Raw genomic sequence first — 59,509 nt, 5'->3', positions numbered from 1 at the left:
CCACGGAACAGTACTGGAACCATGGGAGTTCTGGCCCTTTTTTTTGAGACCAGTTCCCTTCTCTGGTTTACATGGATGGAGCAGAAGCAGGGGGCTCCCAGGCCCCCTGTTTACAAGGTGTGATGCGGGCTCTGTCCCGGGCTGTGACTGACAGGTGCAGCGTCACCTCCACTGCTCCAAACATAGTAACGCTGACCGTGGAGCTGAGATTACATGACCCATCTGCAATAGTGGTGGGGACCCATGTGTCCACCATGTTGACCAGCAGGCAGAGAAGCCCAGTGCACAGAGAGACACGCAGAAGAGAGAAGACGGAAGACGTGAGAGTCTCAGTGCACTCCTAGCCCCTGATCCTGGGCCCCCAGTTGGCTTTGCAACATCCCCTTGTTGGGATCCATGACTACTAGTAATGGACTGCTTTGAGCAGGGGAGGGGCCTGATCCATGGAGAATAAAAACAATGACGACAGGGCCCCCATTTACCAGGTGATGCCACACTCTCTGGCTCACAGCCAATGTCCACCCTTCTCCCAGATGCTTCCTACAGACACTTCCCTGGGGGTAAACCTCTGTGAATAACAAATCATCCTGGGACCCAGACTTGGGGGATCAGGATACAAGACGGTATCTAACGATGATGGGAAGAAGAACCAGATGACCTGTTAGGCCCCTCTCGTCCAGAACCTTCCATTTTAAGGGAACAGCTCTGCCGGTGGTGTCAGGTCACAGCAAATGAGGGTTAGGTCTCCCCAACCTTGTCTTGAAGCTTCTGCTCATGAGGCTGCTGGACCAGGTCTCTCTCAGGGAAGACGGGCTTCTAACGGAGACAGCAGGCTGCCGAGAAGACGATCCTACACCCGCAGAAAGAGGGAAATGGTGCGGGTTTCCTAAGGCTTCTGGACAAGCAAGCCCCCTGTTTTGGGGAAGACTGTGGTCATTCCACAGACTCCTCCAGCCCAGCTTCTTGTCATTAATCAAGTCTCTTTATTCTGATCCTATTCAGCCAATGGTTCTTAAGCTAGAGAGTGTAAGAATCATCTGGAAGGGCTTCTTTTAAAAGGCACATTTTAGGAACCCACCCACGTCTGGAGTGAAGCCTAGGAATCTGAATTTTAAAGAGTACTCCAGGTCCAGTTCCTATTTTGCGTGCATTTAAAAAACTGCAATAAAATAGACATAACATGGGGCACCCAGGTGGCTCGGTCGGTTACGTGACCGACTTCGGCTCAGGTCACGATCTCACCGTTCGTGAGTTTGAGCCCCGCATCAGGCTCTGTGCTGAGAGCTGGGAGCCTGGAGCCTGCTTCAGATTCTGTGTTTCCCTCTCTCTCTGCCCCCCGCCCCCCATTCTCACTCTGTCTCTCTCAAAAATGAATAAACATTAAAAAAATCTTAAATAGACATAAAATTTACCACTTGAACCATTTTTAAATGCACAGATTAATGGCAATAAGTGCATCACATTGTTGGACAACCGTCATCATCCATCTCCGAATAGTTTCGGCATCCTAAGCAGAAACTCTGTCCCTATTAAACAATAACTCCTTCTTCCCCGCTCCCCTCATTCCTGGCAAGCATCTTTCTACCTTCTGCCTCTACTAATTTGACTATTCTAGGTCCTGTAAGTGGAATCATACGACATTTGTCCTTTTGTGACTGGCTTGTTTCACTGAGTGTAATGTCTTCCAGTTTCATCCATGTTGTAGCAGGTGTTGGAATTTCCTTCCTTACTAAGGCTGAACACTATTGTGTTGTATGTGTGTACTACCTTTTGTTTATCCATGCATCTGTGGATGGACGCATGAGTTGCTTCCCCCTTTCAGATTGTGGATTGTGGATAAAGCTGCTTTGAGCATGGGTGGCAAACATCCATTCAAGTCCCTGCTTTCAGTTCCCTTGGGTCTCTACCCAGACCCTTCTCCCACTCTGACTCTGTCACATCCTTTTTGTCCCCATTCCCTAGACCACCTGTTTGATTTCCGTCTTCCAAGTCCCACCATATTTCTCTCATCTCTTCTAAACCTACTCATACTTTATTTTTATTTGAGTGAGAGAGAGAGCAAGTGGGGGAGAGGGGCAGAGGGGAAACAAGAGAGATCCCAAGCAGTTTCCATGACCAGTGTGAAGCCTGATGCAGGGCTCAATCCCATAACCCTGGGATCATGACCTGAGATGAAATTAAGAGTTGGACACTCAACCAACTGAGCCACCCAAACTCCCCGCTACTCACACTTCTTGAAAGCCAACGTGGGAGGCAGGGGAAGAGCATAAACTTTGGGGCTGGATGGGGTGGTTTTGTGTTCATATCTCAGAAGTTCACCAGGCTGTGTCCTTGGACTAGTAACCTAACTTCTCTGAACTTCTATTTTCTCACCTATAAAAGGAAACTAATGCACACTAACTTGCAGGATGGTTTTGAGAGGATTAAGTGTAAAGATAAGTGTAAAGTGCCTGGCGCAGAGTAGGTATTTAATAAGTGGTGGCTTTTGTTGGAATTATTCAAGAAAGCTTTTCCCGGCAGGGTGGATCTGGGTGGAGGAACTTCGCAAAGAAAACTCTGTGCCTAAAAAAGATGGGGTAGGTAAAACCTTTCCCCACACTGAACCCAAGATTTCTGCTGCTATAAAACTAGTTCATGGTGGGCAAACTCTTGGAATTTAGACAGTTATATTTTCTAAGTAACTTCAATTTTTCTTATAATTGAAACACATTTTCTCTAGTTTTGTCCCCAGTAAACTTTCAGAACTGCGGTGGAGAATCATCTGTCATTATCAAAAACTCATCTAGGACTCGAGAACTTACTACGGCCCCAACCTCTTATCATTCTAGTCAGAGCTCAGACATCAGTTGTGTGTGCCTGTGTCCAGCAGTGTAGCCGGGAACAGAGAAGAATGACTGAAACACGGTCCTTGTCTCTGGGACGCCGCAGGCATGAGGGCAAGATTTACATGCATGAGGCAACCCAGGGAGCAATACAAGACTAATGTGATTCATCTGTTTTATATCAAAGCTAATAGAGGGTGTGGACAGAACTGCTCATGTTAGCATAAGCAATATGTAAAAGAAATAGCACAGCAACTATGAAAATCTACTTTGGGGGCAGGGAGACGGGAAGGAAGGAACGCAGCATGAGAAAGATAGGTGAAGAATCCAGTCTGGAAGAAAATCGAAACTAAAAACAGAAACAAAGTCCTGTCTGGTGTTTCATGTTCCGGGAGCACGTTAACACAACATTCAAAGACGAGATAATAAGAAGACTGAAGGAGAAGAAGAGGTTGTAGGGTTAGGAAAACAACTTGAGACCTGAATACAATTACTAATCAAACGAATGATTTAGAAACAACAACACAGAAGGCTAAAAATAGAATGGCACCAAGGAAAGGCTTGAGCCTGTGGTAATCGATGCAAAGGAAAAGGCAGAGATCAAAATGATTCGAGAGAAGCTAATAGGTTTGGGAGACAAAATAATAACTAAATGAAGATCAGCTAAAGTAAGAATAATTAATATCCCAGAAGGAGAGAACTATACAAAAGAAAGAGAAAAATATTTAGGTCTATTTACAGAAAAGTTTTCCTTTAAATAAAGAAAGGACTGAGTTTTCCGAGAGAGAGGGCACATAGCATACCAGAAAACAATGGTCAACACCGGACACATCCTATTTAAGTTCCTGAACTTCAAAGCATAAAGAATTATTCAGGTATTCAGGCAGAAAAAAACCCAAGTGATTACAAGAGGGAAAAGCCAGAAGATCAGAAAGTAATGGTCACAAAATCTGGAGGGACAGAAAGCCTGACCCACAGACACTATACCAAGTGAGTCTAAAGGCAACAGAGATCTTCAGATGGGAGAGCCTGTCTTGAAAATCTGACAATAAAGCAGCAGAAAATCATGAAAGATTTCAGCTAAAGAACTCAAAAGGAGGGAAGCCAAAGAAAAGATGAGTGGTGAGGATTATATCCAGTTAAATATAGAGTTGCAGAATATAATCCTGACAAAACGAAAATTGTGTAAGCAACAAAAATCAGGATGTGGGAGACGTGGAGGGATGAAGTGCAGGGAGTTTATCATCTCGTCTTTCATAGCAGAATCAGTCATACTGTCTCTAATGAAGCATAACTTAAAAAAAATCAATGACTGCAACCTTTTCAAATGGTTTTGAAAAAGAATTCATTTTCTTATATACAGAGGGAGTTTATAGGTACAAATGTCCCTTGTGGTTAAGAAACATTCATCCAAAGTACAAATGCCTTCAGTTTTATTTTTCGTTTTATTTCCGGTTATATGTAAGTACAAATAAACTTAACATTTCTATATTTTAAAAGCATGTAATATACGACTCCATTCGTAGACAATTATTTCTGCCCATCTATCATCTACCTACCATTCTGTTTGTATCTATGCTTACAGATCTGTCAGGACTGATGTTCAGCAACTGTTTATGTGGGTTAAATCTGGGTGGTGGGATCCGGGGTGAGTTATCACTTTCTTCTTTGCAGATGTCTGTGCTGTTTGAATTTTCATAACGAGTGTGTGCCATTTTGGCAGAAATCATCAAAAGCATTACTTAGGAACTTTGAGGGAAAGCAGAAAGTGACTGTAGCCAAAAATCAGTCCTCGAGCAGTTGGGGTAGGTCCTGCAGGCTGCAGTGGGATGCCCGCGTTGGCTCCTTCCAAGAGCTGGGTCTACCTCCCTGCTCACAGGATGGACAGGAGACAGGAGTTCTTGGAGGAGGTGGGCTTTGAGCTGGACCTTGAAGAAAGGCACGTTTGGAGAACATCTGTTTTTCCAGGCACATCATGGATTATCTTACTTAACCCTTCTGTGTCTATGGAGTAGATAGGATCATCTCCAGTGTTTGAAGAGGAAACCGAGGCCAGACAGAGCAAGCGAGGGGAGAGCATGGCAGATAGAGCACAAAGCACAGGGTAGACTGGGAATTCAAGCGCAGCCACGAAGCCAGCCGGCAGTGCTTGGACCTGGCCTCCCTGGGGGAGGAGTGGAGCAAAACTCTGGGGGACAGTGTGTCCCAGGCAGAGCGAGGAAGATCCCATACAAAGGCTCCGAGGAAGGACCTTGTGACTGTATGTGTGAACACAAGAAGTGCCCGCAAAGCATAATGGCCATCAGTCTGGTCAGGGAAGGGAATGACGACGGGTGTTGTCCCGCGTCACCACAAACAGGGCCCTGAGCACTGAGACCAACTCCCAGAAGCAGTGGATGTGTTAGGCCGAGGTCTTCCTCAGGCCCAGGAAAGGAGGGGGCCAGGAAGACTGAAGTCACAATGCAGGCAAAGGTCAGGATGGTGACTACACCCACCCGAACCTGCAGGGCATGGAGACTCAGCTTTCAACTGGGGTCATGCTCTTAGAGGCCATAAATGGTGGCTTTTGCCTCCCAAAAGGTCATTAAGTCATTAATTACATAGCAAGTGGCAATAAAATGGTCTTGGGCTTCCTCATCTTCCCCAGAGCCCAGGGCCTTGGGACCCGAAACCCAAGGGCTCTGTTTTGAGCCAGCTGTCTTGCGGTATCCGGGCTTTAGCAGGACAGTTGAAACTGGTCATCGCCTGGATCTCAAAGGAGTCATGGCCTAGGAGTCCTGGCCTCTAAGTCCAGCTCCACCACTCACCGTTGGGCAACCTTGGGCCAGCCCCTTCAGCCTTTTCCCAATAAATGGCAGGGGCTGGTTCTAAGCTCCTCTGAGAACATTTGTCCCACCCCCATCATTACTTTGACCTTTGAAGCCCATCCCTTCCCTCCCCGTGGATGAAATTCCCAAACCCCACTCCCACCTCCAGGACTCTAAAACCACCTCACGGGACAAGCTAGAGGTTGAGAGCACAGGCTTTGAAGTCCAATAAATTTTATTGGAATCAAGGCTCTGCCACATACTAGCCGTGTGACCTAGGCTGTGTTCATTAACTTCTCAGAGCCTCAATTTCCTCAGACATAACATGGAGATTGTATTATTTCCCCCATAAAACTGTCATGAGGATTAAATGGAATGGCACAACTAATGTGCCCGATGCACGGTAGATGCATTATCCTTCGGCTGGCCCCTTTTCTTCATGTCGTGCTTGCTGATTTCCTTGCCACTCCTGATTCTTACTCAGATCTGCATTCTAGCTGGTGGCCTCGGGCCATCAGACATCTTCCCTGGGCTGTTTCTTCACCAGCCCTGGTTGGCTGCCAGTCTAGTACAGCTAACGACTAGGCCTCTGACCGTTGGACCTCCCTCACAGGCCCGGAGGTGAGCAGTCACCAGGGGAGAGCTGGGCTGGATGCTACACAGAGCCCTAGGATTCCAGACGGGGCAGGGAACCACCAGGAGACACATCGAGATCATGGCTGTCCCACAAATGCAATGCAAGCCATGGATGTGATTTAAGTTCTCCTAGGGATTGCATTTAAAAAAGTAAAAGGAGACAGGTGAAAACAATTTCAATAATATTTTCTTACGTGACACGATATACCCAAAATAGTATTTCAACGTATGACCAATATTGAAAATTATTAAGATATTTTACCTTCCTTTTTCTCATATGAAGTGTTGGATCTGCACTGTACAGCCAGGTATAGTATTGGACAGAACAGATTTTCAAGCTAGAGACACATTACGGCCAGGAGACTTGGGGGGGGGGGGACAAAAGAAACAACAAATGATGCATTCATTCATCCATTCATTTGCTCAACAACCATGAGTTCCTTCTACTGACCTCTGCCGGGTTCTATGTAGGAAGCCCCTGGCTGGTATGATTCCCTTTCCTGACCCATCAGCCATTCTGTCACATTCCTCCCCACCCCCGGCCCCCCTGGCCATCCTTCCCCACTCCCAGGGGCAACTCTAGGCTAAATAAATGGTGAAGCTTCCAGCCCAACCGTGGGTCCCAATTCTGCCAACTCAGCTCTCAGCAGGTCCCCTACCTGGGAGAGGGAAGGGAAGGGAGAAGAAGGGACAGAGAAAAGGTCCTTTTGGATCTCTGTCCCTGAGGGGACTTGGAACAACAGGATCCAGCCCCAAACTTTCTCCCCATGATTTCACTTAACACAGGCGATGGGGCAGCCCAATGATAGGCCTCAGGGAAGGTGGGGGGTGGGCTGGAGCAGCCCCTGCCCCAACAGAGCTTCCTCTTCAGAGAAGAGCAGACTTGCTTGGTGCTCATGAGGCTTCACGCTTGTCTGGAAAGAGCTGAAGAGCCCTCTCCTCCTGGCCTTTCTTGCCCAGTGAGCAGCTGGGCTCAGGAATCCAGCCCCGTGCTTCCTGCCTGCCACTCACTGTCCTCAGTCCAGCACTCGAGGCCCTACTGGCCTCCATGGCCACCATCAGTCCACCCTCAGCAACTGGTCTGCCTGGTCACAGAAGACCTGAAAGAAGCTACATTCTCACCTTCTGCTGCCCTCAGGACGGGAAAACACAAGAGTCAAACTTCCTGGTGACAGTAGTCCCTGAGCAAAGAAGTCTCCCATCCCTGTGATGACAGAGTCTCTGCTACATGCCTGGCATGTTTGCTGAGTGACTGTCAGGTGATGTCAATCTCCCAGCACAACGGAGATGACCATCGGGACCAGGATCCTTCCACCCTGCTGGACTCCTCATCATGACTTGCCATTCCTGAAGGGAACCGGTTGTGTAATCCCAGGCAGATTCCTCTGTACTTTCTGAGCACACTTCTCGTCTATAAAACAGAGTAATAACACCCCCTTTGTGGGAAGGTCATGAGAAAGAAATGAGGTCATGGATATGAAGACTTAGGGCACACAGTAAGTGCTTCATCAATAGTTGGTCACGGCCTCCCCTTCTTTTCTGCCAGTGGCTTACTCTGCAAGCGAGAGCCCGGCTGCCATCACCTCCCCCTTCACAATAAGGGGGTCTCTCAGGGTGACCCGGGGTCCATGTGTCTCTGTCTGGAGCAGGCCCTATCACCAGGGACTTCGAAGTGTGGTGGGAACCCAAGGATCTCTCTGGGGCCACCTGGAGCTCCTGTGGGAAGGAAAGAAGGCTTTTCTTGGTGACTGGGGTTCTGAACCCCTTAAGCCCGATTCTGAGTAGCCCCACTTCTATCTGCTTCATGTATTAATGTTTCAAATAGCATTATATTTGAAAATACATTTTTGTCGCCATGAAAGGTTGAGGTCACTTCTTTACAGCCTCTTCCTTGTATAGATTAAAGAATTAGGCCTTGCCCCGATCACAGCAAGAACAAGGTACCGGGCCGATCACTGAAGCCAAAGCTCTTAGGGGTACAAGGGGGCTGATTCCAGCTCCGGAGCAGGTGGCTGCTAACCCTGGAGCCCCACTGCCTCCCAAAGCCAGAGTGGAGAGGGGGCTGGCCACCCCGAGCAGTATTGGCACTCGAGCCTAAGCTGTCCAGACTCCCAGAATGGGCAGGCCCTTCAGCTCTCCCGGTCCCCACCTCCCCAGATGCTGTGAGCCCACGCAGGCACCACACCAGGAGTGAGGGGCCCCTCGAGCTATGGACAGAGCTCAGAGGCAGGGAGCAAAGACACCACGGTATGTGGATTGAGCCTAGACCCTGTGAGCTCAGTGGGGCTGTCTCAGGCTGGTCTGGACACAACCAGGAGACCCAGAGACCTCCGTTTCTAAGGAGAGAGTGTGAGTGGTCCCGGTGTCCAGGGGAGAGGAGTCAGTGTAGAAAAAGCTTTCCACGTACTAACCAGTAGCTGGTGCCAGGTACAGGAAAGATGGTCACGACACAGGCTCTGCCCACAGGCTACTGTTCAGTGAGAAACTCTCAGGGGGGCTGGAGATATGCTATATCCGGAATGTATACATTTGTCAAAACTCATCAAAATGTACACTCGAGGCCCGTGTATTTGACTGTGTATCAAACATTATCTCCATGGCTAAAAAAAGGCTTGGAAAGAGACAGACTCAGAGGGAGGGAAGTAACGAATCGGGGCTAGCAGACGGGTACATGCCTCCTTTATTTAGGGATTCTGAGACAGGACAGCATGGGAAGATGGGTGTGGTTCCCTGTTGGAGCAAAGGCCCTGGGAGTGATGAGAAGGAGTCTCTGTCCAGAAGGCAAGGCCAGACACACCCATCTCTGTGTGCACATTTTTCCCAGAATCTGCTCTGCTCAGGCCCCACTCTAGTTCGGAGGCCACACCAAGGCCTACACCCCAGCCTGGTCCAGCCTAACTCACTCGTGGTCCCTTTCCGGTCCTCGGCCCAACCCTCAAGGCTTGGTTGGGGGAATTAGTGGGAGCTATAAAAGGGGGATACAGCTCCATTTCCCTATAGTCCATGGCTGGTCTCCCTCCCCCAGAGGGCCAGGGTCCCAGGTCTACCGCCCAGGGAGAGGGGCTGTGGGAGCGCTCCGGGGATCCGCGGCCTCCCCAGACCACAGGGTGCGAGCTGCCAGCAGCTTGGGGAGGCAGGCTGGGAGCCATGTCTCATCGCTTGGGAAGCCGGGTGCAAGCGCAGACACCTCCCCTGACGCAGGCGGCGGGTAGGGGTGGGGGTGGGGGGGGGCGGGCAGGTGCTGCTGCCAGGGGAGCAGCCGGCTTTCCCCAGGGCTGCTAGGCCAGCCCCCACCCTGGCGAGCTTCCCCAGACCTGGGGGCGGGGGAAGGCCCCCAGTGAGCGTTTCATGTACCCAGTGCACGTTAGCAGGGGTTCCAGAGCCTACACTCGGGCCTGGCCTCCTAGCGGGGCAGGGGTAGCCCTTCCTGGCTCTGGAGTAGGAGGGCGGGCTCCTGAGTGACAGCTCCCTGGGCGAGGCCAGGTCTGGGGGGAGGGGGTGTCTACTAGCTGCAGCCCCCAGGAAACAACAAAGTCACGCCTCTATCACCTGCAGCAGGTGGGAGTCCCCCCACCTCTTCCCCGGGGCCAAGCCCCTCCCTTGCCCTCTTCTCTGACCTCTTGTAACTGCCATTATGTGGCCTGACCAGCACCTGCCATCTGGTAATGTAGCAAGGCCGGCGGCCCCAGTTCAAGGAGGGAGACCAGCTTGGTCCCATCGGAGAAGGAACGGAGGGGCCCCAGGCAGCCCCCAGCTCCAGGGGCTCCTTAGAGAGCTTGGCAGTGCCTGTGGTGCTGCCAGGATGAGCCAGTGCGGGCCAACTCCCTGATCATTAAAAAACAAAACACCTCTCAGGAAGGAGTTTGAAAACGGTGAGGTCAGCAGAACCGGGGGCCTTTCCTCTCCCCAGCAAGCTAAGAGGCGGAGGGAGGGGCTCGCCGGGGCCTCCAGGGGCCATGTTAGTGCGGCCCCCGCCACCCTACCTGCGGCGGCCCGGTCTTCATCCAGTTCTGCCAAAGCCTCCTCTGCTCGGGGCGTGCTGCTTCTAGGCCGAGCACACTCATTTAGTCCAGCTTTTGGACCCAGAATGGGCTGTCCTGTCGCCAGTGGGGATGGGATAGGACAGCAGAGTGGTGGTGGGCATGGAGGGCCAGCTGGAGGCTCCCCGAGCCCACTGTCCTGTGGATGTGAGAACAGCTTCTCGGCCAGGATCCCAGTCGGCTCTCAGAGTGAGGCACAGCTAGAGGTGGGGTGGCCCCTGCCTTAACAGACTCTGATGCAACTCTTCCATGGTCCAGCCATGAGCTGAGAGCGGGCCCATGAGCCCCCAAGCCTGGAGAACGGGCCCTGGGTGTGGGCACTGTTCATGGGGTTGGGGAGAGGAGGTGAGGGAGACAGAGGGACAGGGCCGGGTTTCCTGGGGTAGGGGGTTGGGGGTAAGGGGTGGTCCATGCAGGGAGGAGAGCTCCAGAGAGAACTGTGAAGGGTGATGGACAGGCTGGCGGGGCTTCCAACTGGTTGTGGGGTCTGGGGGAGGTTGGAGCCTGCAGCGTTGCCCAAGGTGGGCGGGAAGCTCACTTTGCACTGGGAAGAACCCCCGCCCTGCGCCCCAGCTAAATGCCAGGCCAGCCAGGCTGTTCCTACAGCATCGACTGCAGCAAAGGGCTGAGGACAAGCACCTGTCACTTTACCCTTGGGGACCCCACCCTCCCTGGGCCTGTGCCCAGACTATGCCCCACATCCTAGGCACCTCACCCAGGACACCAAGTCCTCGGAGTGCAACAGAGCTGTCAGCAGCAAAGGCCGCACCCTTGAGGTGCCTCCCTCCGGGGCCGCCAGGCACCTCCCAGCCGAAGTGGGCAAGGGTGGAGGGAAAGGGCCCCCCTCCATCATCCAGGGAGCACATGTTGCCAGGCAGCAAGTGTCAGCTCTGGGTGTGAGCCCCTGGTTAGGCCCGGCGTCACTTTCCTCTGCCACCAGCCCCATCCACCCTTTCTTGGCCGTGGCCATGCCCTGTCTTTGGCAGGACACTCTGCGGTCCCATCTGGGCCATCTGAGCCTGGGCCCCAGAGCTCTACTCTGGCCTTGCCCCCGGCACCGCTCTTTGACCCTCAGGGAGACCCCAGCTTTGGACGCAGGAAGAAGAGACGAGGGTCTGCTATGTGGGCCTAGCCTGTCTTCTCTTGGGCCCTGCAGGGGGAGGGGGGAGGCAGTCTAGAATCCTACCCAGGATCCAGGAGGGAAAGTGCTAAAGAGAAGTGCACCTGGGGAGAGGTAAGAAGGCCAAGCAGGCCCAGGTAGCAGCGGGAGAGGGAGAATGGTGGCAGGCTGGGTCCCCACCCAGGATCCGGGCAGCCTCTTCTCACCTATAGGCCCTCCAGGACATCCTGACCTCCAAGGGTCCTGCTTCCTGCCCTGAACTCGGAAGCTCTTCTCAGTGACACCCAGGGCCCTATCCCTGACCCCTAGAAGACCCCAGGCCGAGGGTCTGCTCAAGCTGAAGGTCTGGCCAGTTTGAGGACCATGGAGGGTGGCTAGGGGAGGGGGCTGGGGAAGGAGACATCTCTCACCCAGGCTCTGTACAGGGGTCTCGGGTCCAGCATGTTCTAGAGGGACCTGGGAGAGAACAGAGGGGGAGGGAGAACCTGCTGGTGCCCACTACCCCACCCCTGCTCCAGCTTCCCTTCCATCCTCCTCCCCTGCTCCCTTGCCTCAAGGCTGTCTCGGGATTTCTCAAAGGGCCCTTTCTCTTGGCCCCACCTGCTACCTCTCCAGTACTGCTGCAAAGCCTGTGGTGCCACCTGGTGGTCAAATCTGGGATGGCAGGCCGTGTGAAACTTAGGACTCTTGAGGAACTGGCTGAGACCTCTCTGGTCCCCTCCCCACAACCTGTGATCTCCCAGAGCTCCAGACCCTTCCGCTGCTGGACCCCACTGCTCTGGCTGCCTTCCGTCTGCTCCAGCTACTCGGTGTTGGAGAGCTGGGCCTGCACCCGAGGTGTGAGAGATTTAGAAATAACAGCACCCAGGGTGCGGGAGGGTCATCTGGGTGGCTCCGTCCTTAAGTGTCCGACTCTGATTTTGGCTCAGGTCATGATCTCGTGTGAGTTAGAGCCCTGCATGGAGCTCTGCTCTGGCAACGTGCAGCCTGCTTGGGATTCTCTCTCTCTCCCGCTCTCTCTCTGAACTTCCCCTTCCCCAAATAAATAAATAAACATTTTTTAAAAAGGAAAAACAGCACGGAATATGGAGTAACACTGGATTCTCACAACGGCGTGCTGGAGGAGGTTCTGGGATGATCTCCATTGTACATACGAGGACCTGGGCTCAAGGGTATGAAATATGAAATGACCGGCCCGAGACCACACAACAAGTAAGTGATGGGGCTGGAACTGAAACCCCTGCCAGGACAGCCAGAGCCTCTCTGCTTTTCAGACAGCCTGTGAAATCCGCAGTCTCAGTCCCAGGACAAGCTCAAGCCCTGGGGGAGAGTGTAGAAAGAACACTCAACCAGGAGTTTGATCTTAATCCCAGCCCTGCCACTAACTTGCTGTGTTACTCTGGGCGAGGCACTTTCCCTCTCTGGGTCTTATACATCCCCTGAGGGAGTCAGATCAGACAATCCTCCAGGGGCTGGGGGAATCCGGGCTGCCCATCCGGGGCTGGGCTGGGGTGGGGGGGCTGCAGTGCCCCTGGCTTTCACAGGTCACCGGATACCCAAAGGTGTTGAATAAGGTTCTGGTGTTCTGACGTGTGGTGTTTGAAGCAGGCCTCAAAGACCGTAAGTCGAGTGTTCAGTATCACTGAACCTTCTTCCTGGCCCCCACTCTCCCCCTTCTGAGAAGCACTTGTGGCAAGTCTCTTAAAATCCTCAACTTCCCCTCATAATGTGCTCCTCAGAGCCCCTCTTTCACTCCCACAGACCATGGGCTCCGGCCACTGTGGGCTTTTATCTGGTGATCGGAAGGCACTTTCCCTGGCCTTCAAGAATGCGCAGGCTCCTCTCCCCGCCAGAATGCTCTCCCTCACATCTTTGCCTAGAACATTCTGCCCTCCCGTCCTCACTCAGGCCAGCACGGGTCCCTGAGCCGTGTGGCCCCATAGCGCCCAGCACCTCACATGGAATATGGAACTGTTTGGCTGTGGGACCTCCAGTAAGCCTCAGGGAGCGGGAGCCTGATCGTAACTGTATTCGCAGGCATGCGGCAGACTCTTAAAAACCTTCAGAATGTCTGTACATGGCCTGACATGACTACTGCCCCCTACTCATGTTTACTCGGTAACGCAGCACCTGGCTGGCTATTTGCTTCTACCCATTTCCTGTCCCCAGCCCCTCCTGTCCACCTAAGGACAGGGACTATGCCTCCCCTCCTCACACAGGGCTTGAAGAGAGGCTGATGTTGGGTGTCCTCGAGTCCTGACTCCAGCCTGACCTGCTGGCTCCCAGGAGTCCCTGTCACAGGTATCCTGGGGAAGGTGCCTGGAACGCTGTCACACCCCTGGTCACCTAAGTCACGTTCTCCTCCCCGGGCAGGAGAGCGCACACCTGGGGAGATGTACTCGGAAATGTGGGAGGGAGGGAGGCGCAGCCCCAGCACGCCCCGGGCCGCCCCGAGACTATCAGAAATGCAGACAGAACAGGAAGGAACCCTGGGGGCACAGATAGGGGACGGGACTTGCTCAAAGTCTTTCAGAGCTTGGTCAGTGGCCAGGTGTCCTGGCCCAGGGCTCTTCCACTGTCTGTGGTCTTGGGTGCTGCAAGAGGGATCTCCCGGGAAGTGGGAGGGTCCCTGACCCCCTTCCCAGCATGGTTGGGGCAGGGAGGCCAGAGGAGCAATCGGAGGGCTCCTGGAGGAGGAGACAGGAGCAGAGCCCCCTTCCCTGCTCTCGGGGCGATTGAGATTCCCAGCAACCCGGCAATGAAGCCTCTTATTATTGCCATGATGAATATTCATTGTGATGTATTCTAACATCAACTGAGCCCTTCCGCACACATTTCCTCATTTCATTCTAACGACCCTAAAACACAGGTATTATTACCCGCATTTGGCAGCTGGGGAACATGAGGTTTGCGGAGATGAAGCGGCGGGAGGTCAGATGCTGGCTGCTGTACCCTTCTCTGTGCTTCTCAGGCCTTCTTTCCCGGCCTGGCTTCCGCCGCCCTCCCCTGGGCATCCAAGCAGTGCCCCCTCCCCAGGCCAGGAAGCCACAGTGAGCAGAGAGGTCTGCACGCCCTGTTGCCCTGGCCCTGTCGGGGCTGGTGATCCTCAGGCTGCTGCCACAGGGGCCTGGAGGCCGGGGGGTGGGCGGTGAGTGGGCCTCTCCCCTCTGGCCGGATGTCAGTCTGAAAACTGGGGACCTCGGGTTGGTCATCTGGGCTCCACTGTGCCTGTTCCAGAACCTCTTGCCTCATCCTGCCTGGGGCTGCCAGACTCACCCCCAAAGGGTCCCACCCCCTTCCCACCGGGCAGGTGTGGTCCCCTGGTGTGATCTGAGAGGGCCCGGGAGGGGCTTCTCTCTGCTTCCTCTCCAAGTATCTCTTCTAAGAGGCTGACATTCCCCCTTAGGGTGCAGCTTGGGGAGAGTGGCGGGGGAGGACCGTCCCCTAGACAGTGCCAAATGCCTGTGGCCACCATGACTTGGTCTGAACCTCCTGCCCCTTTTGCTTATGTCATCTCATTCGTCCTCCCAAGGGTGCACCAGGAGGGGGCATCCTGAGCTGTTCTACTGATTCCGACAGAGCAAGTGGCCAAGCCAGAACAGGAACCAGGTCGCTTCGGGTAAAAACATTTGGCTGGCTACCCAAAAGACAAACTGACCAAAGGACGTATGGCTGATCCCTTAGGGTGGCCCTCAAGGCCTCCTCCTCCTGCTGCCACCCAAGATTCACCCCCAGTGCTCCAAGGAAGCTGGGTCATCCTCTTCCATGCCCTGGTCCACGTCCTTCCTCCTCTGACCTCCACACATCCATTGAGCTCCAGCTGAGATGTCACCTCCTCCATGAAGCCACCCCAGATATATCCCCAGTGCCCCAAGGATGCTGAGTCATGTTCTTCCTCCTCTGACCTCTCACTCATCCATTGAGCTCCAGCTAAAATATCACCTCCTCCATGAAGCCACCCCAGCACAAGTTGCTGTCCAGGCCATGCCCCTACTCAAGGTCATCCTTGCCAACATCTTTAACACTGTGACCAACAAGCTCTTGGCCAAACCTCGCCGTGGGTTTGGGGCGGCTGTCCTCATGCCTTCCTGCTCACCTCCTGCTCACCAGACAGTGCTTGCTGGGCCCCTCACCCCACAGGGGCTCCGTGAGGAAAGTCCAGAACCCCCTGCCCGCCCCCCCCCCAGCCCATCTATAGCCCCCAGGCCCCACAAGGAGATGCCGGCCCTGGAAGGGCCTGTTCTCTGGAGCCCAGCCACGCCCCCAGGAGCCTTCTCAGGCTTGACCCTACTTGACCTCCCAGAGCATCTAGTCTCACAGATCCTCTCTCCTTAAGATCTACTGGCTTCCCTCCTACCTCCTTGGCTACTTCTGAGCCCTCGGTCTACCTCAGGGTCCACCCTGGCACCCTACCCCGGAGCTGCCGCATCCCCTCCCACGTCCTCCTAACCAAAGGGACAGACACCTCTCAAATGCACATCTCCAACTCCAATCCCTTACCCGACTCCCTGCCAGCCTCACCACTGGGATGCACCACTCAACGTGTTGTGTGGCTTCTCAGGAAGTGGCACCACTGTCCCTCTCAGCTGACAGCTGAGATCTAGTCTTGAAGATTCCACTGTAAAGACCCAAACTTAACTTCTTTTGCTCCCAAATGTGCCCACTGTTCACTGGCACCCCTGTCTCTGGAAACTCCTCCTTATGACTCGGTCATTGCTAATTTGTCCTTTGGGACTCTGATCGGGCACCACTCTCTCCAGGACATCTTCCTCGATTTCCCTAAGCCAGGTTAGGTGCCCAGCTAGGCACTCCCATGGCACCCGTGCTCACCTGTAAGCTCACCCTAACCCCACAGTAATGCAACTGCCTGGTCACTGGCGAGTGCATTCCTAGGCTAGGGGCCCCTGTAGGGAACAGACCATGTTTTGTTCTCTTAGCATCCAGCTGGGGCCTGGTACATAATAAGCGGTCGGTAACAATTGGATGAGGGAATTGATAACTTAAAGAGACTAATGCTTGGGAAACCCTGAGGCTTTGGATCTAGAGGAAAAATCCACAAGGGAAGAGGTGAGCCAGCCCACGCGGTCTTCTCTGCCCCAATAGTACTGCCACCAGGGGCCTGCCGCCATCAGCTGTCATCGGCAGGGCGATGAAGGACACCCACTGGGGAACTAGTCAGAACATCACTGGGCATTATCAGTGCTGCTCAAAGTGCGTCCTTCCTCATGGCCGTGGGAAGCAGGCAGGACCGCAGTATCAGTCCCTTTGAGGAAAGTCTAAGACCCAAGGTGGTTCAGTGAGGTCCCCAAGTCCCCAAGGAGGCAGTGGTAGCCTTCCGACTCTCAGCGCAGTTTGTCTGGCCCACCCTGCTCTTACCAGCTGCTGGACCCTGGGGTGCCACTTAGCTCTGTCACACTCTCCTTCACCTTCTCCAGTTCCCACCGGCTCCTGTCCAGCTGCGGCTACAGAGCCTGAGAGAGCCAGGCCACCTGACCCACGGCCCTCTCCTCCCCCCCAGCCTCCTCCCCAGTCTCTCTGGAGGGACATTGGCCGGTACCTGCTCAGCCAGCCCTGTGGCTTCTGGGAACTTCAGCCCCAGCTTGGCCTGTGCTCTCCAAAGCTTGGTAAGCTCTTAGCTCCAGGAACCTCGGGCTGTGGCTCTATAACCCAACACAGCAGTTATTCATTTCTTTTCTAAGCTTTATTACATTTCATTTTCTTTTTCTGCCGATTCCAGATGGATATTGGGTTGTTTCCAGTGTGTGGCTATCGTAGGAGCCACAGTCCTGCCATGAATGTTCTTCTACATGGGGCATGTATATAAAAGTTTCTCGTCTATACTATATATGTAGGAGTGGGATTGCTGGGTCAAAAGATGTAACTCCTATAATGGTTAATTTTATGTGCCAGCTTGGCTGGGATAAGGGATGCTCAGCTAGCTGGTAAAACACGGTTTCTGGGTGTGTCTGTGGGGAGGTTTCCAGAAGAGATCAGCATTTGACTCTGTAGACCGAGTACAGAAGGCGGTCCTCACCAATGCAGGTGGGTACCACATAATCCATTGAAAGCCTGAATAGAACAGAGAGGCAGAGACGGCAGATTTGCGCTCAGCGTAAAGCTTGACATCCGTCCGTCGTCTGCTTGTGGTTACTGATGCTCCTGCAGACTCAGCCCAGGACTTATACCACTGTCTCCTCCAGTCCTCAGTTCTTGGGCCCTCAGTTTTGGACTAGAACTTCAGTACCAGCTTTCCGGGGCCTCCAGCTTGCAGACAGAAGACTGTGGGATGTATCAGCCTCCATGAGCCCTCATGATAAATCTCTGGTTCTGTTTCTCTGGAGGGCCCTCACCAACACAAGTTGCCAAGGTCAACTTGATCGGGTAATGGCAGATTTTCCCTAATTTACAGCCTTCCCAGAAGGGGGTGAGAGTCCCCATGTTTCACAGTCTTACCAACACCTGAACAGACCGCTGACTTTTGCCAGTCTGATAGAGGTGAAGGGTTATACAGTTGTGTGTTTGATGTTACTATGTGTTTAATTGTGTGTTTATTTTTTTTTTTAGTTTTTAACTTAAAAAAAATTTTTTTAATGTTTATTTACTCTTGAGAGAGAGAGAAAGAGAGAAAGGGAGCGAGACAGAGACAGAGCATGAGCAGTGAAGGGGCAGAGAGCGAGGGAGACACAGAATCCGAAGCAGGCTCCAGGCTCTGAGCTGTCAGCACAGAGCCCGACTTGGGGCTCAAACTCACAAACAGTGAGATCATGACCTGAGCCGAAGTCGGACGCTTAACTGACTGAGCCACCCAGGTGCCCCTTTAATTGTGTGTTTAAATGTCATAAATTAGGGCCAAGAGTTTAGGGTTACAAACGAAATTGAACATTTTCCCTGTGTATTTATGAGCCAGTATTCATGCCACCTCTTTTTTGAAGGGTCTAGTAGTTTCTTTTGCTCATTTTTCCCTTGAGATGTTTGTCTTTTTCTCATCGATTTCAAGACACTGACACTAATTACGGGCAATAATTCTCTGACAGATATTTGTGCAGCAAATCTTTCTCCAGCTCTGTGGCTTATTCTTTCGCACACTTTGTTGTCTTTGGGTGAAAACACGGCTGTAATTTTAATGTAGTCAAAATTTTTACTCTTTTCCTTTACGGCTTTGTTTTTGGCATCTTGTTTAAGAAACCCTTCCCTACCTCAAAGTAATATAGACGTTTTCCTACCGTATCTTCTAAGATTTATAGTTTGACCACCCAGAATTCGTTTTTATGTGTAGGAGAAAGTAGCAATTTAATTTCACTTGGATAACCAATTGTCCTGGAATAATGTATTAAAGAGTTGACTCTTTCCTGTTGATTTATAATGTCCGCTGTGTCATAAATCAAGTTTCCAAATAGGCATGTGTCTGCTTGTTCTGTTATTTCTAGAAGTCTATTGATAACACAAAAAACATGCTGTTTTAATGTCTGTAGAGGTAATAAATCTTGATAACTGACAGGGCAAGTGTCTTTCTTTCTTTTTTTATTCTTCTTCAGGAATGTTTTGACTTTTTTTTTTATTCTGTTCATCCACATAAATTTTAGAGTTGCTTTATTAATTTGTACAAAAAACCCTGCTGGGATTTTTTTATCGAAAATGCGTTGAATCTATCGATGAATCTGGGAAAAACTGACATCTGGGTAATATTATCTTCTTATCCAGAAATGTAGTATGTCCATCTACCTATGCCTTTAACATTTTTTCGATTAAGTTTTATAATTTCTCCATCTGTGTTTTGCACATCTTCTCTTGGATCTATTCCCGGGTATTTCATATTTCCTATTCTAAAATGATATCTTTTTAAAGGTACATTTTCTAATTGTGTGTAGCTGTTTTATGAAAATACAAATTATTTTTGTATATTATTTCTTTTATCCAGAGTTCTTGTTAAATTCTCTTCTTGGTCTGTATAATTTGTAGATCATTTTGCATTTTGTATGTAGGCATTCCTATTGTCTATAAGTAAATGCCAGCTTTGGTTCTTCCTCTCCAATTCTTGTATATTTATTTGTGTGTGTGTGTGTGTGTGTGTGTGTGTGTGTGTGTGTTTTGCACTGGCTAGGAGTCCCAGTGTAATGTTAAGTGTAAACAATGACAGTAGGCATTATGTCTTTCTTCAGCTTTAAAGAGAATGCTTTCAACATTTCAGCCGCAATTATGATATTTGCTGCAGGCTTTTGTAGGTGCCCTTTATGGACATTATGGATGTTTACTTCTCTTCCTAGTTTGCTAAGAGTTTTTAAAAATCACTAACATAACAGTAGCAAACGTGTATTACCACGTGCAAGGATTGTTCTAACTGCTTTACATATATAAATTATTTTAATCCTCACAACAAACCTATGAGGAAAGTACTATTATTATCTTTATAGATAACAAGGAAATGGAAGCTCGGAGAGATTAAATAACTTGCCGAAGGTCACAAAGCTCCTTAATGATATAGTCAGCATTCCAAAGTAGGCAGCCTGGCTCCAGAGTCCGTGTTTGTAACACTCTCTAGTACCTGTCATTAGATGTGGAATTTCACTGAACGTTTCTTGTACATCTGTTGAAATGCTTGCATGGCTTCCCTTTTATTTCATCAATGTGGTGAATTACGTTAATCGTTTTTCTAATATGAATCCAACATTGCAACTCTGGTAGAAATCTATCTTGTTCATGGGATGTAAACATTTTTCCTCCTTACTGGATTCAGTTTGTGAATATTTGTGAAGGATTTTGCATCCAGGTTAATGAGTTAGATTGGCCAATAGTGTTCCTCCTTTGCTCTGTCTTTGTGGGTCTGGCACCAGGGTTAGGCTAATCTCATTTACTAAGCTAGAGAGTACCCCGTCTTTTTCTATTCTCTGGAGAAGTGTTTAAAAATTGTAAATGTCTTCAAACACTTGGAAGAACATTTTACCCACTCAGACTACTGGGCTATGTTTTCTTTGTGGGAAAAATGCTTAGCTACCAAATGAATTTCTTCAATGATATAGGACTATTTAGGTTTTCCATCTCTTCTTTGAGTCTGTTTTGGTGAATGGCCTTTTTCTACAAATTCACACATTTCATTAAAATTTTCAAATGTATTAGCATATAGTTTTAAATAGTATTCCTTTTTTCTGCTGAACCTGTAGTGCATCCATTTTCACTCTTAGTGTTTATTTTTGCCATTTCCTTTCCCCCATGATTAATCATAACAAAAGTTTGTCAATTTTATTAACCATGGCAAAAAGATAATCTTTGAATTTAATTATCCCCTCTATGAAGTGTTTTATTTCATTAATTTTTGCACTTCATTATTTTCCTCTAAGTTTTTAAGTACCATTCTGTGTTTTTTTTTTCAGTTTTAAAAAGTTATTTGCTGTATTAGTGAGGATGGGCTGCCATAACCAACTCCAAACCTCGGTAGCCTAATATGATACAGTTAAGTGGAGAGGCATGGATGAACTTGCTCTATCTGAAGTCGTTTAGGAGGTTAAGTTCCTTTCATTGGTTGGCTGCACCATATTGTAGAGCTAGGGAGTCCCACAAAGGATTCTTTGCATCTAGAAAGTGGATGCTTGCAAAGGAAGTTTTAAGGGTTAGACCTGGGAGCTATTCACATCATGTCTGGGCATCCGCCATTGGCCCATTGATATGGGCACACGTGATCATATCCATGGTGGGAGGCTGGATGACTGTCTCTGATATGAATCCTTCTCTCATTGATTTTGAGCCTTTTTTCTTTTTTAGAGTTAGCATACAAGCCATAAATTTCCTTCTACATTTGATTTTCACTGAAGTCTATAAGGTTTTACACATAGTTTTATTAATTTTTATTATTTATTTCTAAATATTTTTTTCTTTTCCATTGTGCTCTTTGTGGTTGTTGTTTGAATCATTAATTGTTTAAAGTGTATTTTTAAATTTCCAATTGTGTGAGATTCCTTTCTATCTGTCTTTCATTATTGATTTCCAACTTAACTGCATTGTGGTCGATGTGGTCTACATGATACCAATCATTTAAAGTTTGTTCGGGGCGCCTGGGTGGCGCAGTCGGTTAAGCGTCCGACTTCAGCCAGGTCACGATCTCGCGGTCCGTGAGTTCGAGCCCCGCGTCAGGCTCTGGGCTGATGGCTCGGAGCCTGGAGCCTGTTTCCGATTCTGTGTCTCCCTCTCTCTCTGCCCCTCCCCCGTTCATGCTCTGTCTCTCTCTGTCCCAAAAATAAATAAAAAATGTTGGAAAAAAAAAATTAAAAAAAAAAAAATAAAGTTTGTTCAAGCTAGCTTCATGACCTAGTACATAGCAATTTTCATAAACATTTTATGCGTGCTTTAAAAGAATGCTGTTCTCCATTTGTTGGTCACAATGGTCTATGTGTATCCATTATAACAAGCTCATTAATAGAGTTGTTCACATCTTCTATATCCTTATTCCTTTTTTGTCTGTTTGATACATTAACTGCTGACAGAAGCGTGGTACGATAGCATGATGATTAGTTATTTTTTCTTGTAGTTCTATCAATTTCTGCTTTAGAAGTTTTGACACTATATTCAAAATACATCTGGGGGCTCTATGTTTAGGTGCATACCAGTTCAGAATTATCTTTGTAAATAATGCTAAGTATTCCAGTTTTTATTTGTTCAAATAAAGTCTTTCTCTCCATCCCCATGGAATTAGGTACATGGCCTCAGTCCAGTATGACTGGAGGTTGCATTTAAATCAAGCCTTTACTTCCATATTTGTACGTTTGCCTCATTGTCCCTCTTCTTTCATTTTTATCAGTTGAGTCAGGAGAGGAGAAGATACGTGTGTGGTTGAGTCTTTGTATGTGGGTCTATTGAGAAATTGGAAGAGACATTAACATGTTGAAGAATAATCAATAGATATCAATCATCAATAGGAATAATCAATAGATATTTGAGCTCACTATATACCCGGGACTAAGCAAGAAGAGGAGGGTCCAAGAATGAATAAGGGCCAGTCCCACTTGCACGGAGTCAATATTCTAGTTGGAGAGGAAACAGACACATACCTGCGCAGGAACAAATATAAGAATGATGGCAGACTTCTCAACACAGCTGAAAGTCAAAAGATAATGGAGTGACATCTTTGGAGTATGGAAATGAAAACAAAGAATGACTTAGGATTCTATACCCCCCCAATTTTTTTTTCCAAAACTAAGGACTGGGATAATGCAATGTTGGCTTAAGCTGAATCTCCTATGGCACGTGTGGAAAACAGGGTCATTTCTAGATGCACCCCAGCTCTATGGTGAAACTTATACTCTTATTTTTTATTAAGGTTTATTTTTGACACACACACACACACAAGAAACAACAAAAAAAGTCAGTGGAATCTTCAAGATTTCTGAAGTAAAATAGTTACATTTTAGATTTTTTCCTTTTTGAAATGTAATGGGAGCTGTTATATTACATCGTCATTTTGAGTCTTATTACATTCAAAACTAGAATTATTGTTTTAATTTTGATAAGTAATAACATTAAATGTATGAATATTGTATTTGGAATTAAGCACTTGAATTTACTCATTACTTCAGTAAGTACTTATTGAGCCTTAGTACGTGCCTGAATTCTATCTACATCCTGGGGATAAGTAATAAACTAAGTTCCTGCTCTCATGGAGAGTTATAATCAACAAATTAACATTTAATTCATTTTATCGGCTCATTTCCCTGAATATAACACCCTGACTTCATCAAGTTTTCTGAGATTCTGATCTAAAGAATTGCTATCCTAAATAGCACAAATCATTTGAAAGAAAGAGTGGTCAGTGACGTATTTTGTCTTTTTACAAAATTTTTTAAATTTTATTTATTTTGAGAGAGAAAGAGAGTGTGTATGTGTGTGTGAGAGAGAGAGAGAGAGTGCGCGCAGGGCAGGGGCAGAGAGAGTAGAGAGAGACAATCCCAAGTAGCCCCCTTACTGTCAGTGTGGATCCCCAGGGTGGGGCTTGAACTCACAGACTGTGAGATCATGACCTGAGCTGAGACTACGAGTTGGAAGCTTAATCAACTGAGCCACCCAGGTGTCCCTGTATTTTCTCTTTTATAGCTAAAATAACTAAAAAAAGAGGAGGGCAGTTCTGAGGGTAAAGATAACAGGTGTTCCAACCTTCTTGCTAGATTGCAGATGGAGTCTCTCCTTTTCTTTTTTTAAACTTTGTTTTGAGAAAGAGAGAGAGAGCATGAGCAGGGAAGGGGCAGAGAGAGAGGAAGAGAGAGAGGGAGAAAAAGAATCCCAAGCAAGGTCCATACTGTCGGCACATAGCCCGATGTGTGGTTCAACGCGGGGCTTGATGCAAGGGCTCGGTGCAGGGCTCGATGCCATCAACTGTGAAATCATGGCCTGAGCGGAAATCAAGAGTCAGACGCTTAACCAACTGAGCCACCCAGGCGTCCCTGGAGTCTCCTTCTAAATGATGCCATCTACACCTTGTGAAACTTCTCTAGACATTCCCCAGAACAGGACCCTTTGGGACTGTAGATTTAGTTACCTTCTCATGCTTTTGATGGCAGTTGGCAGCCCCCTCGTGGCCAAATACTATAACTAAAAAAATCTTTTGCTATGCTGAGATGCTCAGATGTGAAGTGTACTCATGTTTGAAACTCGCTTTGAGATGTGTAAAAAAATAATAGGATGGATTAATGGATGAATAGAGAGACGCACAGATGGTTAGGTACGTGATGCAGCAGATACAGCAACGCTAATTGTAGAATCCAGGTGATGGGCATATGGATCACAGTATAATTCAGCTTTTCTGTGAACATTTATATGCTAATATATTGAATAAAAGCCTCTTTGGTAGGCTCTGGAAAAAATAAAGGATAAATAAAGACTTTTTTGGATGACTGGTAGCTGAAAAACTACATTGGCAAGAGACCTGCAATACGAGACACGTTCAAACAAGTTCTTTCGGCAGAAGCAAAATGATACCACATGGAAACCTGAACTACACAAAGGAGTGAAGAACACTGAAAATAGTAAATATAGATTATTTTTCCTCATTAAAAATATCTTTAAAAGACAATTAAGGTTTTTTTTTAAAGTTTATTTATTTATTGTGAAGGGGGAGAGGCAGAGAGAGAGAGAGGAAGAGAGAATCCCAACCAGGTTCCTCACTGTCAGCACAGAGCCCAGTGGGGGTCTCGATCTGAGACAGTGAGATGATGACCTGAGCCAAAATCACGACTCGGGTGCTTAACTGACTGAGCCACCCAGGTGCCCTGACAATTGAGTTTTTAAAGCAGAAATAATAATGTATTTGGTGGGAATGCAAACTGGTACAGCTGCTCTGGAAAGCAGTGTGGAGCTTCCTCAAAAAATTAAAAGTAGACCTACCCTATGACCCAGCAATAGCACTGCTAGGAATTGACCCAAGGGATACAGGAGTGCTGATGCATAGGGGCACGGGTACCCCAATGTTTATAGCAGCACTCTCAACAATAGCCAAATTATGGAAAGAGCCTAACTGTCCATCAACTGACGAATGGACAAAGAAGATGTGGTTTATATATTCAATGGAACACTACTTGGCAATGAGAAAGAATGAAATCATGCCATTTGCAGCAACATGGATGGAACTGGAGGGTATTATGCTAAGTGAAATAAGTCAGTCAGAGAAAGGCAGATATCATATGTTTTCACTCATATGTGGATCTTGAGAAACTTAACAGAAGACCATGGGGGAAGGGAAGGGGAAAAAAATAGTTACAGACAGAGAGGGAGGGAGGCAAACCATAAAAGACTCTTAAATACAGAGAAAAAACCAAAGGTTGATTGGGGGGTGGGGGAGAGGGGAAAGTGGGTGATGGGCATGGAGGAGGGCACTTGTTGGGATGAGCACTGGGTGTTGCACGGAAGCCAATTTGACAATAAATTATATAAAAAATAATTAAAAAATAAAAATTCACTGAAAAAAAAATAACGTATTTGGGGTTTGTAACTTGTGTAGACGTAAAAAGCCATGACAAAAACAGCCCAGAAGATGAAAGAGGAGAGCCTGGAGCCTGCTTCAGATTCTGTGTCTCTGTCTCTCTCTCTGCCCCTCCCCCACTCATGCTCTGTCTCTCAAAAATAAATAAAACATTAAAAATTAAAAAAAAAAGAATGAAAGAGAAGATATCACTAGAGATCTTACAGCCAGTGAAAGGACAATAAGTGAATATTACAAACAACTTTATGCTGATAAATTCAATAATCTGGATGAAACGGATAAGTTCTTTGAAAGTCATAAATTACCAAACATTCAAGATGACACTGATAGCCTGGATAGCCCTATACGCCTATTAAAGAAATTAAATTTGTGGTTAAATCCTTCCCATAGAGAAAACTCTAGGTCCGGTGGCTTTATTGGTAAGTTCTGCCAAAACCTTAAAGAAGATACTGTATTAATTCTATATAAACTTTCCCAGAAAACAGAAAAGAAGTAGGTAAGACAGATTCCAAAAACAGACCTACACATATATGGTCAATTGATTTTCAGTGAAGGTTCCGGGTAATTCAATGGGGGGAAAGGATAATCTCTTTTTAAAAATGGTGCTAGGCCAACTGGATAATGAAAAAAGAAAGAAAGCAAGCTTTGGCTATTACCTCACACCACATAGAAAACTTAACTCAAAAGGGATCGATCTAAAAGTGAGAATTAAAACCCTAAAACTTCGAGAAGAAAACAGCAGAAAATCCTTGGGGCCTTGGGTTAGGAATTATTGTTCTTCATTTACAAGTGAGGAAGCGGGCAAAGACAGGATAAGGAACTGCTGAGGCCACATAACTAGTTAGGAGGCAGAACTAGTCTTCAAACCCTAACATTCATACCCACATGGAATGTACTTGACTGGCAAGGGCTTGGGGGCTTTGTGCGGAAATGAATGAAAATGTCCATGATCTTTCCCTTCTCCTTCATGTTCTGTCCTGGTCATAGAAGTGTGCAACTCCCGGGGTGCCTGGGTGGCTCGTCGGTTAAGTGTCCGACTTCGACTCAGGTCATGATCTCACGGTCCGTGAGTTCGAGACCCGCGTCAGGCTCTGTGCTGACAGCTCAGAGCCTGGAGCCTGTTTCAGATTCTGTGTCTCCCTCTCTCTCTGCTCCTCCCCTGTTCATGCTCTGTCTCTCTCTGTCTCAAAAATAAATAAACGTTAAAAAAAAAATTAAAAAAAAAAAAAAAAAAAAAAGAAGTGTGCAACTCCCTCCCAGGCACACGTGACGTCCCTTGCCCCGGACGTGAGCACTGGTGTCCCCACCGTCAAAACAGACCCCTGCTTTCCACGGTCCTGGGCTGAGTTGTTCACACTGAACCGCCTGCAGTCCTCGAACCCAGCCTGTGCTTTCCCACCTCCAAGCCTGCGCTAATCACGTTCTCATCTCTGCAAGCCCACTTCCTGCTTAAATGCCGAGAAGGTTTCCACCTCCTTTAGGAAGCCCTCCTTGATGCTCTCAGCCTGCAGCTCTCCCCTCCTCTGAGCTCCTCAGGACTTTCTTGGTGCCTTTGTTAGTCTTCTCTCCCTTCCAGAAGGTAGGTGTCTTGAGGGCGGGTCCCATGTCTGAGTCACCTTTGTACCTCCCTGCACAGCACCTGCTCTGGGCCGTCAAATGGATGAATGTATCTTGAGAAGCTATCACAAGCTGGTGGTCTTTTGTTTTTGTATCTCCTTGGAAGATCAGGCCCCAGCTCCACCCTTAGGAATGCGGAAAGGGCTCTTCTTCCATCCTTGCTATGTGAGCCTTTGTTCGGAGCCAGGCAGGCCGCGGGCACTGGGTCATCCCCTCTGTGGGAACCCCCCTCTTCTCCCCATTGCTGACACTGCGGTCTGAGCTGAAGCCCTGCCCTCCCCACACTGCAGCCTAAAGAGCACTCAGGCGAACAGTTCATACAGGCTGAAGTGTTCAGCCACTGCCTCGTAGTTTCCAAGAACTTGTTTCTTTGCCCGTGGCCCCAGGTTGGCCTGCCGTGATAGCAAGGCAAAGACGGCAAGAGAAAACCCAAGGAAAACGGCTCTTGTGGGTTTCCCTGGTGGGGGCAGGAGTGAACCACGGCTTATGCAAAGTCATCTAGTCCGTCCCCCTGCCTCTGGGGGCCGCTATTGGGCTATTTGGGGTGGACAATTATTTCTCGAATCCAGAAAGCTTTCCCCGGGTCACATATTCCCACATCTCAGAAAGGAGTTTTTGACATCCACCCTCCTTCATCCCTCTGTGGGGCTTGTGCGCCTTCCTTCCTGCATCTGACTGCAGTTGGGTGTGAGGGGAGGCCAGGAAGACGACGGAAGCCTGGATCCGGGCAGAGGGAGTGAAGAGCAGACTATGTCAGGCCACTGGCCGGGCCTCGGAGCTGGCACCCTGGGACAGAGTGGGGCTCAGCCTTCCTGGGGCCCCCTCCTTCCTTCTCGTCCCTGGGAACCCTGGAGTATTTCATGGAAGCCCAGGAGGCACAGAGGCCACGCCTTAGGGATGGAGGGGCACCTTCCGGTGGGAGGTCACATAGAGGTCCTTCCCTGGAAAGGGAGGCGTCCCAGCCTGTCTGTGACACAGGGACTGTGGAGAAGGCGAGGAGGGGCCCACACAGCCCTGGATGAGAGCCAAATCCCCACGCACCTGACGGTCTCTCTCAGCACCTTCTCACGGGGCCCACAGGTCACAACCTGGAGTAGGATTTTCCCCAACCCAGACTCTTTCTGGTGCCGGGGAGGGACAGGCAAAGGGCAGTCCTGGGTAACACTGGCTCCGTGACCCCTACACCATAACACCCAGGAAAGCCCTTGCTCTGCCGCTCACAGGAGTTTTGCCAAATAGAGGAGCGTGGGAGGTCTCTCTACTATGCAGACCCAACAAGTCTTCTCCGCTTTTCTGCCCGGGGAAGCCACTGCTCACAGGCCTGGGCTGCAGAAGGAAGCCAGTCCTCACCCAATTTTTCCCTTGAGCCAGAACCCACCCGTCCTCCCAGCTGGAGCCTGGAATGAAGGCTCTGCATTGGGAACCTTTCCTCCACCACACCAACCCCAAGTTAACTTGCAAATGATAGGCTTGTATTAGCTTAATGTTTTAATGATGAAAGGCACAGAAGGCACTCCCTCCACACATGCCCTGGACGCCCTGGCCCTCACCCAGGTCCTCTGACCTCCTCATTCTTCCCTCTGGTGTCCACAGCAGGCTTAGCTCTTCTGCTCTCCCTCTAGGAACCCAGCTCGGGAAAACAAGGACTTGGCCTCCATGTTGCAGACAGGTTCTTTCTGGATTCCCACAAAGTAGAAAAGAAAGAAGCCCACGTAATGAGGGCGGAGGAGGTTCCCTGTCATCTGTTCAGGCACTTGGCTTGGGGTTGAGAGGCTGGATGCCCCCGCTTCTTCTCTTTCTTCCCCAAGGACTCCATGCCCTTCTGGTGGAACATCCCCGGGCTCTGGGCACTACCAGTGTGCTCCATCCTTTAGGACTGGCTCTCTGGGCCAGTGTGGGCGTCAAGAGGGAAGTTTCAGGAATCTGTCACCATCCGATGGCTGTGGGGCCAGACAGGGCCATCCCAGGGAGAGGTGGGGCTAGGAGCTAGATTCTGCAAGACAAAGCACACCAGAATATTCTGGCTGGTCCCGAAGGAGCAGCTGCCACTTCCCCTCCCACCCCTCTTACATGGTGAAGGTCACACAGAACAGGGTCAGGCCCAGGGGCTCTGCCGTCAGGGGCCATGGGTTCAAATGCAGAGACACCGCGTGCTCTCCGAGCTTGGGCAAACTCCCTCCCTGGCAACCATCTCCAAACACCTTTTTGAAAACAGTCTTTTCAGGACTAGGTGTGTGCACACGCTGGGGCGCTTTGAGAGTGGCTTCCCGAGGGCCTTGGCATAAATGCCATAGAAACAAAAGACACGCTGGTTCGGGCTGAAAGGGCCATTTTTGCCCAAAGGTTGATTCTGAAGAGTGAAAAATGTGTAGGAGTTACTTTTCTCCCCCTTCTTCAAAATAGAAGATGTTTAAGTACTATTAAGGAAAAAATGGTTTCTTATTAACATACAGTATTTGCTTTACTGAAAAGGAGACTGCTGATAAGGAAATCAGTGGGGCTTTTTGGACTTAACGTCTGTATCTGGGCAAATTTATGAAGGTGCAACACGGAAGGCAGAAGAAGCCTCTTTAGCTCTCAGCTTGAGATGTGTTGCAAGGCCATACTGGGAAGCTTGGGTGGGTGGCACATAGTCCCCTAAGCCAAGAGTTGGTTGTCAAGGATCTAAGTCAATACCTCATTTTGCAGATGGGCAAATCAAGGCCCTGGATGGCAAGAGATGGTCAGCTTAGGTAACAGAGATCCTGGAGAGCCAAGGCGGTTGGAAGAACCTGGTATCCTGACCTGCAGCCCAATCACTCTTGAGGCGACAGGGTGGGCTCCCTGCTCTGACTCTCCTTCCCTTCCCCCTTGCCAGCTTGGGCTTCTGCCAGGGCGGGACGTTTACCTATGACAATGAGGGTGGCGGTGCTGACAGCCTGGCCCAGCGTGTTCTCAGCCACTGCCTTGTACTGGCCGCTGTCCTTGGAGGAGACACTGGGGATGATGAGGGAGCACACGCCCAGCACATCAGTGCTATATACTTCCGGGTTTCCTGCCAGGCTCTGGTCGTCCTTGAACCAGGTGACGCTGGGCCGGGGCCAGCCCTGCACGGCACAGCTCATGCAGCACTCACAGCCCTCAGGCAGCAGGTGGGTCCGCAGGCCCACCAGGAACCGGGGCTTCTGGCTCAGGTCGGGCTCCCGGTAGCTGGGAGCCTTCACCGTGAAACTGTCTGTGGCAGAAACCAGGGCGAGAGAGAGAGAGAGAGAGAGAGAGAGAGAGAGAGAGAGAAAGGTCAGCAAGCAAGGAAGGGCTGGCTGAGGCATGAGTCACATGGAATGTAGGCATTTCCTCGGTCCTTCTGCCACATCTTACCTGCAAATTTGGCCCCCACGGCTTGACTCACTTTTTTATCTTTTTCTTAAAATACCTTTTGGATTTTTTTTTTTTCAACTACAAGCTAATACACATTCACTGTGGACAAACTAGAACGTATAGAAAGTCAAAAAGGGAAAGAATAAAAACCATGCATAATTTCACTGCCTATCAACGACCAGGGCTAACATTTTGGTGTGGAATCTTCCAGACATTTTTTTGTGTGTGTGTGTGTTTTAGAAATATGGAATCATGCATTCGATTTCATAATCTGCTTTTTCCAGTAACTACTTTGAAGGCCCACATTTCGTTAACTCTAAAACATACTTGGTTTTCAGAGAAACATTAACCTCTCTTTGCTGTATTGCCTGCAGCTGATTTGTGACCCCGCCCAAAGGCTTCCTGGACACGCGGACACCCACGGCCCTCTGTTCTCTCTGGACCCACTCTGAGTCAAGGACACAGAGGCCCGTAGGCTGAGCGAGGTTCGGAGGTGGTGAGGCGGGGAGTGGGGGAGGCAGGGAGGCGGGGATGAGGGCGGGGCGGCCAGAGATACACTGAGCCGCTCGGCCACCACTGCCTGGGTTGCCCCCCAGTGGCAGCCCGCATCCCTGAGAGCTCACCTCGATGCCGGGGGATGCACCAGGGCTGACTGGTGTCTGAGGGCTGGCTGGCCCCCAGCTCGTTCTTAGCCACCACCCGGAAGTGGTACTCGTGGCCGGGGAGCACACCCAGGAGGGTGAAGTGGTTGGTGTGCACGTGGTCGGCCACCTGGCGCCAGGGCCCGTGCGCCGAGGAGCGTGTCAGCACCTCGTAGTGCAGGGGGACATCCCCGGCCTCATCTGGAGAAGGTTCCCACTCAGCCGTCACTGTCCCAGGCACGTTCTCCTGCAGGCGGATGGGCCCGGGAGACTTCGGGCATGCTGCTCAAGAAAGCAAAGGGGGCTGAGTTCCGGGGCTACCGAGCAGGGGTCCCCAGGGCTTCTGCATGGCCCTCCCGGAGGTCCCCAAGTCTTCTGAGGTCCTGGGAGTGCAGTCTTGCCATGCAGGCAGCTAGAGCCAGAGAGAGAGCTCAGCTGGGGGTCTGCAGCTATCCCTAGAGAGTAGAAAAGCTTTCCAACCAGAATTATTTGAATTCACTCTGGTTTATAAGTCAAATGACACAGGACAGTGGAGAGGCTTCCACAAGACCAAGTTGCAGAGCCCCCATCATTAGCTGTAGGTCACTTCTGTGTTCTAGAAGCTTCTCCAGGGTGGGTGGGGGCTATGTGGGAGTCCCAGTGGGGAGGGCAACATTTATCGTGTACAAGGACCACAGACAATCCTTCCAAGGCTCATTCAGTTGAGGTAATGATGATGACTGTCTTTGCTCACTGACCCCAAATGAAGAATAACAAGTCCAGTGAAGGGCTGTGGCTTGACTGTCCCTAAGTTCCTGGGGCAGGACAACGGACCCGCACCCCGCACCCCACTCCAGACTCTCCTTCTGCCTTTTCTCCTTTCTTCAAGCTCTTAGGAATGGCTGGTGGTGTGGTCACCTTGGATTCCCTGGCATGGTAGACGAGCTGAGACCCGTGACTAGGCCAGATGGAGAGCTCCCTGCCTTGGGGAGTGGCAAACCAGTGTCGGCTGACCCTGCCTAGGCCTGCCTCACCTGCCACCCTGAGGGGGAAGCTGTAGGTAGCCTCCTTGCCCTCCAAGCTCCTCAGCACCACAGTGTAGAGGCCACTGTCTGAGAGGCTGGCCACAGGAATCAGGAGCTGGGTGAGGCCATCCTTGGTGAAGGTCACATTTCTTTTAGGCAAGGGCAAGCCATCCTTCAGCCAGGTCACCTCAGGCATGGGGGCAGCCTGGGAAATGAGAGGAAAGAAAAGTAGCAGGGGAGGTTTTGTGGGGGTGATGGTATTTAAGCTGGGCCTAAGGGGAGAAGAGCATTCTCGGAGGGGAAATGTCTGGGCAGAATCACAGAGGTGGGAAGTGCCTCTTTAGGGAGGGGCTGGTCGAGAGGGAGTGATACAGGAAGGTATGGTAGGGGGCCGTGGGATAGTGAGGAAGCAGGACAGGGAGAGTAAGGCAAACCCCCAGCTCCCCGCGAGATCCTCTGGTACTGTACTCACTGGGCATCAGAGTCAAATGGGCATTCCAGCAGTAATGAACCTCACGGGATTGTTCTGAGGACTGGAGAAGTTAGTAACACGTGGAAAGCATAGAGAAGAGGGCCAAGGAACACTCAGTGTTAAACACTCAGTGTGTGTTAGGTATTTTTGTCACCACCGTTGTCCTTATTATGGTCTCATTGTTAAGGACATGTAATTTAAATTTTTTTAAATGTTTTATTTATTTTTGAGACAGAGAGAGACAGAGCATGAGCAGGGGAGGGGCAGAGAGAGAGGGAGACACAGAATCCGAAGCAGGCTCCAGGCTCTGAGCGGTCAGCACAGAGCCTGACGCGGGGCTCGAGCTCACGAACCGTGAGATCATGACCTGAGCCGAAGTCGGACGCTTAACCGACTGAGCCTCCCAGGGGCCCCAAGGACATGTAATTTTAGAGTTATGTCTGGGTTTGAGTCTGGCTCTGCCGCCTATGAGTTCCCACACAGATGATGTTGGTGACAATGATGATTCTTTCTAAAGGCTTTTAAAATTTAATTAGAGAGAGAGAGAGAGAGCAAGTGGGAGAGGGAGAGAGAAGGGGGGAGGGGCCAGGGGAGACACAGAGAGAGAGAGAGAGAGAAAGAGAATCCCAAGTAGGCTCCACACTAACAGTGTGGAGCCCAACGCGGGGCTAGAACGCGTGAACCAAGAGTTGATCATGACCTGAGTCGATATTGGATGCTTAACCGACTGAGCCACCCAGGCGCCCCGACAATGATGATCTTAATAGTAATCATCATCATCATCGTAATTACTGATGGATAACACACACTGGGCACTTGCTATATGCCAGGTACTGCACATGCTTTCCATGTATTAATTCCTTGAATCCTCAGAAAAATCCTTTGAGATAAGTTACTATTATCCCCATTTGACAGATGAGGAATTTGGAACACAGAGAGGTTAAGATATTTGTCCAAAGTCAAACGGCTAGTGAGTAATGATGCTAGAACCTGACCCCAGGCAATCTGGGCTTCCAGCCACCACACATTACTGCTACATTACACATACAGAGACAGGTGGTGTTGGTTGGGGATCATCCCGAGTCAAATGCAGGTCATGTGCTTGTACAATACTCATTCTAAGGTCAAAAGGGATTATCCATCCTGCAGGCCCCTGAATTCCCAGGCTATGTAAGGAGAGGTGGAGGAAAGTGGGCACCATAGCTTAGAGGTGCAGTGACAGAAGCTACCACTAGAGGGACTTGTAGACAAGAGCAGAGTGGCCACCCAGTGGCCAGGTGAGGGGCTGTGCCTTCAGGGAGGACCCTCTTCCTTCCTCATTTCTGGCCTGATTTGCAGCACAAGCCCTGACCACTGGCTGGGGACCAAAAAGGAGGGCGGTGGGGAAGAGAACCACAGGGCTGAATCCGGCTCTCTTGGCTGCTCTGGGCTCCCTTCTTCCCCACTCCCCATTAGATATACTCACTTCAAAGGAAACAGGCACACGAATGGTGTCCCCAGCTCTGACCATCAGCAGGTCCTCTGTGCTGGAATCCATGAGGAACTTGGGACAGACTGGAACACACAATATGGCTCGTCACCTCCCTCCACCCTTGGGCCCCAGCTCCAGGTCTCCAACAAGGCGGAGCTGGAGGGGGAAGTCTGGGCCTGACTAATTGGTGCAGAGATCTACGGTGGCAGGGGAGGCTCTGGAGGAAATGGATAGGGAGCTGGGAGGAGGATCCCGGGGCAGGGGGGGAGCCGCAGGAGGTGGTGGGGAGCTGAGAAAGGGAAGCCATCGGGGAGAGGGTGCGGGTTAGGCCGGAACAGAGGGGGACAGTGAAAAGGTAATCCAACTCTTGTTTTGCAGAGGAGATAGATGAACACTGATCTGAGCTAGGAAGTGACAGGCTTGGGACCACACCAAGCCGGAGGCGGAACCAGGACAAGGTCCCAGGATTCTGGACTCTGGGTACACGTGCTATTCATTGTACTTGTCTTCCTTATGGTTACTATGACAACTAGGGCCTGCTGGGATGGCCCAGGTCAGCTTGGGTCAAAGACGAGTCAGCTGTTTCCAGGGGTTAAATCCAAAGGAAAAGATCCACATTTGGGTAACAGGGAGCTGTGTGTCTTCTACTCTGAGCACGAACTGTGGGTGCTTAGTACCACTTGAGTAGCACTTATGCCTTCTTAGGTCATGCTTGGGAAGCAGCAAAGAATCCTGGAGAGAGCCTGGACTTTGGAGTCAGTCACCTGGTTTAAATCCTGGCCATGCCACCTACCAGTGGTATGACCCAGGGCCAAGGGCCTCTGACCTCAGGTTCCCTATCTGTAAATTGGGGGCAAAAATGCGAACCCTGGAGGATTTTTATGACTCGTAATGAGAAAACATTTCTGGACGGGCCTGCCTGGTCCAGTGCCGGGCTCATAATAGGTGCTTGATAAATGGCCCTTCATGAAACTGGGGAAGGGGATCCTGGCTGAGCAAGTGCACGGACGCTGCTCAGAGGCCCTCTCAGGAAGGGGGCACAGGAAGAGCAAGGAGGTGGCACTCACCGGTAACAGGCATGGCTTGCACTAATGCATCCAGGGCAGTGGGCTGGCCGTGGCCCCCGTTGTTAACTGCTGTCACCCTCATGAAGTAGCCCTCTTGGGGCCGAAGCCCTTTGACTGTGAAGGTGGTGACCGGCACGGTGCCCGTATGGCATGGGCTCCATTGCAGACTGTCTGAGCCACGCAGCTCCACCACATATCCCTGGGCTTCGTCCCCATCCTGAGCATCCGGCTGGGCCCAGCTCAAGGTGATGCTGGTGTTCGACGTATCTGTGACTTGGAGGTCCCTCACGGGCCCTGGGGGTCCTGGCCAGGTACCACGGGAATGTCAGGAACGGCATCACCCTCTCTTGAGGGAGGCCACTCAGTGTGGATATTCATTAGTTTTCATGCGGGAGGCTGGGTATCTCTTTCACTTAAGGATTCTGCCCCTAGACTTCCCTAGAGCAGGTACCTGGAACCACACCCTTACTCTGTCCTATACTCTGCCTCAGCTACGCACCACAGATCCCAGGTCACCTGCTCCAGAAAGCTTTCCCCACCTCAGTCCACTCATTCAGCCACCTGCCAACCCACTTCCCCTAACTGCCCTTCTGTATTTCCTGGAATGGGGTATTTTTGTTGATGGCCTCTTGGGCTCCAAGATCCCTGAAGGCTAGAATTCTATCTTTTGGTTCTGAGCTCTAAGTTAGTCAAGACCACCTTTTGGGCACTCAGTCCATGCTTACTCTTCACCTGTTAAATGGGAAGGAAAATAACAGGCCCTATGCACCCACAGGGGTTGTGATGTGTGTAAAGAAAGGGCTCTGTGAATTGCACAGCAGTCTCTCAGGCCTGGTTGCCCACTGGAATCATGTAGGGGGAGCCTTATAAACACTGATGCCTAGATCCCACCCCCAGAAACGTGCATTTCATTAGTCTGGGGTGCAGCCCAGGCAGCAGGATTTTTAAGAGCTGTCCACGTGTTTCCAAATCTGGGCTAGGGCAGTGCTTCTCAAACTTGAATTTGTTTACAAACTGCCTGGGGATTTGGTTAAGACTACAGATCCTAATTCGGCAGCCTGGGTGAGGGCTGAGATTCTGCATTCCTAGCAAGTCCCCAGGTAATGCTGCTGGTCCATGGACCATGCTTCGTAGCAAGGGTCTAGGACAGGTAGGGACTGGGGTGGCTAATGTGGGGCGCTGCTTACGCTGTTTGCTGTCTCCATTCCCTAGTAGCGATGAGAGAGGGAGAGAGATTGATAAACTAGGACCGGGTTGGTCCACTTGCAAGGGATAAAATCTTCCCCCTCTCATCCCCTCCACTCCACACTCTGCCCTTTCTAGGACTAAAACTTAGATGTCACTGGGTCCATTCAACTTGTACAACGTTCTGTTCCTGCTGGGTTCGTTTCAACAGACCTGACACCTACCGTGTGTGCCCTGTGGGGATACAAAAGTACTCTCAAGGTGTGGACCACCTGGCCAACCCAGGAGCTGCCAGAAATGTGCCGCTCCCTCCATGGCTTGTCATTAGCAGACTCATAAGGGGATAAGAGGCTCATAAGAGGTAATACACAGGAGCGTCTTCCAAGTTGTATGTCTTGGGGTGAGGTTTTGGATAGGTGTTTTGTGGAAAAGGTATTCTCTCCTCAAATTTGGGAAATCTGGCTCAAACTAGAACAGGACCCTTTCCTGTAGGACTTGGAAATATCAGAGGCTAGATGTTATAAATATCTGTGGTTGTTTTGGTGGTGGTGGTTGTTGTTATGAACATCTTTGATCACAGAACTTTTTGGCTGTCTGTGTTGTTCTCAACATCATGATGCTCTGACATCTCTCTGTGCATGGAGGTCTGAAATCACAGACAGGGAAATGCTGTTCGAGGCTGAATGTTTCTCAAGGGCAGAGACCAGGATTTATTTACCTAGTTGCGGGCACAGTGTTAGCCACCTTGAAGGGCAAATATCTGCTGTTTGGAGAGTCAATGGTGAGGTTCCCCTGTGACCTCCCACCTGCCCCACAGAGATGACGACCCTTCACTGGGGTGGGCGGACAGTTATAGGACTGGAATGAGTCCTTGAGAGCTGACCTGCTCAGAACCTGAAGAGTGAGCAAAGTGATTTTAGGAAGGGCTTCTTCTAATCCCCACTGCCTGGCCCCTGGGCCTGTCTGATCTCAACTTGGGGCCTTATGTCTCCCCCAGGCCCCTAAAATATGCCTCACCCCAGAGGCCTTCCGACCTTTGTCTTCCAGCCTTCCTGACCGTTTCCTTCAGGACTGGCCCTGACCTACGGCCCCAGTCCTGTCCCGCAGGCTTCAGAGCTGTCCTCTGCGCCTCACCACCACCACCCCCAACCTGGGTTGGTGCCCTACTTACTCATGGGGTCCCGAGCAAAGACAGCATCTGATGGGGGTCCAGGCTCTCCGGGGCCAGAGGGAGCCACAGCCGTGACCCGGAACTGATATTGACAGCCCTGCCGCATGTCCACCACGGTCCACTTCCTGCCTGTGAGAAGCCAACCCCACATTAGTCCCACCGTGACAGGACCAGGTGATGGGGACACAGATGGCGCCACCAAGCTCTGGAAAAGACCAAACCTAGGGTACTAACACCTTCCTCCTCTCCAGGCAGCCAGCTACCGGTGACTCGGTTCTCTCCAAGGTGAAAACAACACTGCTCAAGATGTCAGAGGCCCTAATCCTTGTCTGGTTCTGTCACTAACCTGCTGGTGGTCTTGGACAAGTGCCTTAATCTCTCTGGTTCTCTCTGCTTTACAGAGTTATAAGAGTTGTTATAAATATATATATTTATAAATAAGAATGACTAAATAGGGAAGTTGGAAGAATGCCCTTAGTTCCAAACCCTTTTTCCAGAGATGAGGGAACTGAGGCCCTGAGAGGCCTCTGCTCCTAAGTGGCACAGCCCTGGCTAGAAACCTGGTCTCCTGACAACCTGCCTCGAACCTGGTCTTTCTCCTGCAAACTTGGCTTGGACTTTTCTGAGTTCTTTCCGATCTCAGAAAGCAGTTTCTTGGAAACCGTAGGGAAGCTAATGGGATAGGGGGCACTTCTCCCCATCTTATGGATGAGGAAGGTAAGATCTAGAGAAAAGAGCGCATTGCCTGAGGTCCAGGCCCGAAGGAAAGGGGTTAGTGCTAGCAGCTCCATCTCTGGCTCCCATCCTGAGACTTCTGGAACCCTCTCCAGGGTTTCCTAACCTTGGCACTATTGGCATTTGTAGCCAAATAGTTCTTTGGGGGCGTGGGGATGGGGAGAGGGGTGTGGCCCTGTGTATTGTAGGATGTTTAGTGGCGTCTCTGGCCTCTACCCCCCACCTTCCCACACTTCAGTTATGACAACCCCAAATTGCCAGAGAATTGCCAAATGCCCGCAGGGGGCGAGACTACCCCAAGTGAGACCCACTGTACTAACGGGATCGGGCGCGATGGTGCCACAGGACCCTGGAGCCCGGAGGTCACGTAGGGAAGCTTTGGGCCAGGATAACTCAGAGCGCCCATTCTGGCCCACTCACCAGGCACGGGCTGCGCATTTACTGCTGTCCAGGTGTTACTCCCCTTCTTGCGCTTCTCGATCAGGTAGCCCAGGATGTGGGCACTGCCGGGGCCCCGAGGTGCCGTCCACGTCAGTGTGATGCCCTGGCTGGAGGCCGACTGGATGGCTGGGATGGAAGGGGGCCCGGGGAGAGCTGGGGGCAGAGAAGGTGCAGATCAGCCCAGCGGCTGAGGAAAGGTGCCAGCTCACAGTGAGGTCCTGGGGGCCACACTCTGCTCTTTCCTAGGGAGCGTCAGGGGGCTGAGCCAGCCTGCCCTAGGACACTGTTCTGGCTGTGGCCTGGGAGCCTAGAGGCTGCCCTGAGGCCCCTCAGCTTCAAGTTCCCTCCAGATGGAGGGCATCTGCTGGGGAATGGTGCTTGCCCCACCCACGCTCCTGAGAACACGGGCTCTGCTTGTCCACCCCTACTCCCAGAGAGCCAGGGCCGTGAGAAGACCCCATAAATCTTGCTTCCTGATCGCCCGCCAGATCCCCAAGGAAGCTGACGTAAGGAGTCTCCACAGTGCTCTAGAAGGGCCCCAAGACCCCCGGTGTCCCTCAGTGTCTGAGGCAGCCCCTCCTACTCTCTGGGCACAGCGGAGAGCCCGGGAGTGTTAGAGCCCTCTTACCCTCGGGAGCCACCAGCACCTCTGTGGACTCCAGGGCCTCCCCGGGCCCCTCAGAGGTCACAGCCCGCACTCGGAAGGTGTATTTCTTGCCCTGCTCCACGTGGGTATCGGTGAAGGTGGTGCTGTCTGCGGGGGGCTCGCCCACCTTCAGCCAAGTGCTTCTGCCAGCCTGCCGCCTCTCCACCACGTAGTGCTCCAAGGCCCGGCCCCCGTCGTCCTGGGGGGGCCGCCAGTGGAGGCAGACACCAGCCCCCTGGCAGTCCTGTGCCTCCAGGGGACCTTGTGGGGGCTGGGGTTTGTCTGGGGTCCCACCGAGAGGAGCAGGAAGAGAAGGGGGGGTCAAAGGAGCTGGAGGGGAGTGGCGCTAGACTGCCCCCCTCATCAGCGGATAAGCCTGCAGTGGGGTAGAATGTCCAGAGGGCCTTGGGCATTACCTGGAGGTGTCCCCGGTCTCCACCCCCAACACACACACACAGACCCACAGGGGTGACGTGGAACGTGCCACCGTGGCTGCCCCTGCTCCGTGCTAACTTGCTGCCACCACTCAAGGCCGGGTGCGTTAGCTCCCGGGGCCGGGCGCATTCTCCCGGAGAAGCACAACCAGAGGGAGCCCAGCCCTGTATTTATCTAAACTGCTTCTTCCTGACCAGTCTGAGAGGGGGAGAAAGGACAAGGTGGAGAAGGTCTGGATCTTAAACAGCATGCAAATGAGGATCTGAGCCCGGGGACCGCACTCTGGGCCTGCTCCTCCTGGCAGGGAGGTTCCAGAAGCCCAGGACCCTCAGGCCTTGGCTGGGGAGAAGGCTGGGGCTGGCACCTATAACTTGCAGGGTGAGCTCGGCCTGGACGGAGCCTCCCTCGCTCCTCAGCGTCACGCTGTACTGGCCACGGTCCTTCCTGCCAGCGCTAGGGAGGCACAGCCGAGTGAAGCCGTCCCCCAGGGCCACCTGGACCCCCCGGCTGCTGCCGCTGCCCACCAGCTCAGCTCCGTCCTTCTTCCAGGCAGCCTGAACTGGGAGGTGGCTCTGGAAGGGGATCTTCACTGTCACCGGCTTCCCAGCCTTGACCACCAAGGGCTCTCTCAGTTTCTCTGTCACATCTGGAGCGATGACGGGGCGATCTAGAGACACAACGGGGCAAGGGCGTCAAACGGCAGCCTGGGCACCGCGCACCTGGGGGGTGGGGACACAAGGACCCGGAGAAGGAAATGTGACTGAGAGTAAAGACCGCTCCCCAAGAGGACTAACAAGGGGATGAATGGGCTTCATCTGCTGCAGGAGGGACTAGGATTAGACCTCTCTTCCTGACAGAGGGTAGGGAGAGTGTGGGTCGGCTTTTTAAAATCACCTTCTCAGACTGAGGATGAGATTCGTCCCTGGCTGCAGACAAGCACACAGTCAGGTGTCTAAAGGGGGAGCATACCACCTGGTGCAAAGGGGCTGCTGAGCAGGGCAGGGCGGAGCCTCACCATGGACACTCAGGGTGGCCTCGCTCCGCTGGTTGCCGGCTACAAAGGTGTACCTCCCAGCCTGGGGCCCCTGCACATGGGCAATGAGGAGCCTGTGCACGAGACCATCTTGCTCAAAAGTTACTCCATCCTGGGCGCTGAGCTGGAAACAAGGGCCACAGAAGAGCCTGTCATCCCCACCCCTGCCCAGCTCCTCCAGGCACCCCCCGGGGTAAGCAGAGGCCCCTCCCACAAACTGGCTGGAAAAGCACGGGGGCAGGCAGTACCTTGACTCCATCTTTAAACCAGGCACCGGGGCCCAGGTCATGGGTGAGGGTACAGGAGAAGACAGCGGCCTCTCCCTGCTGTACTTCCAGATCAGCCAGGCTCTTGGAGAAGTAGCTCATGGGGCCTGGAGATACACAGAGGGAGTTTGGGGGGGCTAGCCACCCAAGGATTCCCCCTAAGGCCCAGCCTCCCAGACCATGGCCTACACTGTGCCCTGGGAGGCCACCACATCCTGCCAGCTGGGCTCAGCAAAGCCAAACCTTCCATTTCTTCTCAGCAGGACCTAGGCTTGTATGGGAGACCTGGGATGCAAGGTAGATGAGGGGCCCCTTGAGTCACATGGGTGGGAAGTCTGAGGTCTGAGTGGCTCACACAGAGCATTTCAACAGCTCTAGTTCTTTGGACATAGGATGTTAAGACAGAGACCCAGAGACCTCTGGGCCCCACGCAGCCTGGATCCCACCTGCACAAGGAAGAAGAGGCTGCTTCCTAGATGGGAAGAGATCCCTAAAAATGGGGGGAGGGGCGCCAGCAGGGACAAACTCCTGGGGCTGGAGACAGAATTGAGACCGACCCAGTCATTCCAGTTGCCCTTGGCTCTACCCCACTGGAGCCATTCCCCTGAGAAATACTTACCTTGGGCCTCCTTGGAGAAAGCGTCAGTGCCACGCTTGGATCTGGATCTGGTACTCGGGGTGGCATCCCTCCCCTGGCCATAGATGTCTGACCTGCCGTCCTTGCCACCTCTCCTGCTGCCAAGATGACTTGGGGGCTCTTGGCTCCAGTCTTCGTGCAGAGTCACCCCTCCGCTCCCTCTGCTGTCTCCTCCCAGTGGCTGCCCCAAGCCTCTGCCCTCCTCTGCTCCCCTTCTCTTTGCTGTCCCAGCCTCCACCCCTGACTGTCTCAGGGACCTGCTTCTGAGCTGGCCAGGCCTTCTGTCTGACCCACCACACTCTTCTGCTCCCCATCCCTCATATTCCTTTTGGGCACCTGGACCCTGGGCCTTGTCATTCTCAGCCTCCAGGGACCCTCTTTCTCCTCTATGTCCTTTGTCTGGCTGAAAGCCCATGCCCTGGATGCCCCCTGATCTGTCTACAGAGTCTTTTCTGCCAAAGGCCCCATCTAGGCTATTCCAGGCTCCCTGAGGCCCTAAATCCCCAGGTTTTTGGGTGAAGCCATTCTCCCTATAAGTGGAATTCTCTTCCTCCAGGACACCTGAGTCCCCTGGGCCAATAGACCTGCCCCTTCCAGGACCTGACCCTTTGCTATCCAGGAACCATGGGCCTTGACGCCCACCAGCTCCTTCTTGGCCCGGAGCACCCTTCCTGCTCCTGGAGCCATCATGGGTCCCACTGAAAGTGGGATCTTTCTCCTGCAGAGATCTGGAAGCTCTGGAACCTGGGGACTGATTCCCAGCACCTGTGCTACCTTGGCCAAATCCCTGGTCTTCCCTGTCTAGGGCCCCGGTGTGGCTTACACCTTGTCCATCAGCAGAACCTGATGCTGACTTATTCCTTTCCCCAGGCATCCGGTTGCTGTCCAGAACCTGGCCTGTACCCACTGAACTCCTCCATGCAGCTCCCATCCTTCTGCCTTCCACCTGTGAGTCCCCACCTCCCCGAGGTGCAAATCCCCCAAGACCAGCTGCTCTACCCCTGTCTGATGTTCCCGGGCCTGCTTTCCAGAAGTCCTGCTCATGTCCACATTCCAGAGCAGCCACATCTGCCCAGGTCTCACCCTCCATTGCGCCCTGACCATCAGGAAACCCAGAAGCCCCCATACCCCCTGCTTGATCTGCAGACCCACCCTCCCTACTGGGAGGCTCTCTGCCCCCAGGAGACCCTGGGATTCCAGCAGCATCTTGCCACTCTCTGACACCTGATTTTCCCATAGAGCCGACAGCCCCCGGCGCCTCAGGGACCCCTGAGGTTCCAGAGCCCCCGAGACCCTTCCTGGAGTCCTGCCCATCTGAAAGACTCTGTGACCCTCCTTGAATCCCCAACACCCCTGCGCCCGAAGGGTCGTCCCTGCATGCTGCACCATCTGTAGTTGCTGGCATCCCCGTCGTCCTAGAGCCCAGTCCTGGATGTGCCCCTTTCAAATGCCTCATTCCTCTGCCCCTCTCTGAGCCATCTTTGGAGTTTGTGCCACCATCAGCCCCTTCTGACGCTGTCCAGTATCTTGACCCTTGCCCTATGGCTTCTTGGTCTCTGGGTACACCCTCATCCCCCACTCCAGCCTGTGTGCCTGTTACTCTGAAACTCCCTGAACCATCTCTGTAGCCCACCTCACCTTCTGACCCCATTTTTTCAGATACCCCTGAGCCTCCCCTATAATCTGCCTCATTTCCTGACCCCAGTCCCTCAGTACCCCCCAAATCAGCCCTATAGCCTGCTTCACCCCCTGACCAGATTCTGCCAGAACTTCCCAAACCATCCTTATAACCTGCCTCATCCCCTAACCCGATTCTCCCAGAACCCCCCAGACCATCCCTATAATCTGCCTCACCCCCTGATTTGATTCTCCCAGAAACCCCCAAACCATCCTTACCACCAGGCTCATCTCCTGACCCCATTCTCCCAGAACCCCCCAAGCCATCCTCATAGCCTGCCTTACCCCCTGACTCCATTCTCCCAGAACTCCCCAAGCCGTCCCCATAACCTGCTTCACCCTTTGACCGAATTCTTTCAGAATTTCCCAAGCCATCCCCATAGCCTGCCTTACCCCCTGAACCCATTCTCCCAGAACCCTCCAAGCCATCACCATAGCCGGCCTTACCCCCTGACCCCATTCTCCCAGAACCCTCCAAGCCATCCCCTAAGCCTGCCTTACCCCCTGACCCCATTCTCCCAGAACCCTCCAAGCCATCCCCATAGCCTGCCTTACCCCCTGACCCCATTTTCCCAGAACCCTCCAAGCCATCCCCATAGCCTGCCTTACCCCCTGACCCCATTCTCCCAGAACCCTCCAAGCCATGCCCTAAGCCTGCCTTACCCCCTGACCCCATTCTCCCAGAACCCTCCAAGCCATCACCATAGCCGGCCTTACCCCCTGACTCCATTCTCCCAGAACCCTCCAAGCCATCCCCTAAGCCTGCCTTACCCCCTGACCCCATTCTCCCAGAACCCTCCAAGCCATCCCCTAAGCCTGCCTTACCCCCTGACCCCATTCTCCCAGAACCCTCCAAGCCATCCCCATAGCCTGCCTTACCCCCTGACCCCATTCTCCCAGAACCCTCCAAGCCATCCCCTAAGCCTGCATTACCCCCTGACCCCATTCTCCCAGAACCCTCCAAGCCATCACCATAGCCTGCCTTACCCCCTGACTCCATTCTCCCAGAACCCTCCAAGCCATCCCCTAAGCCTGCCTTACCCCCTGACCCCATTCTCCCAGAACCCTCCAAGCCATCCCCATAGCCTGCCTTACCCCCTGACCCCATTCTCCCAGAACCCTCCAAGCCATCCCCTAAGCCTGCATTACCCCCTGACCCCATTCTCCCAGAACCCTCCAAGCCATCACCATAGCCTGCCTTACCCCCTGACTCCATTCTCCCAGAACCCTCCAAGCCATCCCCTAAGCCTGCCTTACCCCCTGACCCCATTCTCCCAGAACCCTCCAAGCCATCCCCATAGCCTGCCTTACCCCCTGACCCCATTCTCCCAGAACCCTCCAAGCCATCACCATAGCCTGCCTTACCCCCTGACCCCATTCTCCCAGAACCCTCCAAGCCATCCCCTAAGCCTGCCTTACCCCCTGACCCCATTCTCCCAGAACCCTCCAAGCCATCCCCATAGCCTGCCTTACCCCCTGACCCCATTCTCCCAGAACCCTCCAAGCCATCCCCATAGCCTGCCTTACCCCCTGACCCCATTCTCCCAGAATCCTCCAAGCCATCCCCATAGCCTGCCTTACCCCCTGACCCCATTCTCCCAGAACCCCCCAAGCCATCCCCATAGCCTGCCTTACCCCCTGACCCCATTCTTCCAGAACCCTCCAAGCCATCCCCATAGCCTGCCTTACCCCTTGACCCCATTCCCCCAGAATCCTCCAAGCCATCATCATAACCTGACCCAATTCTCCCAGAACCCTCCAAGCCACCCTTATAACCTGCCCCACCCCCCATCCTCATTCTCCCAGAACCCCCCAAGTCATCCCCATAACCTGCCTCACCCTCTGACCCCATTCTTCCAGAACCCCCCAGACCATCCCTATAACCTATTTCACCCTCTGACCCAATTCTCCCAGAACCCCCCAAACCATCCTTATAACCTTCCCCACCCCCCATTCCCATTCTCCCAGAACCCTCCAAGCCATCCCCTAAGCCTGCCTTACCCCCTGACCCCATTCTCCCAGAACCCCCCAAGCCATCCCCATAGCCTGCCTTACCCCTTGACCCCATTCCCCCAGAATCCTCCAAGCCATCATCATAACCTGACCCGATTCTCCCAGAACCCTCCAAGCCACCCTTATAACCTGCCCCACCCCCCATCCTCATTCTCCCAGAACCCCCCAAGTCATCCCCATAACCTGCCTCACCCTCTGACCCCATTCTTCCAGAACCCCCCAGACCATCCCTATAACCTATTTCACCCTCTGACCCAATTCTCCCAGAACCCCCCAAACCATCCTTATAACCTTCCCCACCCCCCATTCCCATTCTCCCAGAACCCTCCAAGCCATCCCCATAACCTGTATCACCCTGTGACCCCATTCTCCCAGAACTCCCCAAACCATCCTTATAACCTGCCTCACCCCCCATCCTCATTCTCCCAGGATCCCTGAAGCCTTCCCCATAACCTGCCTTACCCCCTGACCCCATTTTCCCAGAACCCCCCAGACCATCCCTATAACCTATCTCACCCCCTGACCCCATTCTCCCAGAACCCCCTAAGCCATCCCCATAACCTGCCTCACCCCCTGACCCCAATTTCCCAGAACCCCCCAGACCATCTCTATAACCTATCTCACCCCCTGACCCCATTCTCCCAGAACCCCCTAAGCCATCCCCATAACCTGCCTCACCCCCTGACCCCATTCTCCCAGAACCCCCTAAGCCATCCCCATAACCTGCCTCACCCCCTGACCCCATTTTCCCAGAACCCCCCAGACCATCCCTATAACCTATCTCACCCCCTGACCCAATTCTCCCAGAACCCTCCAAACCATCCTTATGATCTGCCTTACCCACTGAACCCATTCCCTCAGGAGCTCCCAGATCTTTCCTATAGCCCACCTCGTCTATAAGCCCTATTCCCCCAGAGGGCCCAATACTATCCTTATAACCTGCCTCACCCCCTGGCCCGATCCCCCCAGGCCCAAGACCCCCTGACCTTTCTCCATAAGCTGTTCTCCTTCCAATTTGCTGAGGCTCTCGAATTCCTGATCCACCCCCATAACCCGGCACATCACCAGAGCCATAATCCCCCTGGCTCTTGGAACTGGCCCCAGCATGAGGAGCTAGTGCCTCAGGGAACCTGGTATCATCCCAATGACCAGCTCCAGCTCCAGAGGCCCTAGCACCAAGGTCCCTGGTCCTATCCCCATCATTCACTTTGCCTCCTGCCTTCAGATACCCTGGCTCCATGGCTCCTGCTCCCCCAGAGCCATCTTCATGGCCTCCTTCTCCAAAGGCCCCCAGAGACCCCGAGGCTCTGAAGTCCCCATAGTCTCCAGTCTGACCCCAGGGTCTTATTCTTCCAGAGACCCCTGGTTCTGCTTCCGCATGTCCCTCCCCAACAGTCTCCACTGTTGTAGAGGCCCCGTGGCCACCTCTACCTACAGACCCCACTGTCCCAGGACTCCCTAGGCCACCATGAGAATGATGCCTTCCCCCAGGGCCAGTATCCCCTTGGCCTCTGGATGCATCCCTGGCCTCTGGATGTATCCTGGCTTCATCCATGGGCCCTCTTTCAGGGCTACCTGAGCCACTCTTGAGACTAGCAAGTTTCCCAGACCCCCTTATTGCAGGACCAGAACCATCTTTGTTTCCAGACCACATTTCCCCAGGTACCCCTGAGCCATGCATATAACCACCCCCTTCCTCAGACTCTGTTCCCCCGGGTGTCCCAGAGGCAACTCTACAACCAGTGCCATGACCAGATCCCATTTCTCCTGACGTCGCTGAGCCATCACTATAACCAGCCGCATTTTCAAGACCTAGTTCCCTGGCATACCCTAAGCCACCACCATACCTAGATCCTATTCTCCTTGCACCTCCTAAGCCATCCTCATAGCCTGTCTCACCTCTGGGTCTTTGTCCTCTGGAGGCCCCTGACCCATTCCAGAAGTCTGGTTCAGAACCTGTTGTCCCTGGACCTCTTAACCCATCAGGGTCTCCTAGTGTCCTCCCAGACCCCTGAGCACCCAGGCTTGGAGACCCAATTAGCCTGTGGCTTCTGGTATCCACCCCCTGACCAGATCTCATCAGTCCAGCCCCTTGGGCACCACCCACACCACCATCCCCTACACTAGACCCCAACATTCCAGGCCCATGGTGAGCCCCAGTTTTGCTGAGGCTGGACCCTGTGTCATCCCAAGGACCTGTGCTCTCAGACTCTATTCTGCCACTACCCTCTGCTCCCCACTGCCCTGCTGTCCAGCTTTGTGAATACTGGAGGCTTCCGGAGTCATGCCCTGCCTCACCCAAGCCCCCTGCTGTCTCCTGGCCCTCCCTTCCCCGGAGTCCCTGTAGGCCCTTTTCCCAGCCCCCAGGACCTCCTGGGCCCCCAGGGCTAGTTTTGTAGCCCTTTCCCCCACCCACAGACTTCCCTGGGCCACGATCATCTGCCTGTAGTGAACCCTCAGTTTTGTCCTCAGGCCCCTCTCGTCCCAGGAGGAATTTTCTGCTACCAGATATTGATGATTCCTGGAAGTTCTTTCCTAGAGATTCCTCTGGCCCCCAGAAACCCCTTGCTTCCCCATTATGAGCATCTCTACCTCCCTGAGAGCCCCAGGACTCAGGGCCTATGCCTGCCTTGGAGCTAGAAGCTCTCTCTCCAGAGTACTCCTGGGCCCCAGGACCACCTGCCCTATGACTGTCTCTGGCTTCCCCCAGGTCAGTCCCACTACCCCACACTGCCCTTGTTGCTCCTTTCTGCCTTTCCCTGCTCCGATCACCCCCTCCCTCCACCTCACCCAGGCTTCCCTCCTGCAAAATCTCCATCATTTCCTCTTCTGACCAAGAGCCCACAGGACCAGACTGGGATCCCCTCAGAGCTGTCTTTCCTCTCCCAGGTCCCAGATGAGCACTGCAGAGTTGTTCCTGGCTATGCCTGTCCAGGGGACTCTGATGATCTTCTCTGTATTCCTTTCCTTCCCCACCGCTTCCCAGGCCTCCAACCTGAGAGTGCCTGGACTCAGCCTCCCAGCCTCCTGCTGTCCTACCACATCTGTGCCCATCACTGTCCCTGCCGTGATCTTGCTGTTGACCTTCCATGAGGCCCAAACCTGATTCCAGGCCTTCTCCCTGTGGATAGGGGCTCCCTGGAAGGCTTCTGTCCCAGCCTCCCTCCCTGTGCAGCTGATTTTCCCCAGGGGGAGTGACTGTGCATCCCTCTGCTTCCAGAAAGCCCTTTCTTGCCCGTCCAGGGCCCCAGGCTGAGCCAGCTGCCCCATCACCCTCCATCAAGGAATAGCCATGCCCACCAAGGCCACCTGTCTCCGAGCCAGCTGTGAGCTGTAGCTCAGAAGCAGGCCTGGCCCCATTAAGGGAGCCCTCCAGGGGGCCCTGTTCTCTGGGTTTCCCTCCCTTGCCACCAACGCTCCTGGAATCTTCTGCTTCTGAAGTCTGGGCTCCTTTTGCTTTCAGCTGGTGGTCATCACTTGTGGTCATAAGGCCTTTATCCTTCCCAGCTTTGGTGAGAGGTCAATGGCCCCACAGAGAGACAAAAGAAAAGACCCGTTACATCAGGCCAAGGCACCTGTCTGACCCCAACTGCTTTGACTGACCTTCAGGTTCCCTAGTAGAGAAAAACCTGACCATCTCAGAAGCCAGGGTGTGCCAGCTCACTGATAGATGAATCCTATCACCACCTCCCCCAGCCCTCAAGCCACAGACCATCCTGCTGTTGCCATGTGCTTCATGAGGATTTTTGGAGAAAACACATAACCCCAAACTCATCTCCTTATCAAACTGCCACGAGCAGTTGCATGGTTTTTAAAAGATCTATTTGCCCTACCATCTGCCTTACAAATGCCCAGTTTAGTTTCCTGAGATCACCTCGAGCCCACATCCCTAGGGGGATTTAAGGGTGTTCTTTGGCCTAACCCGGGGACTTCTCACCCATACTGAACTTGGGCCAAGCGCTGGCCAGGACCCTCAGGCCATCTTGGATCTGCACCCCCAGAGTAATTCCAGAGGCCTCGTGGAGGAGATATAGCTGAGGTCGACCCGGCTGGCAGTGAAGGGCCTACATCACAACAGCTCAGGAATAGATCTCGGGAGCCTTCCTCATTCTCTGACAGGGAAGGAATCCTCAAAAGCAAATGACTGACCAAAGGGAGCCCCTACTCCTGACCTTCTCCATGCCCTCCTTGGCCCTGAGGCTTGCCTTGGTAGAGGCAGGGAAAGACAGAGGTGTGAACCACTCACCTTCAACCACCAGCCAGGCGCTAGAGCTGTGGAACCCAGTGCCTAGCGAGTAGAGGCCCATGTCTGAGAAATGGGCCCCCCTTACCACCAGACGGTGGGTCAGCCCATCAGGAGACACAGACACTTCATATTTGTTGCTGAGTTGGAGTGGCCGGTGCCGGAAATTCCAGGTGGCATTGGGGCAGGGATTGGAGAGAACACACTCGAAGACGGCATCACCCTGCTCTTCACAGTGGGCCTCGGCCAGTGGGACCACCACTTTGGCGGGGATGGCTGTCCGGGAGGTAGGAATGGGGGTGTCAGCTTGGCAACATGACGCAGTGTGACCTGACACGGTGGGGCTGCTTGGTCAGAAGCCCAGGTTCAGACCAGCTCAGCCACAAACCCCTTGTGTCATCTTGGGCAGGTCACCTCCTTACCCCAGGTGACAGTCCCCCCCCCCCCCTATAAAATGAGGGATTATAATTAGGTTATGAATAGTAAGACTGTTTTCAGCTTTGGAATTCTATAATCCTAAATCCAGAAATTGTATCTCGGGGTAAGATGGGTACGTGAAGAAAACCTATATGCTGACTGCCGGTGCTTTATATATGTTATCTTATGAATTCTTGTGACCACTTCCAAGGTAGGTATTATTATTTCCTTTTTATAGGAAAGGAAACAGAGGCTTCAGAAGTTCAACGATTTGCCCCAGTTTTACCCAACCAAGAGGCAACCCGGTCAGAATTCACACCCAGGTCTGGCTGATTCCAAAGCCCCTGCCCCTCTCCCCTATACCAGGCGTATGCCCAGGCATACCAGAGATCTCATGCCCTCTTTTTTCTCAACCTTGATTTAGAACCATGTTCTTTACACTCTATCTGCCCAAAGCTTTCTTCTCCAGTCTCTCCTCCTCCCAGGAAGCCTCTGGAGCTGTCAAGTGCTTCGGTGGAGGGGGGCGGGGGTGGTGATGGTGGAGATTGCATACACAGCTACTTGTGGGATGGGGCAGAGTTTGATGAGGGAGGAAGGGACAGTTCCCAGGTGAGGTGTAGGCACTAGAGGCAGGGAAGGAAGAGGTCTGTACGGGGCACAAGTGTGCCTAACTTGGGTAGAGCTTCTTGCTGGGGGGGTCTGGGAAGTGAGAGTCTGCATCAGAAAGGAGTGATGAGGAGGAGTGGTGTTAATTTGGACCTAATCTGGAAATAATTGGTTGCTGCAGAAGGTCTGTGAGCAGGGGTATGGCATGGATGTTGTATGTCTGTGGCTGGAACTCAGCACCAAGAGAACATAGACCTTGGACCAAGACTTTTGGAAAGCAGAGATCACTTCAATTTAACATCTGGGTGTATCTTCCTCTTCTGAACAGTCTTTGCAAGGCAGGGGTAGGGGGCACATCACATTTCTCTTCCCCCCAACCATGGCATGAGCCCCCCTCCTTACTAAGGGTCTCCCCCATTCGAACTTCTGAGGGGAAGAGCACCCACCGCCAGCATCCAGTTCCGTGGAGAAGACTTCCACATCCTCCACCTTGACCTGGTAAATACCAGCATCCTCAGGATGCAGGTCCCGGATCTGGAAGTGGTAGCGTTTCCCCAGCTGCCGCAGACAGTGCTTGAAATGGTTGTCGAAGCCGTAGGGGATCATCTCACCATCCTGAGGCAGAGAAAGGAAGAGGAGGGTTCAGGGCCTCAGCGGGTCCCCAGGACCTCCTGCCCCAACCCCACTCTGAAAGCTTTCTCCCACTGGCCCAGGCACCAGACAGCATATTGTTGGAACCACACGGGGGATGGGAGGGGGACAGGGGCAGGGGGTGGAGAGCAGGGCTCAGAGGCCTTGAGAACAGGGAATGCAAGGTGAAGGGGAATAAATGTCCTAGGAGTGTCCTTGACTCTCACCATGGAGTAAATAATCTGTAAGTGTTACCCAAGAGGCACCTGAGAGTGGGAGATCTCAGCTGAGATTGAGTAGAGCAACTACCAAGCAGCCTGAGGGGGTTAGCAGGGGGCAGGGAGGCACCACCAGGAGCCGGGGGGGGGGGGTGGGGGGGTGGGGGGTGGGGGGGGTGGGGGGGGGGTGGATGCAGCACATTCATTCCCAGAGGGGCGCGAGAGAGTTCTATCAGATACCCTCAGGGCTCTACAAAACCTAGTACTCTATACCCACGCCCACTTTAGCTAAAGCCTGGATAGATTTGCTATGTGCCAGATACTAATAATAGCTCATCTTCGGTTGTCTACTGTGTGCCAGGCACTGTTTTAGGTACTTGGGGCGCATCAGTGAATACAACAAAGATTCCTGCCCCAGGGAGCTAAAATTCTACGAGGGACACAGACAAACAACCAATATCATAAGCAGGCAATATAACGTATATTAGAAAGAGATAGAACTAGGGAAAAAAAGAAAAGAGAGAGGAGGGTACAGATTCAGGAAGGCAGGATGGGGTTGGGGGGGGCACAGCAGTGTCACACAAGGTGGCCAGGGGAAGCCCAGCTGTGGGGAAGACCATGGACGTGACAGGCAGCAGGACCAGTTGGAGCAGGGACACCGAGGCGAGCCCAGGGGAGGGGGGAGGGGGCAGGAGGAGAACTGAGCTAAGAGAAGGGGTAAATCATATATAATCTCATTCATCTTTTAATCGTGCCATGAGATAGGTCCTACATGACCCTCACTTTACATGTGAGGACCCCGAGGCACAGGGACGGTAAGCATCTTGCCCGGGGTCCCACAGCCAGTAAGTGGTGGAGCCAGGATGAGTCTGACCATAGAACTAGAATTGCTGTGCTCTGTTTCCTCCCCCAACACACACCTCTGCCCCAGTTCCCACTTTGTTGACAGGCGGTTACTATTGGAGCCCATGCAAGGATGTGTCAGATCTCTGGAGAGAGAGCTAGATGGATGGGGGTGCAGAATTGGATGGGGGACTTCTCAGAATCCTGTTTTAACCCCCGCCTCCGCCTGTCCCCGTGCCCTGGCTGGAGAACCTGGCTGCGTAACGAGAGGTAAGAGCACTCTGCGAACTGTCCACAGCGAAGTTTGACCTCACCCGAACCAGGAATTCCATACGATGCAGGACTCACCATCTGTGGACCTGAATTGCTCCCAGAGGAGAACCCGTGGGCCCCTATTTCCTCCCCGCCCAGGACCTGCAGCATCCCTGCCAGATCCCTCCCCCTTCAATGGCTCCTTCGGCCTCACCTTATACAGGTAAATCTTGCTCCCAGAATACTTGAGGTCCAGCTCCAGGTCAAACGTTGCGACCCCCTCCTTGCTGACCTTGATGTGTCTCAGGTTGGAGATGGTGTTGACATACTAGGGAAGACAAACCCGCCGGGGGAGCTGTCTGAGCTCTCTAATCAGGGCACTCCAAACCCGCAGACCCCAGCCCCCCAGGGCCCCACTGGAGCATGCATTTGCCCATTTTACAGGTGGGAAGAAATTTTCCAAGGGCATCAGGTCAGCAAGGAAAGCGAGAAAGGACCCCGGGTGTCCAAGTGTTCTGAGAACCTGGGGGGGCTTTTCTGTTCATCTGTTATTCCGTCCAATAAAAATTTAGTTGAGCTCCCACTGTGTGCAAAGCCCTGTGATAAGGTCAGTGAGAAAGCTTGGAGGACAGAAACTGAGTCCCAGGATGTTTGATGAACCACCTTCAAAAATGATAAAATACTATTTTCAGGATGATGGAAACTAGTTGTTTTGCATTTCCAGAAGACAAAATCAGACCGATGCTATAGTTAGGTTAAATCCAGGGCAGAAGTTCCTGCAGTTTATAGGACACTGTGGAATTCCCTCCACTGGAAGCTTTTAGAAATAAGACAGGTATCCAAGGTCTGGGGAGGCTGACAGCTGACCGGAAGCCCTTGCAGCACCCGGCTGGGTGCCTTAAGGACCTTCCCTCGTTCATCCTCTCACTAAGCCTAAGAGGCAGGTATGTCTAGAACACCCATTTTACAAATAAGGAAACCAAGACACGGAGGCCCTAACTTTCCCAAAGCCCCAGATTTTAGTAAGTATCAGAGCCAGATTTTAAAGCCAAGTCGTGGACTTTGAGGCCTGGGTCCTTGGCCCGACACCGGGGTTGGGCGGGGACGGTGCGGACGAGGGCGGGTCCTCCACCAAGCCCAGCTCCAGGAGGGGGCGCCCGCGAGGCACCGGGCTGCGGCCCAGGAGAGGGTACCTGGGCCATCTTGTCCTCGTGTTCCTTGCGCATCTCCCGCAGCTTGCGCAGCATGCCGCGGTAGTCCACGATGCCGTACTTCAGGCAGATCCGCTCGTAGTCCTTGCGGTCGGCCGTCATCAGCAGCTGCCACACCTGCTCCAGGTCCGGCTTTTTCTTGGTGGGAGGCGGGGCCCTGGGGAGCAGGGTGGGCGGGTCAGAGGCCAGAGGAGCCCTGGGGGAGCCCCAGGAGCTGGTCTCCCGGGCCTGCCCCCCCACCCCTGCCCCCGCGAGGGGCCCGTGGGGAGCTGCCCTCTCTGCCCTGGAAGAAAGGGACAGGGAAGCTGGGCTCTGGGACTGACCACTGTCAGGACACGATGGACCCAGAGATGGGTGCGTCCGCCTTCTCCCCACAGTGCAAACTTGCTCGCAGGAGAAACACCACTCCTAACAACTTTTTTTTTTGTGTATTTCTGAGAAAGATGCGCAGGGCGGGGGAAAGGGGGAGAGTGCAGATTATTCTGTTACTTTAACACTTCTTTAAAAATATCATTGTTCTAGCGGAGCATCCCATTTTACAAAGGAGTAAATCAGGACCCAGACAGGAGAGATGATTAAGGACATAGAGCTTAAAGGCGGCGGAGCTCCCAGGTCAGTCCTCCACCTCCTCTCATTGGCCACCTGCAGTCTAGCTTCTTAGCCGGTGGAGTGGAGAGCTGAGCCTGGCTTGCCCATGGAAGTAGCAGGGAGCCTTCACCCCTGCCCCTGGACGGGCCCAGACCCACCTCTTTTTCAGGAGATTTCGGTAGTCCATCAACTCCTTCCTGAGGTCTAGAAAAGGAGCAGGAATGAGGCCCCAAGCCCAGGATGGGATGCCCAGGGGCTAACACGGGGCTATTCCGTAGCGATGGGGGTAGGGTGGGGTGGGCAGTCTGAGGACCTGTGGTCCATGGGTGACAGCCAAGCTTTTGAACAGGCTCTCCTGGGGACTGGTTATGCTCCATAAGGTAAGGGTTTGGCCAGGTAGGGAGCACCAGACAAGGAGTAGCCCATTCCCCCAATCCCAAGGAGATTTCTGGCCACCCTTCCACCTACCCTCCTGGGGTTCCTTGTGCCTCTTCCGATTCTTCCGAAAGCCAACTGGACCATCAGGAGGAGAGGAGGGAGTTAATGTGGACAGATGGGGAGAGAAACAAGACACATTGGTGGTCTTCCTGAGAGCCAGCTGAGTGCCAGGGCCCTGCCCTCTCCACTGACCTCCAAGTCACAACAAGGGCTCAGCAAGAGGGCTCAATAGGGCGGATGGTCTGTCTGTCATAAGCTTTGGCGCCCCAGAGCCTTAGCATGATGGAGGTGGAACTCACCTGATTATCATCGCATGCAGGGGAGGCCCACTGACATGGCTGCAGGGACAGGGAGGTGGCAGAAGTGAGTGAGGTGACCGTGGGTGACGGCACACTGAACTGTCTCTGGAGGGGCTCTTCCGGCACCTGGGAGCTGCCGTTTCGGGGTATAGGCCAGTGTTGCCAAAGAAGTCAGACACTGCCGTTTGGCTGACCCTGCAGCCATTCCCAATCCTCGTCCTCATCACCTATCCACTCCCACTAGTAGGAAGGAAGGAGGCCGGAAAAGCTAAATACTGGCTTCCCTTGCAACTAGGAGTGGCCGTGTGAGTGACACGGTTCTGGCCAATGAGATATAAACAGAAGTCTCCAAGGACTTTCTGAGAATGCTTTGGCTTTCTTGATAAGAGGGCCAGATGTACCCGGTGCCTCTGTCTGTGGATTCAGTGTGGGTCTGCAGCAGTTGTCTTATGACTCTGAGGAGATAAACCAGCCTCTTCGGGTAGCAGAGCAGTGAGACAGGAAGAGTCCGGCTGTCCCGTGACAGCCCTGAGCTGTGGTTTGATCCCTGGACTCTGACCTCAGGACTTCTTATCATGTGACATGCTCAAGTGTCTATTTCTTGGGCTATTCGTAGTAGGGTTTTCTGTTACTTGTATACAGTATAGCCAATTGAAAGACTATATCTGCTTTCTCAAGAGACATGTACCTTCCCGTTATTACCCGTGGACAAGTAACTTAAAATTTGGAAACATTGTGCAAGCCAAAGCAAGCAAACCGACCCCACATATCTGACTGTCACCTCTGACATAAGCCTGTACAAAGGATCCTTTGTACAGTGGAGAACTGAGGCCCAGAGAAGAAAATGAAGCCCATTGAAGGAGTGAGCAGAAGGTTCAGGACCAGACACCAACCTCCAGCTCCTGCCCACATTCCAAGGGTTTAAGAGAATATCATCCAGAGCCTCTGCCATGGGGCATCTGCTGAGTGTGCGCCTTTTAAACCAGATGCAGAGTTAGCGCAGAAGTGGGTAAAGCCAAGGGCTCTGGCACCAGATGGGGCAGCAGCCTTGGTGTCCCTCTCTCCTTTTACCCCACCAGCTGCACAGCCTCTGAGGTCTCTGAGGGGAAAAGCAGGGCCAACATCCAAGCACTGACGAGACAGGAAGAGGGGGAGGGGGACGGGCCCACCTTCGATGACCATGAGCCTAGTGGAGCACGTGGCTTCTCCGTACATGTTCACTGCTGTGCACCGGTACACGTCTGTGTCCTCACCCGTCAGCTTGTTGATCTGCAGAGAGGCCAAGGCCAGGGGAACGGGGCTAGCACCTCCCTTTCCTCCACTTACTGGACATGGCTATAGGTGTATAAAGGTGAACCAGACACAGCCCTTTCCTTGCGGAGCCCCCAGCCTTCATCAAGAAAGTCAGACCCCAAAACAAAGAGCTGGATCATGACAGAGAGCAGATGTACCAGCTCTCTGCCATCAGAGGCAACGTGGCATAGCAGAAAAAGCTCGCGTGTTTTTTTTTTTGGATCGGATGGATCTGGGACTGAATATCATCTCTGTCATATGTTATGGGCTACGGCACCTTGGGTATATTACTTCACCTCTTTGAACCTTTGTTTCTTAGAAGGTGAGGATACCATCTCAAAAAGTAGTGAATGGTCAGGATTGAGTTATATAATCTATGTCAAATGTGTAGCCCAAGGCCCAGCGCATAGTAGGTGTTCCATGACTGGTAGCTGTAATTATTACCCATATTGGCCGGCATTGACAGAGCGCTCCCTGGAGGCCAGGACTGAATAGACACTTTACATCAACCTTTTGTATTCATAACAACACCGTAAAGTAAGTACCGTTATCACCCCCATGTTACAGGAGAGGAAACAGAGGTACAGAAACAGAGAAGTAAGTAACTTTCCAAGGCCAAGGTGGTGGGCCTGGGATCGGAAGCCAGGCTGTCACACTCCAGAGCTGGAATTCTTAAGCTCCAGCCTCCGCCACCTGCCAGGGTATCAGCAGAGGTACCCGCAAGGCAGCCAGATCCACATCTGGCTCAGGCGACCTGGAGCCACAGGATGGAGCTGATTGGACTCATCCCCAACTGGGACCATCTCCTACTCCTCTGGGGATTGGAGGCCACCAGGGAGACCTTCGAGGGGACAGGAAGAAATGAGTAGACCTGGGTCAGGGGGAGAACTCAGATCTTACCTGTAGCACGTGCTCCTTGCTGCCAGGGGCAGAGGAGATCTCGTACTTGCTGGAGTTACTGAGGTTACCTTTGGTGCACTGCCAATGCACTTTGGGTCTGGGCTCCCCACAGACCACGGCCCGAAAGATGGCATTTTTCCCTGGGGCAGGAAAAGTGGTCAAAAGATTGGCAGGTTAGGGGAGGGGTGACAGTGTACTTTATTGAGATTTTCATTTATGTTACTTTCACTGCTTTAGGCATTTCAACTGCCCAATCCAAAAAGGGTGTCAGGCCTTGGTGCCCTTGACTCCAAGGCTCTTATGATGCCAGGCGGAGAGCAGGAATTTCCAGACAATGCCTGCTTGGCTTCTGTATCACAGAGTGTGGCTAGACTGTCCATGTGGAAGGGGAAGCAAGCAGGCTTGGGGTGGAAGGGGGTATTTCTTTGCAAGTGGGTGAGGAAAGGAGTCTGAAGGATTCTCCCAAGACTGGGAAGGGGATGAGTCTTTTGTAGGTTCCATGTCCACTCTCGAGGTGGGATGGTCCCGAGACACAGGGTTCCAGCCTCAGAAAAGCGCCCGAGCTCCATGTTTGGCCTGGAAGGCTGGGCACTGCGTACCCTCAAGGAATGCCTTGGGCTCCTGCCAGGAACATCTCAGTAGAGATCAGTGAGGAGTGAAGATCCAAGGGCCCTCCCCAGTGATGAAAGACAATTTCTCATGACTTTGTTGAGTGGTGACTTAAAGTCAGATTTAGAAAAATAAAGTGCCATTCTTTTTCTTATACCGGAATGTTGTAAACTCAAGGTATTGCAGGAAGCTGTGTTGGGAGAAGAACACCAATTCTCATCCCTTCCCCCTAAAGCCTTTGCTGCCATCACTTTCCTGGGCACTTTTCTCACACGGCTCAAATTAACTTATTTTATTTTATTTTATTTTATTTTATTTTATTTTATTTTATTAAGAGAGAGAGTGCAAGCGGGAGACAGGCAGGAGAGAGGGAGAGAGAGAATCCCAAGCAGGCTCTGTGCTTGGCTCAGAGCCCAACGCAGGGCTTGATTTCACCACCATATCACAACCTGAGCTGAAGTCAAGAGCCGGGCGCTAACCAACTGAACCACCCAGGAGCCCCTTAACTCCTTTTTATAGTGTCTACAGTGGCTGCTCAGAGGCAGGGAGAGGGGAGGGCGCTAAGAAACACCACCACCGTTCCCGCTCCACGGTTAGCATCCCCCAATCTTATTCCCAAATATTTCTTGTTTCAGCATACCGTAGTATGTCTTCACTCCCTTTCTTCGTTCGGCTCCCCAGGTCCCTTGCCCTTCGGGGGACCCAGGCAGGCAGGCACCGCACAAGTATAAGGAAACACGGCATGGCCTGGTGCTGGACTTGGGGGCTGGGAAGCAGGCTGGGAAGGACAGCGCCCAAGCCCCCTCCACTGCACACACCCTCAGCAGCTCCCCTCCCAGGTCTCACCTTCCTGCAGCGCCATGGGGACGGGCTTCTGCTGGAAGTCTGGGGTGCTGAAGCCTTCGGGGATCTCCTCCACCAGCTGCCGGATGCTCACCCCATGAAGGCGGGATTTCTTGAGGGGCTTCCCTGGGAAAGGTGGGGGAAAGGGAGATGAGCCCTTCCTACTCTTCCTCGTGGGTGGCCCTTCGACACAATGGAGCACCGACCCAGGCACCCAAGGACCATAAACCCCTCCTCACTATCCTACCATGGGGCAGGACTATCTCCCAGAGCTCCTGCCTGTGAGCAGGGCGTTTGAATTTTCTAGTGGAATCTGACAGTCCTCCAGCAGTGTGAATGGAGCCCCTGGGAAGCGGGCAGGGAGCACCCAGGGAAGACCCTGGGAGCGTCATGGGGGTAAAGCTGGAGAAGGGAGAATGCGAAGGGGTTCCCCATGGGGGGCTTTATTCAGGAAAACAAGTTAAAACCCAAAGCCGAGACTAAAAAGAGCCAAGAGACAGGTGAAGTCCCAGAGACCTCTGAGCCCTATCCTTCCCTCCTCTCCACCCAGTGAGAAGCCCAGATGAGGGGCAGGGCAGGGGAGGGGAGGTCAGCTTTTCTCTCACCTGCCATAGTTTGGGTGCCTCTTTGGTTACCGAGGGTGGCAGCTGATCTCCTGAGAACAGAAGACAGAATTGTTTATGAGAGGTGCAGGCTGGTCTTACCCCATCTCTCCCACACCATCGGGGCATCAGTCGCTGTCTGGCATGGGAGCTGGGTAGAGTTGTTGTCCCTGAGAGCTTCTCTAACCCCACCTAATGACACCGATTTGTGTCCTGCAATTCCCTGCCCAGAGACAGGGAGAGGGCAGGTTGGTGCTTGGTTGT

The 59,509-nt window shown here is 52.3% G+C and overlaps 1 protein-coding gene across 1 annotated transcript; it reads right to left on the bottom strand.

The window, feature by feature from the left end:
* Positions 1 to 28,451: 28,451 nt before the first annotated feature.
* Positions 28,452 to 59,286, bottom strand: IGFN1 (immunoglobulin like and fibronectin type III domain containing 1). The gene is made up of 24 exons (XM_042925793.1): positions 59,249 to 59,286; positions 58,647 to 58,769; positions 57,192 to 57,331; positions 56,168 to 56,267; positions 54,730 to 54,774; positions 54,420 to 54,465; positions 53,656 to 53,830; positions 52,677 to 52,790; positions 50,966 to 51,134; positions 49,500 to 49,772; positions 48,711 to 48,760; positions 41,546 to 41,663; positions 40,909 to 41,033; positions 40,643 to 40,784; positions 39,992 to 40,294; positions 39,175 to 39,474; positions 38,526 to 38,699; positions 37,371 to 37,499; positions 35,015 to 35,317; positions 33,942 to 34,030; positions 32,014 to 32,209; positions 30,983 to 31,282; positions 29,890 to 30,216; positions 28,452 to 28,995 (listed from the first exon to the last, which is right to left on the bottom strand). Exons 1-24 carry the CDS (start codon positions 59,253 to 59,255, stop codon positions 28,982 to 28,984), a joined length of 3,762 nt encoding a protein of 1,253 aa, XP_042781727.1. The 5' UTR covers positions 59,256 to 59,286; the 3' UTR covers positions 28,452 to 28,981.
* Between the last annotated feature and the right edge of the window lie 223 nt (positions 59,287 to 59,509).

This window comes from Panthera leo, chromosome F3 (genome assembly GCF_018350215.1).
Source record: "Panthera leo isolate Ple1 chromosome F3, P.leo_Ple1_pat1.1, whole genome shotgun sequence".
NCBI classification, from domain to species: Eukaryota; Metazoa; Chordata; class Mammalia; order Carnivora; family Felidae; genus Panthera; species Panthera leo.
The sequence above is the reverse complement of the archived record's forward strand: the minus strand, read 5'-3'. Positions and strand labels throughout refer to the sequence as shown.

Coding starts and splice junctions, on each gene's coding strand:
- IGFN1 (XM_042925793.1), bottom strand. Junction 57,332..58,646: donor CCCCATGGCGCTGCAGGAAG/GTGAGACCTGGG, acceptor TTCCTGCCCCAG/GGAAAAATGCCATCTTTCGG. Junction 56,268..57,191: donor GCAAGGAGCACGTGCTACAG/GTAAGATCTGAG, acceptor GCCTCTCTGCAG/ATCAACAAGCTGACGGGTGA.